Consider the following 72089-nt stretch of genomic DNA (forward strand, 5'->3'; position numbering starts at 1 on the left):
TCTACGCACCTAACGGAAATAAAACTGATTTTTATAAGAATTTGGAAGAAAAACTGTTGGAATACGCAGACCAGAAGATAATTGTAATGGGAGATATGAACGGAGTGGTGTCAGGAGAGATGGACAGATTGAGAAACAATGGTTCAAAGGAAGGAAAACTACCCAAAACTTTCTTTGAAATGGTCAAAAATTGTAATCTAATAGATATCTGGAGGTTGCGGCACCCACTGGAGAAACAGTTCACTTTTTATTCGGAACCAAATCAGTCAATGTCCAGAATCGACCAAATTTGGATATCAAATGAATTAACGCCAAGAATCCTAGAAGTAGAAATACAACCGAGAGTTATCTCAGATCATAGCCCCATTAAATTAGAAATTAAAGGATTTGAAGAAAGAACCTATAGATGGAGACTAAATGATTACTTATTGGACGATCGAAAGGTAGTGCAAGATGCACAGAAGAAATTGAAAGAATACTTTGAAGACAACTGTAATAAAGGAACGAGGATGAACATAGTGTGGGACGCAAGCAAGGCAGTGATGAGAGGCTTCTTTATACAGCAAAATTCGATTAAGAAGAAAAATCGGGAGAAGGAAAAGAAAGAAATTTTAAAACAAATTATGGAAAATGAACAAAAATTAATCAAGAACCCAAACAGTGAAAAAATCAAGCAAAGCATCAAGGCTTTACAAACCCAGTTTGCAATGATGATTAATAAGGAGGTGGAATGGAACATTAAAAAACTGAGACAAAAAAACTTCGAATTCACAAACAAATCAGGAAAATGGCTTGCCTGGCAGATCAAGAAAAGGAAGGAACAAAACACAATAAACAAAATTGAAGTGGGAGGAACAGAGATAACTAACCCCAAAGATATCAGGAAAGGATTCTTGGAATATTATAGACAACTATATAAAAAGAAAGATAAGAACAATATGAGGAAAATAGAAAGATATTTAAAAGAGAAAGAGGTGCAAAAGATCCCGACAGAAGCACAAGAAAGGCTGAACACCCCGATTGACACAGAGGAAATAAGAACGATGATAAAAAAACTGAAAAATGGAAAGGCCCCAGGACCAGACGGCCTTAGTGCAAGATATTACAAAGAATTGGGAATATCCCTGTTGATACCACTGAAAGAAGTAATGAACAACATATTGAAGGAAAGAGAAATCCCAGAGACATGGAAGGAGGCACTTATAACTTTTATCCCAAAAGAAGATGTGGACTTATCCCAAGTAAAGAATTATAGACCAATTTCATTACTCAACACGGATTACAAAATTTTTACGGGAATTATAGCAGAAAGATTAAAAAAGGTTCTACAAGAAATTATCCATGATGATCAAGCGGGTTTCCTTCCAAATAGACAGATGAGAGATAATGTGAGAAATGTAATAAATATCCTAGAATATCTATCTGCAAGGAATGAGAAACAAGCAATGTTGATGTTCGTGGATGCTGAAAAAGCATTTGATAATGTGGCGTGGGATTTCATGTTGAAAAACATCGAGCAGAGAGAAATGGGAAATGACTTTTTTAACGGAATAAAAGCAATATACACGGAGCAAAAAGCGAAGCTGCTAGTGAACAACATGATAACAGAGGAGATAAAGATCTCTAAAGGTACTAGACAGGGATGCCCGTTGTCACCATTATTGTTTGTGCTGGTCCTGGAGGTGCTATTGGACTCAATAAGGAAAAAGGAAAGTATAAAGGGGGTGACAATAGGCCGAAACCAATACAAAATTAAAGCCTTTGCTGACGACATAGTTTTGATGGCGGAAGACCCGTTGGAGACTGCAGCGGAGATATTGGAAGAAATTGAAAAATTTGGGGAGGTGGCAGGTTTTATAATAAACAGGAAAAAAACCAAAATTATAGCTAAAAATATGGAAAAAATAACAATGGAGGCATTGCAGCAACAAACAGGTATTGAAATTGTTAAAAAAGTTAAATACTTGGGAATATGGCTATCCCCAAAAAACATCGATCTGTTCCAAAACAATTATACCCCGGTGTGGAACGGAATTAAGAAGGACCTGGAAGTGTGGAATAGGCTAAAGTTATCTCTCTGGGGGAGAATCTCTATGATCAAGATGTCAGTGCTGCCAAAGATGCTGTTTTTATTCCAGATGTTACCAATACTAAAAGGAGTGGCGATTTTTAAGGAATGGCAAAGGACGATTTCCAGATACATATGGCAGGGCAAAAAGCCGAGAATCAAGTATAAATTACTGACAGATGCAAAGGAAAGGGGAGGCTTTGCCCTGCCGGATCTGAAGCTATACTACGAAGCATCGTGCCTTTGCTGGTTAAAAGAATGGATTAAACTTAAAAATACAAAACTCTTGGATTTGGAAGGATTTGACAACAGATTTGGATGGCACGCATACCTTTGGAAAGAAAAGAAGAAGGGATACAAAACTTTTGAAAATCACATCTTCCGGAAATCGCTATGGGAAGTTTGGGACAGATATAAAAACATATTGGAAGGGGGGGTGCCACATTGGCTATCACCACTAGAGGTTATGGGGGTCAAAAAAGTTAATATGAGAAGCGATTGGATTACCTATGGAGACTTAGTAGAGAAAGAAGGAGGAAAGTGGAGATTAAAACCATATGAACAAGTCAAAGAGCATGTTTTTGATTGGCTGCACTACCATCAAATAAATGAAATGTTCAAAAGGGATGTGAAAGAAAAGGGGTATAAAGAAAAAGATTCGAGATACCAAACAGAGATAGTGAACAGCGACTCCAAAACAATTTCCAAAATGTACAAAATCTTGCTGGAATGGCACACAATAGATGAGGAAGTGAAAGTAGTAATGATTCAGTGGGCCAAAGATTTAGGATACAATATAGACTTCGACGACTGGCAGAAAATATGGAATGAGAATTTGAAATTTACGGCATGTACCACACTAAAAGAAAATGTAATGAAGATGGTTTACAGGTGGTACATGACACCAGCAAAATTGGCAAAAATGTATAAAACCTGTAACAAATGCTGGAGGTGTAAGGAGAAGGAGGGTACGTTCATACATATGTGGTGGGACTGTAAAAAAGTAAGGGGGTTCTGGGAAGCTATATACAACGAACTAAAGAAAATACTAAAATACAGTTTTGCTAAAAAACCAGAAACCTTCCTTCTAGGCATAACAAGAACGGATATAAGTAGGAGAGATCTTAAACTGTTTCAATATGCTACTGTCGCAGCAAGGACACTGCTAGCACAAAGGTGGAAACAAGAAACGGTTCCGACTTTAGAGGAATGGAGGTCAAAACTAATAGATTACGCAGAGTTAGACAAATTAACGGGGAAAATTAGATACAAAAAGGACCAGAATTTTATTGAGGACTGGGGGAAATTTACAGAGTATTTGGAAAGTATATGTGAGGATAGTACAACGCTAGCGTGTTTTAAAGAGGCTTTGTGAAAGTAGAAGGAGTATTGTCAAAAGGCAAGCAAAGATAGAAACATAATACTTAATGGCAATATAAAATTAAGGAATGTGAAGAGAGGATTGGAAATACGAAAGATTGTCAGAAAGGTTGGGGGAGGTCCAAGTAAGGCTAAATATGTGATATATAAATGGATTTGTTTATTGCTTTTTATGGAAAACTTTAATAAAATTTATATATATAAAAGGATACAGGTCCCACAGTCTCTTATAGCAGGAAGGGCACTCATTTTGTAAACTTTCAGCCGGGCTGTGTGTAGCAAGGAATAGGCAGACTCTCTAGATAACTCCAAGTTGAAGTTTCTATTTGTCTTCAGAGCCTCCATGGTTCCCACTAACAGCCATGTTAGAACTAAGTGTGTCATTTGCCCACCTATAAAGCAGGGAGGCGGGTGGCGCTGTGGGTTAAACCACAGAGCCTAGGACTTGCTGATCAGAAGGTCGGCGGTTCGAATCCCCACGATGGGGTGAGATCCCATTGTTCAGTCCCATCTCCTGCCCACCTAGCAGTTTGAAAGCACGTCAAAGTCCAATTAGATAAATGGGTACTGCTCCGGCGGGAAGGTAAACTGTTTCCATGCGCTGCTCTGGTTTGCCATGCTGGCCACATGACCTGGAAGCTGTGTGCGGACAAATGCCGGCTCCCTCGGCCTATAGAGCGAGATGAGTGCGCAACCCCAGAGGTGTCCGCGACTGGACCTAATGGTTGGGGTGCCTATACCTTTACTTTTAAAGCAGGGATAAGAACACACAAAGCCTGTTTATTTTTAATGGAGAATCAGCCTTATATAACCAACATTCTTAAATCTAATTAATGCATGAAGGGGTTAAGACCATAGAGTAAGCTGTCCTCTAAGGCTTAGTTAGGAAGAGGTATCAAGATTTGTTCTTCACATTCCACCATGTGGACCCTACCAAGAAGGAGGTCTGGGCTGGTTGCTCCAAGCCCAAACCATGTGGCTTAAGCAAGCCATCCTTGTGTTTCTATACAAATAATTTAGAAACATCTACCACTTTGGAACCTTAGTTATACTGCCTGTGTTCTTACTGCTGTATGGTAAAGCACATGAATCTGACTTTTGAAGAGTTTGTAAGTAAACCATTTTTAACTTACCAAATGTGTGGTCTATTTCTACGCTTAGAGAAGTGGGGAACTTTGGAAGTAACTTAGAAGGGGATGTTTTAAAGGTCTAACAGCCTATATTTCCACACTTTTTCCTTTAAACAAGTTCAAAAAACCAACAATTTTCACAACATTGTGGTAAGGGGAGCCTGTGTGCTCTTATCCCAACTTTTATCATTATTATTAAAAGCACATTTATTCAAAAGTTCACCTTTGTCCACTGCCATAATACCACAGAACGACCACTCCAATCCTCAATCCCTCATCCCTCTCAATGTTGGCTCATCAAATACCCTCAATAGGAACCAAAGTACACAACCAAATTGAACAATTTCTACATAAATCATTCTAAGATCTAAAATACACACACACATACATACAAATATATGGCTTTGCTTAGAGTTCCTCTGGTGTTTAACCTGGGGAGAAACCTCCAACTGTGCTTTAGGTATCACTTCAGGCAAAAATTTGGTGAAAGAAAGTTCACCTGGTCAGAGCAATTATTTCCTTGACTTAGCCACTTGATAGATCACCTGAACCAGCTATATGAGACAGCAAAGAATATCATGACTCCTTTGTCTTCCCCAGCTCGAAAAGAAAAGTCAGAAGTAATTGTGGGGTCACTTTATAAATCTAGGGCTTATCAGATTTATCCCAATTGTTAAAGGGAGAGAAAAAATAAGAAGGGCTACTGGAATGATTTCTGCTATTTTGCATTTCAGCAGAACAGAACAAGATGGGGTGCTTCCCCCCTTTTTTTAGGTAGCTACTCATATGAGGACATTTACAATGTTTTTTTAAAGTCTCTGTCATTTCTGGAAACAGTTCTCCATAAGACGCTCTTGAGTCTAGTCTGAGTATAATTTAGATTTGAATGTCTCCTGGCAGATTTGTGGCACACATAAGAACATCAGAAGTGGCTGCTGGAACAGGTAAACAATCCATCTAGTTCCACATCCTGGTCAACCAGATACACGTAGGAAACCGGCAAGTAAGACCTATCATTAATCCCACCAGTAGTACTTATACCTTAGTGGTGAACAGGCAGATGGGAGGAAAGAATTACATTCTATGGAGGTGAGTGCCAGTGGACAATTGCACGACTCATAGCCCCTTATAGTCCCACAATGAGAGCTACTGGCCACATTCTGACTATAATGTGGCATGTGTTTGACTGCTTGGCAAAAGAAGACAGGGATAGTCTGGCAGCAGGACTGAGAATGACTTGCTTTTGTTTGTGTTTGTTTGTTTTCCCCCTCATATCAAGAGTGTATTGTTCCCCAGAGGCACTTCCTAGCCTTTGAGAAGGCCTGAACTAAGTGCCTTTGGGGCCTTGATTAAGTATTTATCTGCATTCCCAAAACATGGTGTCATCACAATTAAGGCCACGAGAAAGCAGCCAATTTGGGGCATGTACCAGGAGCAGAGATTGCTGGCTGTGTGTACGGAAGGGAGCAAAGGGCCTGTTATTGAGCCCTGTGGGACTTTAACCATCCACCCTTCCAGAACATGCTTCAGAATCCAATCAACATTTGCTCTCCTTTAAGTGGTTTACAGCTATCTGTAAGCAGCGTGTGTGCTGATGCCTGTTAATTAATATACCGGAGTCAACAGAAGCACATGCTGCATTGCAATTGAGCAAGATGGCAGGCTGAAGGACTCCTGCCTTGAGTAGCGAAGACAGTGTGTGTGATGGTGCCGTCGGGCAGGAGCTCTAGGAGCCCAGTTTGAAAAGAGGAGGGAAGGAGGAATGAAAAGGGCTGAAGCTTACCTGAAAGCTAGCATTGCCTGCCTGCGGTTGAGAAATATGAACTGCATGTAATCATATCTTGACTTAGAAAGCTGGGATGTGGATAGGATTTTGGCTGCACATTTAGCTCTTTTGCTCCCTTCCTTTGCGTGAGTGGCTGTGTGAGCAAGCAAACAAAGCAGGAAGTTTTCTACTAGTGATAGTTTACTGTTTCATCCATACCGGAAAAATATGGTTGGAAGCAAGCCAGGATATTAAACCGTGGGTTTGAAATTGATACCATGCTCCATTTTTCATTCAAAATGGCTGCTAGGCTATAACAACTCTAAGTATGAAGTCATAAGAGAAAAGCATCAATAAACCTCACTAGGAATCAAAGCTTAAGAGGAATAAAAGATGCAATGCAATTATCTTTAAAAAAAACCACCACCCTATAGTTTTTAAAAGAAAACTTTTTACAACACATATGGAGATTATACACTTAAGAACTGTTCAAGGAAGTGTCATAGTTTATGATGTTTATGCAGATGTTCACTCTCCAGGTGGGCTGGGAAAGACTCCTGTATGAACCCCGGAGAGTCATTGCTAGCCCAATGATCTAACTTGTTAAGGCAGCTTCATAAGTTCATGCCGCACACTCCATCCCAGACTCCCCGCCATGCTGATCATCTGCCTAACAACAGAACTAGTGCACATTTTGGAGACTGGATTGTGAGGTTCCTCCTTTTGCAATGGATGCCTCAAAGAAAATGCGGCCTGCTGTGCTCCTGATTTTGTGCTCCAGTTGCTGAAATGGGACTGTTGGCACTTGCCACACCATACAGCCGTTGGTCACCCCATGCCTATTCAGCTTTGCAAAAGGCCTGGCACTCACCCAGCCAAATGAGTAAAACGTGCCTAGCTGTTTAAAAAGTGTGCTACAATAGCCATCTGCCAACGAAACTTCTGCATCCTTAAATAACTGGAACGTTACCGATGCGCTTGGCAACAGAGAATGGCTGCTCTTCCTTTGATATATTATCCAGTATGCGTAGCAGGTCACAGCAGGTGTGTCACATGTGTGATGCTCCTCATACGTTCAGACACCTTTTTTTTTTTTTTTGCTGCTGAAATACACCTGGTGCATGCCAGAAATACTGCAGCTGCCACCTGCTACATACCAGGGCCATTTAGCAGCTGTCAAATATTTAATGATTCAGGCTGAATGGTTGCATTGCCCAGGAGATACACAACTTCAATATAAAGAAGATGAAGAGAGCCCCACGCCTATCCCTATGGTTTCTGCAAAGGAGAATCCTGCCTACTGAGGCAATTGAATCTGAACAGTGAGAAAAGCCGTAGAGCTTTAAATTAGCAGGTAGATGCCTTTGTGCCTGAGCAACATCAGTATTGCAAACCTAACGCTGTGAGCCACAATTGCAAAATGTCTCTTGCCGTAGCCCAAAGCTCCTCTTCTGTAGCCTCATATATTTCATTTATAGGGACAAGGACAGCAGTGAATTTGCCATTCATTAAAAACAAATAATATCTTTCTTGGGTAAATGTTTCTCATAGAAGTGCTGCTTTGCTTTCCCTTTAATATGGTTCCCAGTGATAAATGCAACTTGTAAGGATGATTAAGACATTTCATTATGTTTTAATGTGTCTTTAGGCCTGTGCCTGGTAGTAACAGCCATTGCCACTCTCCCTCCCCAAAACAGCTTGATGATGCATTACTTACACAGAGAAAGCTCCATTGGAGAGGGGCACTCAGTCACAGTAGGAGCATCTGTGTTTGTGTACACACACACACACACACACACACACACACACACACAGCCTGCCTGCAGCTGTAATGGAAGGCAGTGTTTGAAGGCAAATCCACAGTAACATCAGCAGAGATGCTCACAATGTGAAGGCCTAGCAATCTTGAGATGCACTGTGAGGTCAAACCTCAGGCACAAAAGAAGGAAAGGCCAGTTGACCGGCACCACAACCACATCACACATTTCGATTTCTTTATTTATAACCTGTTCTCATGTTGCATAAAAATAGTGAGACAAATGCATCTGCGAGCAGGTCTGCTACTTAGGGTGAGTGAGCTGGGATGCTGCTTGCTGTCAGCGTCAAATGTGAGGATGTTGCCACACGGAAGCAGTCCTCAGAGGGAAAGGGAGCAGCAGAAACATCTGCAGAAAGGAGATAGTGTCAGAGAAGGAATTATCCACAACCAGGGCTGTGCATCTTGTGCTTAAATAAGGAGAATATCCCACACTAAGATAATTAAAATTCCGTGTCAAGACAATCTCAGTTCTGCAACCAGAATAAATTGCATGGATCAAGCAAATTCGCAAGACTGTTCTTTTTTCTGTAATTTATTCCATTTTTGCTAGTTACAGAGCAGGGCAAGGAGACATGCCGGAAGACCCGCAAGTCCTGGCACTGTGCTAATAAAAAATCTTACTCAAGCCCCACCACTCTGGCTTCTGATATGTCAGTAGACATCGCCTACACACTTCAAGGCATATTGTGAGAGTTGGAAACACTCTGATTAATGAAAGAAAAGACTCTCAAGAAGCTGAGTTCTGTGCCCAGCGCCACAATCTGTGGGTTTTGTCATGGAATCAAGGGCCCAAACACACCCAGCTCCTCTTGTGGCACATGCAGTCTTAAAGTGGGCATTTCCTTGATTCAGGCTGGGGTGCAAAATCCCACCCCTTCACTCAACTAAATTTCTTTGAGTACTCAAGCTCATTGATCCCTCTGGTGCATACGTGAGTGAGGCAGAGTTAGGAATGTAGAATTTTAAGTCACAGGAATTGGTACATGAATGCATACCATGCAACTGTCCCGTTTTCAGCAGGACATCCTGGATTTACAGAAGCTGCTCTGGTTTCTGAGCCCAATCCCAGAAGGTTTCGGCCCATGTGCTCTGGACCAAAAGATGCAGACTTTTTGATTTTGCGCTGTAGTACGAGCATCGGACCCCCCCCCAAAAAAAACAGAAATGAAAGACATGCCATCTAACCTTTTCATTGTTCATCAACCACTCTTCTTTCTCCTTCTGCTGGAAGTGGCAGCATCAGGCAAAGGTGTGAAGGAGGGAGACAAGAGAGGGGGGCAGGGTGTGAGAGAGGGTGTGTGGCTTCTGTTGAGGTAGTGTCCCAACTTGCCTCACTCTGGTGTTGGAGGGTATGTGAATGGGCTAACCTGCCTTCGGTTCTAAGCTGCAACATTGCATGTAGCTACTATTTGCTTCCTCCGTGTAAATGAATGTGCATTATCTCTAGGTCCTAGATTCTGGCACAAACTCAGACATGCCCTGCTCTATGTCTCAAACCAAGAAACCATTCCTAAATCATGCTATGTCCCTGAGTCAATTTCACAGGCTGGTTTCTTATACATAGAGGGTGAGATCTAATTACATCCAGCTGCAGGTCCAAGAGGGATTCTGCTAGAGGAATTCCAGTATCCAGCCCCCAACCCCTGTCTCTTGCATCCCACCCTCCAGTTCTGCTCTGGACAGCCCCCAAAACCTCTGGAGTAGTTATATATATATATATATATATATATATATATATAGTTTTATTTGTAATTTTCATTTATATACATTACAACAATAATTCAACTATAATTCTAACATTTCGAACCTTGACTTCCTTTCCTCTCTTTCTGTGGTTCCTTGCATTTATTTTCATCATTTCCTGCATACTTTAAATTATCTTAACTTTTTCTTTTATTCATCTATGTCTCATATATGTTTTTTTTTGAAACTGCAGGTTTTTACAGTGCTCCTGCCAATGTCTTGATCTGTTTGCAATTTGAAGATATTCAATAAACCATTTCCATTCCTTTCTAAGAAGGTTGTTGTTTTGATTTCTTATTCCTCTGGTAAGTTTCGCCATTTCTGCATATTCCATTAATTTCTGTAGCCATTCTTCTCTGCCCTCTGGAGTAGATTTTGGGGCTATGCAGGGGCTACAGTGGGGAGAGAAGGATGGAGAAGCCCCATTGCTCTCATTGATGTCTGCTTGTGCTACATTGGATCTTGCTGTGTTTGGATAGGAATTTGTCTCTCTGCAGCCATGAATGCATGGAGAAAGGGGCAGAAAGACTTGTGCATGCTTGACATTCCTAAAAGAGCCTTCACGTGTAGCACTGTGTGTTCAGAGGTCTCTCTCCACATGACTGAGAACTAGCTTTTCTTCCTATGCAAAATAGATTAAGAGGCAGTGATGCAGCTAGGTAATGTTTGATTCTGGATTTAATAGTTTTATGGCCCCTGTCCTTCTCTAGATGATAACACGTATTCCTTCACTTACTTCAGAATGCAGTATGCCCAGTGGGGAGAAATATGTGAGGGGGAGAAATTCAGTTTGCATTTAAAGGTGAACCTACATAACTTGCACTCTCTAAAACAATTAGACAACCAAAACACAGACATCCTTTGAATTTTGCACGTCTCCTGCCAAGTACTACAAACAAAAATACATGTACTAGGGTAAACTGTACATAAAAATACATGTGCTCATGAACATGACATACAGAAACACATCATTTTAGGGAAATGTATATATTCAGTAAAATTGCATTAAGATGTGTAGATTAGGAGGAATTCATGATAAAATGCTGACGAATTTTCACGAGGACTTAAAAAAAAACTACCCACAAGCTAATGTGGAAAGCTGAACTTAAAACTGGAAAAATACGAAAGAGAGAAATTGAAATTGACATACACACCCATCCTTACAGGATGGGCCCCATCCTGCCCGCTTGCCTCAAAGTCCTGCCTCGATGGTACCTCTGTTTGCAGCAGCCAAAGGTTTTAAATCCTTTGCTAAGCTGCTGTCTTTTTTTTTTGGCAATGTTTACTCATATTTCACAGCTGTTCTGACATCCGCTTGTACAGAAGGCACTTGGTGTGTTAAGTGCTGTAATAGATCGACAAACTACATGCTCCTGTCTCCAACTGGGGTGGGCTCCTTCTCCCCTCAGCCGTGACCTTGAGTAAGGGGACAAGTTGCTAAATTCCCATGTAGCTGCTATTTCGGCTGGTGAGCCATATGGCCTTTCTAACAGCAGAGGCTCAACCTGTCAAGATTCAACCCATTCAGAAAGCAAGGCAAGGGACCTGGGATAAGAAAGAACCAAGAGAAATTGCCGTTCCGTAGCACCATGCTCACAGTGGGATTCATTATTTCAGTGGGGGAGGGAATTAACCTTCTCTCTGCCCCCTGAAGTCTTGCGTCAGCATTTTCTGGATCAATCTTTTACAGTGATAACAGTGAGCGAACACCAGGTGCGTGTAAAATTAGGGCAAATTTGTGTTTTTTAAAAAAGGACCATCCTGTGTAATGAGGAACTAATGCACACGTGTCTCTAGCCAGGTCCTTGGTAAAAGCTCCCCCTCCCTAATAACCCTTACTATAGCAAAACTGGAACATATTAAAGGAATAAAAATGATCTGTTTGTAGGTGCCTTTCTTTTGTAGGTGAATAAACCATTGTTTAAAATGTGGCTGATTTTGTTGGCCACAAGTGATGGAAAAGGCAGCTGTTATCATGCTCTTTCTCATGCTGTTTTGTTCAAGTGTCAAGTGCTATTGGATAGGCGGGCAGGGAATTGGGTTAGGGGACCCATTTTTCCACCCTACACAGATGATAATTGCATAATGAGACTAGACCATTAAGTTCATTCAGTGCAAGTATTGTGGGGCTGATTGAGCTTTATTCACACCATTAATCCATGCAAGCTTCCTGTGTGCATGTTGTTGTTTAGTCGTTTAGTCGTGTCCGACTCTTCGTGACCCCATGGACCAGAGCATGCCAGGCACTTCTGTCTTCCAAGGCCTCCCGCAGTTTGGTCAAACTCATGCTGGTAGCTTCAAAGACACTATCCAACCATCTCGTCCTCTGTCGTCCCCTTCTCCTTGTGCCCTCAATCTTTCCCAACATCAGGGTCTTTCCCAGGGAGTCTTCTCTTCTCATGAGGTGGCCAAAGTATTGGAGCCTCAGCTTCACGATCTGTCCTTCTAGTGAGCACTCAGGGCTGATTTCCTTAAGAATGGAGAGGTTTGATCTTCTTGCAGTCCATGGGACTCTCAAGAATCTCCTCCAGCACCATAATTCAAAAGCATCAATTCTTCAGCGATTAGCCTTCTTTATGGTTCAGCTTTCACTTCCGTACATCACTATCCTGTGTGCATAGCTTTCTGCTTATGGGAGGGCTACTGATGAGTGTGTGTGTGGCCCAAGACACTTGGCTGCCTGAAGCAGAATAGCAAATGGCAGTGCTTCCCCAATATATATATAGGCACCATTTTCTGTTCTGCCCAGTTTCCACATGCAGCACTGTTTCTCTTCTGCTGCAGTTCAACTTCTGCCAAAAACTACATTATTCGCCTCACCTTCTGCCATGGCAAAATTATGCAACTGATGTTTATTCCTGCAACTAATTACATAAATTAGATTTTCCCATTTCCACAATGCCATTGGGGAAATAAAACATAATTAATTACGTAGCATTTGCAGCCTGAAAGCAGCAACAGCAAATACCGATCGTAATTGTTGCATTGTTTTCCATTGCATACCTGGGACAAATAAGTGATCATTGGTGATTTCCAGTCCCATATTGGTTGGAATTCTCACCTCCCTACATCTAAAGGTGCACATCCTAGTCAACATATTTTGGTATTTGCAGTGGAAATACCCATGAGCACATCTTCTTGAAGTAAAAATAAATAGGTTGTCATGAAATCAGCTGCACAAGACAACCACCTCACTCACCTTAATGATAGTGTGTGTGTGTGTGTGTGTGTGTGTGTGTGTGTGTGTGATTTAAACCCTCTTCAATCTAGGAAGCAAACTAGCTTAGGAGTATCACTTCTTACTGTGGCTTATGGAGTTCCATCTTGCCAGAGTTAAGATGCATTTTCAGTTCATATGAAAACAGTAGAATTGCCAGGAAGGGTGAAGATTCGGCATGAGAGCATTGCTCAGGTAGGTAGGAGGATGCAAGCATGTTGTGCCCATTCATTGTGGTGCCATTGACTGGTCTATTGAATGAGCTCTCTTCTTCCTCTTCTGATGGTAGGACGAAAGAATGAGTCAATTCCAGCAGGGGAAGCTGTGTGTTCCTGTGGGATGACTCACGGTAGAGTCAGACTTGACATTAATTTCACTAATGACTGCAATTGTCACATAACTAGCGTGGAGACATGAGGATGCCATCTTTATGGCCCATCCAACTATTTTTTTTTTAACCACTTTTAGATCATGTAAGCAATGTACCTCAAGCACCTTATCCTTGAGGGTTAAAGGTCTTCCTTGGAGGCAGGCATTCATTGCAGAGGAAATAATGAAGGAAAAACAAGGGATCTAAGCTTCAATTAGTTTAAACTGGTAGATTAATGATCTAAATCCTTAGTGGAGTAAAAGTTGATTTTCCTTCACAATTTTCACTGCAAGGGAAAATTTTAATTGGTGAGGTTGAGAGCGAAGAGCACATTTGTTTATACTTTGAGGCTAAAATTGGTTCTGCAGTGCCCCTGGAACAGCAAATGGAAAAAAGGGAGGGAAAATAATGCAAAAGATTAAAGATAGCCATTCCTCCCCGCAACCCTTGAGTGGTAACTTTTGTTTATTAAATTGTTAAGTTATCTCACACAACTTTCTTCTGAAAAACACATCTATATTAAGGTGATGGTAATATGGAAATGTATTTAAATTTAATCAGTTAATTAACCAATTAATTGGTTTAAAAGCATATGATTAATCAACTAGAATTATTTAATCAGTTGACAGCCCTAGAGTAAAGTGATAGGAGCTGTTCTGTGGCAGAGTTGCAGGCATCTGAACGAGGGGAGAAGGATAAGGAAGCTGCAGTCATGGGCTTGTGTGTGTATGTTTTTTTATTGTATCTGGGACATGTATTTAAAAACGAGTTTGAGTGGGGGAGATGTGTAAGCTCTGGATCTGGAACTACCATATCCTTGGATCTGGGTAATTTTTTAAGCCGCTCAAGGGCAGGGTAAGATGGTTTGAGCAAAAACAATGTTAACTGATTTACAGACTCCCTGGACTTGCTAACAGAAGCATGATAACATGGCGATCACTACACATTTCAGGCCAGACCACCAGAGCCAGGCATTACTGTACTGGAGTTTAGACTGGTAAAGTATATTTTCCCGTTTAGATTTCCTGATGAAACTGGAAAGACTGGGACAGAGCAGGCAGAGCAGGCAAAGGTGCAAGGTCAGGCTCCTAATACAGATGCTACATTTAATCCCTGGGATCTTCAGTCATGGCTGTGGGATATCCCTGTCTGAAATCTACAAGAGCTGTTGCCAGTCAGTGTCCACAAACCTGAGCCAGGTAGGTCAATAGTCTGACTCGGTGTAAGCAGCTTCCTATGTGGCTCCATTCCTTGGCATCCAACCCTTCATTATAAACAGCTCGCTTGGTTAAATGCACAGCCTCATGTTCACTCATAGGCGAAGTTCTTTAGCTCAGTGGTAGAGCACCTGTTTTGCACGCAGAAAGTCCCAGGTTCAGTCTCTGGCATCTGCAGGTAGGGGTGCCAGTCAGTGCACAGCTGCTGCCAGTCATGGTGACCTCCAGATATTGGACTACAACTCTCATCATCCCAGATGCTGGCTGGAGCTGATGGGAGCTAGAGCCCAACAATGTTTTCAGGGCACCATGTTGGCCACCCCGGTGGAGACAAGACTGAGCTGGATGGATTGGTCTGAGTCATCCTCAGCCCACCAGTTCCAAGTTCAAGTCCTGGAGTCCACGACAAAATGAATGTAGTAGTTTAAGAAGCAGCTTAACGGTCAGCGTGTCAGGTGGTAGGTGCTCACAAACAAAGGACATCGCCACAAGTAGTTACGACAACAATAGTTGCCAGGCTTTATAATTATTATAATTTTGCTATAATTATACGAGTTGCTGGAATTCGTGGATGCAGAGCTTTCCCCAGGGTGCCTAATGAAGGCGCATCTCCCCAGACCCTTTTATTCCTTGTATTGTTGTCCTCCCCTCCTCACAGCTGTTGTTCTAAAACGTTAAGTTCTAGGTCTCTCTCACTGTCTGTTTCCTCACAGCTACATCGTGCAATTACTCCTCCCTTCTCATTTTCCCCTTGCAACGTGAGTTGGCTCCCACAGACGGGCCTATCTAACTAACCCTTGAGAACAAAGCACTAAGGACAGACAATGCAAGACCCTGAATTTGAGGGAGAGAAGGCTCAAAGCAGGGCCTTCATCCAATTCTTCAGAGAGTGGTTTTAATTTTTTTTTTTAAGGAAGGGAAAGGAAAGGAAAGTGGTAGACACTGAATGTGTATGTGTGTGTGTGTACATGCACACACATATACATGTCCACATCCCTAATTTGCATGGGTTTAATGCTAACACCTATAATAGCTTAATTGTCAGGGAAATATATCCCCCTATTGCAGAATAGCTTGTTAGAGATATGCATTTAAACTGGGGGTAGGAGGGAGGGAGGGAGCGAGAACCCTACAGCTGAAATTGATAATACATCCCTCACTCAAAACATTGTCTCCCAATCACCATGGTTACTGCCAGGTTTTCCGCAATGGCCCAGCATATTCATCTGTCAAGTATGCTAATGGAGAATGGACCCTGTCACACAAAGGAGCAGGCTATTCAAACACACACTTGGCAAATAATTGTACATGTCAAAAGAAAGATGCTTGTTATTTGCCTAATATTATCCCCCAGAAGTGCGAAATAGTTCAGCTCTCAATGCAAAATGGCTTGCCCTTATCAACTTGGCAATTTGCTGATAATTTAGACTATTACGTATCTTGGGGTGGCCAGGCAGAGAAGGAGTGGGGGGGGGGAGGTTTGGCACGATAAGTGGCCTTTTATAATTTTGCTGAAAAGCAAACAGGGGCATTAAGAGCACTGGAGGTTGTTGTAACAAGGAGCATCATGGGACGTGCTGCCAGCCAATCAGTAGGATTGCTAATGGAACCCCATTTCACCTCTGTCAGGTAGCTCTTGATGGGTGGTTAATTATAATTTAGAAGAAACAGTTTTCTCAACTGCATTTTTATTGCTATTTGTCTTCATGATGGGCCAATTTCCAATTTGTCTATTTCGGTAATTAAGTCAAAGAAAAATGTTCTCTCTGAATTCCTCTATGCTTCTAAGCTCCTGGTGCTAGCAGCTGGAGGCGCCAAGGCTATTCTTCCTTCCTTTCCCAGAATTGTTTTGCTTTCAAGGTAACGGAGCAACATTTCCCTCTCCCATTTTCTCTTGGGATATTCATCTCAAACCACCTTAGGGAAGGAAAGGAGGGTGGAAACCCAGATGGCTCATGCAGCAGAGGTGGTAACTGTCCAGGTCTCCTGTTGGATCGCACAGAGGCTGGCACTGGGCAAGACAGCTCTCTTCCAAAGTTTCCCTGTTCTCCTCTCCAATGCACCATGAGCCTCGCTTGCAGCACCCCTTGTTATTCAAATTCCATTTGCAAACTGCAAATCTGCCAGGGTTCATGAGTGTCTCCCTGCAGCTCTGCCTGCTATGTCGGTTCCTTCCCACCCCCCTGCTGCTCTGCCAAATCGTCTCAATCACAACCCGAAGCACCTACTTCTCTTTTAATCCTGCATCACACCTGTATCCCAATACCTAAAAAATAAATAAATACCCACACCAGTCCCTATTCTGTTGATCCACTTTCCATCTTTCATTCTGCCAGTGCAGCTCCCTGCGGCAAGCCCTGCATCTTCCGATCTGTTTTGCTTTTGAACATACTCTCCCCGCCCCCACTAGGAAGAATATAACTGTGTGTGGGTAGATTTAACACCAGTAGGAGAGGGCTGAGAGACTCGCAAGAGAACCAGGGTGCCTGCACCGCTTCACAAAGGTAACGTTTTTATGTTTGTGAAAAGGAGGCAGGTATGGGTCTGGATTGGCCCCATTTAAGTGCCTGCCCTATCCTTAGTCATAGGAACTGCACCCTTCTCCCTGCCCCTGTGGTAGCATTAGGAACAGGACTCTACCAGATAGCCACTAACATATTCAGGTTAACTGGATGAAATGTTTCGGGATGGGTGTGTGTGTGTGTGTGAGAGAGAGAGAGAGAGAGAGAGAGAGAGAGAGAGAGGAGAGAGAGGGAGAGGGAGAGAGAGATGGGATACCTTTAAGAATCTCAGTGGCCTTTGGAGCCTGGTTGTATGCTCAGCTTTACTGCTCCTTCAGACCATTTCTCCACTGCCCAATTTCGTTAGGACTTCTTTCTCTTTTATTATTACTTACTAGTTTATATCTAGCTTAATGTCAGAATAGGCTCCTTCACTATATGATCCGGGCCAAACAGAACTCTCAGCGTCATCAAAAAAACTATGGCTCCCAGAGTTCTTTGGGAGAAGCGATGACTGCTAAAAATGGTATGATGTGGTTTTAATAGTATAATGCAGGTGGGGCCTCTGGATACGTGTTCAGGTAGTAGGAGGAAACATCCTGAATGTCATGGCCCTCTTGTTGTTTCTATGGGCTTTTCAACAATTACATTTCTTCTGCTCTTTCCAAGCATGGCCCGTGCTTTAAACTTCAGTGTCTGAGTGCCCTGAAGCTTTCCCCATGGAAACCCGCTCTTTAAAGCTCAATTGGAGCAGATGGCAATCTGTACCCAAATTGATGTTTGCTCCAATTGAGAGCTAAAGCGTAGGTTTTCATGGGGGGAAACTACGCAGGGGTGGGGTGGGGAATAAATCACACAAATGCTTGGACACTGAGTTTTTAAACATGGACCTGTGCCTGGAAAGAGGGGGCAAAACGTAAGTGTGGATAAGCTTGATGGGTCACCTTGCCATCATCACAGCACCACAAGACCTGGAGGCCTAGTTGCCTCAGCTACAAGGATGGATTCTCTCCTCCTGAGACCCACACTGCTGGCCCTGTGTGAACACTCATGCCTCTGAAAAATGGGCAAAGGAGTATTCATAAGATGCACCTCTTGTTTCAGCTGATCTCTGATTCAGAGGTGACCTTGTGATTGACATGACCAACTGTGGGTTGGAGAGAGGCTTCTGGCGGAGGAGCTCAGGCTGCCAAGCAGGTGGAATTGGGATAACAGCTTGGTAGGGATTCCCTCTTTGCTTTTAGTTAGATTGCCAAGTGAATTAAATTAAAACAGCTGATTGGATTACCCTGATATCGTGGAGGCATTCACATTTTATCACTCCTGTTGTGGGAGGACTGTTTTGCATACTGAGTCCGGAAGACTCTCTCCTACAGCTTTTGAATCTTATTTGACATCTGCTGGAGGTTCATCTCAGTTGTTTGGATGGGTTTGTGGGGCTGATTCTCCCCGCCCCACTTAGTCACCCATACCCTTTTGGGGAATTTAAAAATATTTCTTCGCATTCATCTTTTAACATTTTTAGTGCTAGCTGTGCTTTTGAAGTCTAAAAAAATGGCATAAATATTAAAGGAAAGAAAGCATTCCCCACCCCCTCTGGAGCTAATAGGGCAGTTTATGAAGTGGTTATTCTCTCCCCTCCCTTTATCCAAAAATATGGGGTGATTTGAGGGCTGTGTATCGGCAGGGAAGTGGAGGTTTGGACTTCTCATATAATTTGGTGGGTATATCTGTACATATACCTTCACAACTCAAACATAACTCCCCTCACTATCCTGGCAAATATTAGTCTAAACTCTCCACAGGTGTCACAAACCACATTCCACAGACACCCCTCCTAAGCGGAAAGGCTTTGGCTCAGTGGTTGAGCATCAATTTTGTATGCAGAAGGTCTCAGGTTCAATTCCTAGCGTTTCCTGTGAGAAACTCTGGGGAGCTGCTGCCAGTTAGGCAATAGCCAATCTGGTCCAGCATCTTGTTCTGACAGTAGCTATCTCAAGGAGGTTCCAGCATTCCTGTACCACAGAATCCAGCGGGCTGATTCTCCAGCACATAGCACATGGTACTACAAGAAGTCTATCTGACTGATGAGGCCAAGCTACAACTCTCAATGAGCCAACTCCAGTTCCCCTCCTCCGCCTCACCCCACCCTTGCATTTTGCTTATATGGAGTTTTATATCTGCCTCCCTCGCCATCATTTTGGATACACTCTGTCTGGCCTAAATGGCACGTGTGTGTTTTAAACTTTGAATATCTATGAAGAAGTTTGGGCCCCACGATTCTGCTTGGATCACTTTGGGGCAGCCTTGAAAGGCCCCCACTTTGTTCTGAACATGCCCCCTACCTCACCTCAGATTTGGATAGAGTGGTCACACAGCCCTAGCAAATATTCCCTACCCCCTCTCTGACTTCTCTGCTTGACAGTAACTCCAGAATGTGAGGTCATCTGGAGGTCTTGAGAACACTTCATCTTCCTTGGATTCCATTTTACGGTCGGCACTATTACTGAGATAATGGATGTGAAGTGCGGCAAATACCCCAAATGCACTATATAAATGCTAAGTATTATTTACCAGGCTGCTATAGCCATCACACAGAAAGAAAGCCTCAGTATGGGGTCCTCATTTCTTTATGAGAAAGGCTCCTTGCTGTTTTGTGTTGCTACTAGCACCCCCCACCCCCGTTGCCTCTTCTGATCCCAAAGATCTCACTGTCAGAACATACTGCTGTATGTAGGGAATGGAGCTGTTGTTTCTAAACTCCATAGCTTCAGGGAATCCCTGTGTGAAGCAAAGGATTCTGGAAAGCAGTTTAGGATAGATGACATCAGAGGTATCCAACAGGGTGTGGTTTGGATGTTGCCGGACTGTATCATCGATTGGTTGGTGGATTTTTAAAATTTCTTTACCGATTAATATATATATATAACATAACTCTAAGTGGCATACAGAAAACTGAAGCAACCACAGACAATTTAAACAAAATATTACAACAATGCACAGTTACATGTTTCATTAATACAAAATTACTAATACATAAAAATCAATTCATTTTCCTTCTGACACAACCCTCCCTCTGAGCCTCTGGGTTCTCACCCAGGATCCAAACATACTCTCAGCCCACCCACAAAAGTCTCACCATGAGAAGAGTTCCTGGAAACAGCAGACATCACCCTAGTCTCTCACTCTAGACTTGCTTTTTATGGGCAGACTTCAAGGTGGATGCAGGTTTGTTGAGTTTTCCAGTGGGTCAAGAGGACGGGGAAAGGGCCCTTCTCTACTCACAGCTTTTTCTTCACCCTCTGTCCTCTCCTCTTCCTCTAGCTGCTGGCCATGCTGGCTGAGGCTGCTGGCAGCCAGTAGTCCAACAACATCTGGAGGGAACCACATTGACTACCCTTGTATTACACACTCAATCCATGTGGGTGCTGGCCAGGCTTGCCGGACCCTACCATTCCTTTGTGTGAAATGAGATGATATCTTAGGGCATGTCCCACACCCATGCAGCTGTGCATTTCAGAGGCCAGTATTTATTCTGCCCTGTACTGCCCTGCCTTAGGTTAGAGCTTCTATGTGGTCCTGAATGGCATCCTAGCCTGTTCTTGTTCCTTGGAGACAACCAGTCCCTGCAGGCTTCCTTTTAGGTCTGAGAAGAGATGCATTACTTCCAGGGAGCCTGAGATAACACAAAGCAATCATGTACTCAGTATGTGACATTATTTACTAGCTGTTGTTGCATTGCAATTTTGCTCGGTTCAGAATTCACATTGTTAACCTCCTGTGCATTGTGTTTCATACAACTAAGGAATGCATTTCATTTTCATAAATGGGGAATAGACTGGGGAGTGTTGCTTTTTAAACGATGGAATGCATTTTGAATTAGACTGTGAGAGGAAGGTGATGCACGTGAAAAGCTGGGAGAAAGCCACACAGCACGGCTGGAGGTGCTGGTTCACAGGAGGTTAAAGGATTGGCATCTGCGCTTCCCTGTGGTGGTGGTTGTTGCAAAATGCCAATTACATAATGAGCAGGAGAAAAGCAAACGATCTAATCGCCTATTAAAATATTTCCAAGCGGTGAAATTAATACAATTCCCTCCTCATAATTTACTTGCTCCTGTACAAAAATTAACATAGATAAATAAATTTTAAAAAGGAAGAGAAATATATTTTCCATTAAAATGTGATAATGGCTGCATGACGATGCTCCAGCACATGAATCTGGTTTTATTAATTCACCTCCATGCAATTGACAACATTCAGCCTTTGGCTTTCCACTGAGCAACATAGCAGCCCAGAATTAAAATGGACGTGCTACTCATGGGCTGGATCTAGACATATCAAAGATGCATTTCAGTTTAAAGCATTGTAAATTTAAACAGGGAAAACAGGCAGAGAAAAATGGGGCTCCACATCGCCATCTCATGGCACAATGTTATATCGCATATACAACACATATAAATCGGTTTTCCTTTACCAGTCTAGCTGAGTCCATAGTTTCTTCAAACCACTAGGCAAAAAGAGAGAGCCAGTCAGTCACTCCAGGGATCTACATGCCTTTCCTCTTCGGCCCAACCCTTCAGCCTGATCTCAGCCAAGGAACCATTACCATATCCTTTCTTTCTGTCACATTATTCATATTCAATCTTTTCACAAAGGACAAGGAAACAACCATCACCTGGAAATTGGGGGCATCGTCTGAAATAAGTGACCCAATTTCCAGCCATGTCACAACAATGCTGCTCTGGGAAAGTGAGATGTGCCATTTGGCTGCCACAACTTAATCATTCCTTTGATGTGGCAGAACATGGCCAAGGAATGACTTGGAAGCTCTGCTCAGAGAGACCCCCCAAATGGCACCTGCCAGATGTAAAGGGCCCAAAATAATAATTGGTATTTGCTTCTGTCTCTTAATGCAGCATTTTCTGCCTTAGCTTGTCTCCTGCTCTGTCCTCCAAGGCTCAGGAGGGATGAAGAGGATGTGCTTTCCCCAAGCTTGGGCAGCAGAAACCTGTGGTAATGTCTAAAGTGAGATGAGAACCACAGGATGTGGCCTGAGTCACAGGATGTGTGTGTGATTTACCTTCCCAGCTTGACGAGCTCCATCTGCCCCTCACTTCCCTCCACAGCACATGCAGAAACCACCTCCTTGACTGTGGGACCCGCTATTGGTCTTGTCCTCTCAATCTGCCGGAGCCTGTCTTCACATGCAGGGAAAGTCCCTAACCCACTGAGACTCATCTGTTACCCTCACCCAGTTAAACAGGCCAGTCAAAGCCATTTCCTGGAGTCTGGCCGCTGTTGCATGCTGACAGCTTTTGGGAGCCACAGGTGAGAACTGAGTGCAGGATGGGAACTAAAGGTGAACAAACTACCCCAGAAGGAGCATGACATGTCCCCCACAAGAGATACCACCCACCCCTAACACCCCATACACCCCTGACAGGATACTTCAGTTCAGAATTTACCACTATAGCACTGTTGTGGACTGATGGATTGTGGCACCTCAAACATAGGCACAGTGTGATGCTACGGGGAAGGAAGGTGCTGCAGCAGTATATAAAAGGCTGCAATGTGGAATCTTTTTATTCAATGTATTATAAATTATACTAAAAAGAAACAGTCGCTGAGTTTTGCAATACACACATTAAAATTTAATTATCTAATTAATCAAGCATTTAACAACCAGATCAATCAATAGACCCATCCAATTGTCAGTGTGCTGCATTTCAGTTTTTTGTATTCCTTGTGATGTTTTCTGCTGTTTCTCCTGCCTGAAATCTGAACTGCTCAGTGGTTCTGTGCCTTGCTAAAATTACAAATAGACACTGTCCTTTATAAGGGCAGCATTGAGTAGCAAGCACTCTTTCCCCCATCAAATGTTTCCCACAATTCTATCTAGCCTTAAGCAAATGAAAAACAACTAATTTCTTATTTCCATAAATAATGAATAGCAAAATGCACTCCCACGTGAAGAATGAAATGTTGATAAGGTCTTTTCTGACAGCCTTATGAGGTCTGGAGTATTCACTCTTCTTTCATAAGAACATAAACATTGCCCAGGTACCACAAGACCACTGTAAGTTGTCTTGTATCCACCTGTGAATCAAGAATTACTTGTCAATGATATTTCATGATATGAATATTCTTAGGACCAGTTACTAGGTATTTAAGCTGTTTCTGTTTAAGCTCTTACGCCCAGGCTGTATGTCACAGGGGTAAGATATATGATGGCCAGTCATGTGAAAGGTCCCACACCAGCTTGGTATCTACCTCATTTGGGGACACTGAAGACCATGTGCAGTGTTCTGAGTTACCCCCTCTTGCATACATTTACTACAGTAAAGAGGAACCTGGTCACATGCAAGTGGCTTTTCAGTAGCAACCATCTTGCCAATGTGTGTGTCTTAATTGACCCTGAGGACAGGGGGCTTGTACAATAGAGTTCAGAGCAAATAATTTCAGGGGCCGTATAGCATTTCCCTGGCACTACTTTGCATTTCCTGCTTCAGGATGAAACCTCTTAGGAATCACAGAACATTGCCCTGTTTCCCCAAAATAAATATTCTTCAGCGCTGTAGCACATTTCTGCAGCAAATTCTGCCAGGTGCTGCATAACATGACCGGCTGCAAATGGCCACACTGCAGCCATCATGCATTCCCTACTGTGATGGCATCTGGGAACTGCATTGCTGATAAGGAATACATGGGGTGTGTGCTGGTGTGTGTTTGGAAACACACAAATAAACAGTTATGGCTAAACAGTGATTTAATTCTGTCTGAAGGTCCTTCATATAACTGTTTCATCAACGTTCCTCACACATGACTGAGAAGAACCGAATATGCAGGGCCCCAGCACCCTCTTCCTAAACTAGCCAGAAATAGTCCCATTATTCAACAGACACTTGTCTAACCGTTCCCTTTTGTGGTTTGACTATCTAGGGTCTGCAGCTGGCTGCTGCTTGTTCTTGCCGTAATTGCTCCTCTTCTGGCGAATCACGAATGTATGCGGCAGGATTTCTTGTTTTATTATTGTTGTTATTATTTTAGGATGAATTTTTAAATGGCTGTAGTGTTATGAAAAGTGCCGGCCGCACGAGGCATAACAATACTGCCAGAGCCGCAAATAAAAGGGTCATTGCTGTGCTCAGCCTCTGAGAGCAGCCTCCTGCCTGCGGAGTGTCTGTGCGAATACATCACCCCTTTCCCATGGTAGTTCTCCAAGTGAGACTCTGACAATGGGACAAAAGGCAATCCAATAAAAAGCAATTTACTCTGCTGACTATTTCCGCTGTCTCCAGAGGTTCTGCTGAAGATATTGCCATGCATATGAGGAGACAGATATTCTCCCTTCCCCACCCCAAATCACAGCACACATTCAGCGCTTCTCTGCTTTTTGTTCCCACAATTTATTTATCTATGGGTTTTTTAGGCCTCACCTTTGGGGCTAATGAACCCCCCCCCCCCACACAAAAAGAAACAGCTTAAAGAGCTTGTGTGGGATAGTTAGTAGTGGCCGGTGCTAAGCTTTCTGCTTCCTTGCTGATCCCCCTCATGGTAACCAGCCATGGCATGAATGTTGGGAAGTCAGTACAGTAACGCAGCCCCAGCAGCTGCCACTGGGTATAGAAGAGAGCGTCCTGAACTTGGATGGGGCAAACCATCTGAGTTCAAATCCACACTAAAGTCTTGCAACTCCCAAGAGAGGCCTAGGCTTCTCCCCCTCCACTACAAAGTTTGGGGGTGGACAACTGTATTTCATTTTCCTCAGAGGCCTTCTTTCCTTTTCTCTCCGAGTCATAGTTGTAGGACACAGCAGCAGCATTTCTGGGTCCAAAGCCTGTTAATAGAGGCACTTAAATAATGCAGAGTCTGTCCAGAGAGAAAATACTGGTAACTGAACAAAGTGGGCGAAACAGTATATAACATAAGCAGAAAGAAACAGGCTTCGTTCAGGTAAGGGTTGGATTCAGCTAAGCATCCACAAGAAAACTCCCTCACAGCTCAACTTCCTAGCACCCAACAGAGCACATGCTACCTCAACAAAGATCATGCCATTTTCCTGTTTCCATGTAACACCCCCACTGGTTGTCTTTGGGCAAGTTGATTTACAGTGCTACCTCGAGTTACAAACACCTCAGGTTACAAATGCTTCAGGTTACAAATTCAAGTTACCTTGAGTTGAGCACTTTCCCCTAGGATGAGAACGGAAATCGTGTGCCGGTGGCGCAGCGGCAGCAAGAGGCCTCATTAGTGAAAGCACGCCTTTAGTTAAGAATGGTTTCAGGTTGAGAATGGACCTCCGGAACGAATTAAGTTTGTAACTAGAGGTACCACTGTATTGACAACAGAGTTAACCTTTAAGTTATGAACTGAATGTTCTTTCCCGTTGCAATTCCAGCAATTGGAACAGCACAAAGATATCGCACTTTGCTAACTGTAAGGAATGTATGACTACCCTTTGTGCCTCCCCCATTCTAAGGAAGGTGAGAACTGCCTTCTATTTCTCCTCAGCACAATTCAAAACAAAATAAAAACAGTTCAGTTTATATTAAGATTTCCTGTCAACAGATTCAATGCACTTATCCACGGTTGTTTTGTTGTCATCATAAAAAAAAACTCCAAGAAGGGAGGAGAAATAGATGGAGAGCAGCATTCCCCCACCAACCTGGTTATGCTGTAATTAAGGTGAAGCCAGATGGTCTGATTATGTCAATAAGGCCCTTATGAAAAAGGCCTAAACAAGGATGTTGGCAATGTTTTAGACACAAAGGAAGTCTTTAATTTCTGCTTTCAAAGTCAGCTCTGGTTTTCAGCTGAATTCTTTCAAGTGAGAGTATGAAGTAGAGAGTGATAAAGAGTAGAAGAGTGATAAAGTTCCCACAAGGAAAGAATGGATCTCAAAACTAGTGGAATATGCGGAGTTAGACAGCTTGTCTGAGAAAATAAAGAATAAACCAAAACAGGCATTTATTTCAAAGTGGGAAGTCTTTAAAATATACTTGAAAAATATTTAAAGTTTAAACTCTGTCACAGCATTTGAATAACTTCAGTAGTAGTTATAAGTATGTAGTTAGGGATAAGGTAGTTTAACCATATTTAAATTTTGACAAGAATGTATTATGTAATGTCAGTAAATTAAGGAAGAAAAAATGAAGTATGGAGTGGACAGGAAGTCGGGTCTACAGTAACAAGACCATTTTTATTTTATTCTTTTGTGAACAATATTGAGTCTAGTTGTTGTTCTTTCTTTCTTTCTTTCTTTGTTTTGTGTCATTGTATGTGGATAATTGTACTTTTTGTTGAATAAAGTGAAAACAACAATCATAAAAAAGATAGTATGAAGTAGCTTCAGTGGGTGATTTCAGTCAGATGGGGGAGAATAAGAAATCAGCCTATTGCATTACACTGCCCAGATTTGGCCTACCAAAGTGGCTGATTTAGCATTGCATTATAAATAAGTTTTGTTGGCCGGATAACGAACTTGCAACAATTTTGGGGTGGATGTATTTTTGTTGGCAGAACTCTTGCTGAATCAAACTGAGAATATTTTCTATGAACCCCATAGATGTAGGTTTATATAACTCTTCTTTTATTAACAGACATTAGTCAAATGAGATGCAAATATTCCCTTTTCAGAAAAGTGGCCTCTGTGGTTCTCCTTTAGATCTCGAACTTTTAACTTGATATTATTGCAATGTGTGCCTTGGAGGATAAGAAACACAAAAGGTAACGTGGTTTGTCGGATCAGTTTCTGCTAGTAAAAGCTTTTCTTTGAGTTTCAAAGAGGTTGGCTTGAAGGCAGGTTCCATAACACTCAAAATTGTGCATGCTTTCATCAAATGAAGTTCCTTCAATGAAAGATGCTCCTGCTGTGGGAGGTCTAGCTTCTGAATAGCCTTTAAGTGGATTTAAGTGCAAGTATATCTGTGGGGTCTGCAGTAGCTTTAAAATGATACTTCTCTTAGGGCCCCTAACAGTGGTAGTAGCTGCTTAGAATATCTAATGATACTTACCTTATTTACCTTAGTTTTGTGGCTTGTACCAGCCTTTGTTGCAGAGGTGGATTTAGGGTAGTACAACCAGTTCGGTCGCACTGGGTGTAGAGCTGCAATGGACACCACAACTATGATTTAGAATGGAGTGTGAGAGGTGGGGGTGCCAAATTTGCCATTGCACAGGGCATCACCAAAATTTGAAACCCTAAGGTCCATTACTATCAGTTTGGGCAATTTTGTTATTCCTACTTTTTCCCTTACTTATTCACCCCCCCCCCGCTCTTTCCAGGCACAGCCTATGTTTTAAAGCACCATGTCCTAGTGCCCTTTTTATTATTATTCCCCACAAAAACCTGCTCTTTAAAGCAGAATTAGAGTAAACGTCAATTGGTGGAAGACTCAAATTGATGTTTGCTCCGATTCAGCTTTAAAGAGTGGGTTTTTGTAGGGAAAGATTGGGGCAAAAAACCCACCAAACAACCATCACTTGGATGTGGATTGTTAAAGTACAGACCTCTGCCTAGAAACAGCAGGGCAAAAAGTAAGTGTGGATAAGCCCGTTTTCTTCCCTACTGAGTTCTAGAAAGACAAAGGTCTTTCCTCTTAAGGAGGAAGAAGCTGGCAGCTGCGGTCACTCCCTGAACTGCTTGTAAGTAAGAAGTCTTGGAGGAATGAAACCTGAGGTTCATGAAGAAGTGTCCCATACACCAGCTTCCACTATGGAAGAGACTGGCAGAATTATCAGAAAAACTAGCGCTGTGCACATGACTCAGTCAAGGCCTTGGACCAAACTGAGACAATTCAAGTGGATCTAGGCATCGTTTAATTCAGGTTGAGACAGCTTCAAATTACTGTGGGGAGGGTTGGGTAGCTCAGAGCAGTCCAGGGCTGCTAGAGAGTGGGGTGTCGAGCACGAAAGAGAGGCAGGCACCGAGCAAATAATAATAATAATAAATAAATGCAAAAAGGCAGAGAGGATTCTACCCGACTGGCTGTATCTTCTCAGGAGAAGGTAGGAGATCCCACCTGGCCCCTCCTTCCCACCTGGTGCCCTGCCCCCTGGAGCAGATTATGGTGATTTGTTTTTAAGGCTGCTTCTAACTTTACAAATTCAAAGGAAATGTTTTATATCCCACATTTCTTCCCAAGGCTCACAGGGAGACTAATGAGAAGGCTGTTTAATACAGGCGGGTATTTGCAACACTTTCTTCCCTCTCAGAATGGGTCTCTCCTGCCTCTGTGCACCTGGCACTGCTTGTGTCAGAAAGAATACCTCCAGCTTGTCAGTTGTTATCTGTGTAACCTCTGTAAGCGAAATAAATAAAATAAAAATACTGTGTGTGAACAGCCCTTACTATTTCATTCCTCTGCCAAGTGAAGTGTTTTTATCACAAGGACCTTTTGATAAGAAAACACTTCTCTAGTACCAGAAGCTTCTCTAGTACCAGACGCTTCTGTATAAATATAAAAAATAAACATGGAGTGAGTACTTTTCCAGTTTTAGGCTTCGAAATATCCCAGAGTTTAGTGATCCAGATATTGCTGAATATTTCAGTACCTCCTTAATTTTCACAGCGATAAGAATGCTTGTTGTTGTAAAATGAAGTGTATTGCTTTGCGCTTCATTGGATTGAGGTCTTAATCTCTGCCCCAGGAAGTCTTACTGAATGCAGCACTTGTTTATTTACTTGTATATACAGCAGGCTTCCTTATTTAATATGATCTAATCCAAGAGGTTCCCAGGTTGTGACTGCTTGAGCTTTTGCAAGCCATCCTATCAGTGTAAACACTGATGCAAATAGATCTTTGGGATAACCTTTGGACTCCATTTCCTTTTTGACATTTATCACATTAGTGATGCATCAGGCAACCTGGTACAGTTTGGTTCCACTGTTTGTCTCTATGCTTAGAGGAACCTGGTGTTGGAATAAGAAGGGTTCTGCAGGTCAGAAGAGATGGATTTTGGCCATGGGGATCATTTTTCCAAAAAATAAAAAAAATGGAGTCATGCAGACAAGATTATACAAGGTATTAGGACCGTGAGATTGAGGAGGAAATAGTTTGGGACTGGTAGGCCAGTCAAGGTTGTTAAACGGGGGAGAGAAAGGAAGAGCTCTTCCTAAGGAAGTCCTTAAACAGCATAGAAACTAAAACAAAGGCTGCAACTTTGTCCATATTCAGCAGTGGCAACGTTTTGCTGACATGAGTAATCCTATCAGAACGCACCATAAGAGAACTTTCTGAAAAGCTAAACAATATACTACCCATAGCTAGGATTTTATAGTATCCCCAAAATATATCTTTATGCACTAAGAACAGAAGAAAAGCTATGATGGGTTAGTCCAATAGCCCATCTAGTCTAACAGTCTGTCCTGACAGTGACCAGCCAGATATCCATGGGAAGCCTGCAAGCAGTGGCAGACTTTGGGGCCTCAAATTTCAGTGGTGCCCTGTGCGATGCCAAAATCCAGCTCGACCCACCTCTCGCCTTCCGTTGGACATCATGGTTGTGGTGCCCCAGAAGCTCCGCTTCCATACATCTGCAGTTAGGAACACTTTGCAGCTTGAGCCCCAGAAATGGGTGTTCAGAGGCAGTTTATTCCAATGGGAAAGCAGTGGCTTTTCAGGGTTTCAGAGAAGGGAGTCTTCCCCAGCCCAATCTGGAGGTGTTAGGGATTGAATATGAGGCCTTGTGCATGCAGAACAGTTGATCTGCTGTTTTGCTATGCCCCTTCTCTATTGGATGCCCAAAGCACCAAATAAGTAGTCTTGGAACAATCCTGCACACACACACACACACACACACACACAGAGGGAGAGAGAGAGAGAGAGAGAGAGACCTGGTTCAGGTGTAGCAATTTTAAGCCTACAAACCATGGTTTATGAGCCTAGCCCTGCTCAGGAGTACACAATGGACTTAACACACAAGGAGGAGAGAGCTTCTGTGATCATGCTAGCACTCGCCCACAGTTTCCCTTTGCATGTTCAAAAGCAACTGTGTGCAGTGAGAAAGACTACTGTACTCACAGATGCACCCAGCATTTTCGAACCCTACTTTTCTGAGATCCCCCATTGCATTTGGACAGGGAAGCTATAATTTAATCCCTCCTAATTAACCATGTTCTGTGAAGGCCTCGCCAAACTGGGCGACTGGAAGATATGAAAAGTATCATAAACCAGAGCAAAGTCCCTCCTATTGAGACAGCTCCCCACCAAAAAAAAGGGGGGGAGAAAAAAAAATCACATGGACACTAATGGGATTTAAATTGGCTGTAATTATCCAAGAAAGAGATCTTGGGGTCACAGTAAAAGATGCACTGAAATCATCATCTCAGCATGTGGCCACAGTGAGGGAAAAAAGAGATGAAAATTTGGTGTGATGACTTATTAGGAAAGCGACTGAATAGAAGTAAATTATTCTCTCTCAAAACACTTGAATTCTGGGTCATCCAATTAAAGTGATTGTCAGTAATTCCAGGACAAGAAACAGGAGGAGCATCTTCATACAGTGATGCACAATTATTTATGAAATTTATTGTCACACTTGGTTGTTATGGCTACTAACACATATGGATTTTAACAACAAATTTGACAAATGCATTGTTCTGTCAATAGATGCTCATTGTAATATCAAGATATGGAACTTCCACGTTCAGTGACAGTATATTTCTGAAGTCCCTGTTCTGGTTAAATGTACTGTTTGAGTAGTTAATTAAGGTATTTGTGTTTTAATGAGTACCAACCCACATGGATCAATACATCTTTGGACCTGAGCCTAAAGAGTTTTAGGGTTCCCCACATGGCTGCTTTCAGGATTGAGGAGCAAAGTGTGTCCTCTTGGTGTGTCCTTTTTTCTCTTGGTGGGCAACACCAATTATCTGAGCAGTGCTGGGCAGCTGAGTCCAGCCACTATTATCTTTCTCATAATGTCCAAGCTGTAGCAGGATCCCAGGGCATTGTGGGAAATTTTAAAAACATAAAACATACAGTTAGGTATTTGGGCCCATAGCAAAGGTAGGAATTATTTAAACTGGAGACGCTTATACCACTTAAAGATGGAACTTTATTCTCTGAGGGAACATTCCCTCCAACAGCTAGGTAAAGCTACCCAGCCTGGCTTCTATTTTCCTTTTAACCTAGCATACCACCTAATATTAATGTCCACTTTTATGAATATTGAGGCTGGGTAGTTTCTATTTCATTTTTTCTACCTATCAAGGAACCAGGGTCTTTCACCTACAGAAGGAGACATAACAGAGTAACAACCAGCTTTTGTATTTTGAAAGATAAAGAATCAGCTGCACTCTCTCTCTCTCCCTCCCAACTTGCCTAGCCAGACCATCCAATTGAAACAGGTAGTGTAATACTGGACTGTTTCCTCTAACCTTTTTGGTACAAAGTTGGTCCTGGGCTTGCATGACATATTGTCCCCTACTTCACTCTTTGGGCGTGTGTGAATAAATGAACCAGGAAATCTAGAGAACAGGAACACATGATCCAACAGCCTTCTTTTCCAGCGAGAGACAACCCTCTTTGGCACCCCTTTCTTTTCATGGTGAATAAGAGTGAGGAGCAGGTGAGGGAGGCTATTCCTCTCTGCCATGTCCCCAAGCACAGTCATGTTGCCAAAGAATTTCCCTACTAAACATAAAGACTAGGATGCTAAGTGTCCTCTTCTGGTACCAACCATTCCCCCCACCCCTCTGAGGTGGGCTTCTGAGTAAATGGAAACTCCAGGTGGGGAATGCTATTTTCTTCACCCAGAAGTATGCAACATTGTGGTTCTGCATCACCACATACAGCTGCTCTCAAGGTGTGTGTGTGTGCATGTGTGCGTGCATGCATGCGCGCGCATGCATGGCGGCCACTAGAAGGAGCATCATACAGGATTGGTGAGCTTTGTTTCTCTCTCAACAACCCCACTCCTCAAAATGACAGAGCATTTTGCCACTTTTTGCGATCAACAGCTGCCTCCAAATAGCTGAATAGTGAAGTTAGTGGATTAGATTCCAACCTCATCCTTCTGTCAACTATTAAGTGAAACATTATGCAAAGGAAAGGGATGAGTGTGCTGCTTGTTTCCTTTGTAAGAACCAATAATATACAAAACAAAGACCAAATGGAAGTGCTCCAGATTTCATTTGGGTGCCGAAGGTTGAGTGGTGGTTGGATATTACTTCATGCAAACACCCTAGCCGTTCCTCCCTAATGGCCAACATAACCCCTTTGCTTCTTCATGCAATGGCATTTTAAATTCAGATTTAATGGAACCATAATTGTGTTTATTGAATAAATACCAGTGTCTGATGAAGACGATATTCACTGAGTTTACAGAGTCCAAGCTGCAGCTTCTGCATACCTATTACAGGGTTGTTAAGCCTCACTAAATGTGTTTGCAATAACCACCCAGTATTTCCTTATTAAACAATAACTCTCTCTACTGAGTCTAAATTAAACCCTTGTTTGAAACACTTCATTTAAAGCATTATTGGGAAACCAAACCTGGGGGGGGGGGGTTGGAGAGAACTAAACCCCATGTTGTGTCTTGCACCATTATATCTTATGTGTAAGTTTTAATACCGGCTGCAATTGTCTTAAGCCTCTGGCTAGTCTCCTAGTCAAAAAGACACACACAGCTTTTTATAAATGAGGCTCGCTCATGAAGTTAGAGAGCAATTCTAGGCACAAGAACCTGGTGTAAAGTTAAGCCAATGTAAAGTTATACCAGACCCAAACCCTGTTCAGCAGCAGGGCTGCTGCGCTGTCTAAGCCAGGCAGAGGGGAAACAAGTCTTTAAAATAGTGTTCTATGTTGGGTCGCCATGTCACATGATTTAGCTTAATTTAGCAACTTACACTCACCTTAGCTCAGGCAGCTGGAGCCCTGACTGAGCTGGGATGAACAAGTTATGCCAGCACTTCTTCAACTGAGCTGGGCTTGGGGACTTAACACTAGCTAAACCTGGGTGAAAAAAGGGACGCGGGTGGCGCTGTGGGTTAAACCACAGAGCCTAGGACTTGCCTATCAGAAGTTCGGCGGTTCGAATCCCCATGACGGGGTGAGCTCCTGTTGCTCTGTCCCTGCTCCTGCCCACCTAGCAGTTTGAAAGCACATCAAAGTGCAGGTAGACAAATAGGTACCGCTCTGGCGGGAAGGTAAATGGCATTTCCGTGCGCTGCTCTGGTTCGCCAGAAGCGGCTTAGTCATGCTGGCCACATGACTCGGAAGTTGTATGCCGGCTCCCTCGGCCAATAAAGCGAGATGAGCGCCGCAACCCCAGAGTCGGCCACGACTGGACCTAATTGTCAGGGGTCCCTTTACCTTTACCTTTAAACCTAGGTGAACTGTGCCAGAACTCTGCTGCATTCCTAACTGCTCGTTTTGCCAAATGTTGCAATAGGATTGCCACCTTAATCTCTTGTCTTAATCCTTACTTGCCTGTTTCAACTCTTTTCAGGTAAAACGACAACAGTTTCAGGACTGATTCAAACATGCACTTATGAGGTGGAGTCATCCTCACTCTGGGATTCCCTGTCCCATCTCAGTTTCAAATAGGAAACAATTTCTCTCCCTGGAATTGATCCAACATGAATATATTGGAGCAAGTGAAGCCAGAGAAAGTTAGTTTTCCTTTCAATGTGGAAACTTCCACAGTTTCCATATCAGGATGGTTTCAGACATAACAGTCCACATCCTAATGAAGCAAAGTTACAGGGAACCAGGCAGAGGGCCTTCTTGGTAGTGGTGCCTTTCCTGTAGAATGTCCTCCCATCAGATGTCAAAGAAATAAACAATTATATGACATTTAGAAGACATCTGAAGGCAGCCCTGTTTAGGTAAGTATTTAATGACTGATGTTTTAATGTACCGGTATTTTTAATCTTTTGTTGGAAGCCGCCCAGAGTGGCTGGAGAAACCCAGCCAGATGGGTAGGGTAGAAATATTATTATTATTATTATTATTATTATTATTATTATTATTATTATTATTAACTAGCTCTCCGTATTAGAATGCTTAAAAAAAGTTCTGGGTTGTCTTGCAAAGCAGAGAGTCTTATGCACTTACAGCACATTGATTTATGCACCAGACAAGGTGGTGCATGATACACAGGTGCAATAAAAGGCACAAAACGAAACAAGCAAAATCATCATTAAAATTGCCGACTCATTGTAATAAAGTGTAAACAAAGGAACAGGTCTGCGGGCATATAAAAAGCCTTGAAGGGTGTTCTGAAAACTCCTGCCAAATCACTGCTGGAAAAGTGTTCCAAAGCACGGGACCTGCAACATTAAATACATCTACTTGGAGCCAGTTGAGCTTCTGAAACAACTAACAGTGCTCCTCTGAATGATTAGCCACACATGTGCCCAGAACTGCCTTTCAAGGGCAGGAAGGCAATGAAGTGTAGGTATGAATGTTCTCACACACATGCACGAACGCACGATACGCAGCTACCCAAGTGGGCCCAATGGAGCTAGTTATAAATCTAACAACTTGGCAAGCTCCACACTCCTTCTGTTGTCCATCAATAATTCACTACCAAGATGCTTGTTGGAGGAGCACCTTCTGGATACATCACAGGAAGCTGTAACTGCTACTTTGCCCCCTCTGACATCTCCATAGAAAAGGAGGCGGCGGCGACGGGGGGTGGGTTTGGTACTATTTCACTTCAATATCAATAATCCGATCCGCAGATCTTATAGAAGCCACAGAAAAAGCAAGGAAAGGCTGGACGCACCAAACAAGCGACTGGCAGTGTGTTTATTTTACCTCCACGCAGCAAAGACCTTATATGGACAAAGGGTGTGCGTGAAGAACTTTGCTTCCCTCTGTAAATCACCCTCGCTGGATCTGAGTGCATCACATCTGTGTTTGGAGATGGTGTCTGGGCCAGAAGCAAGAAGTTCAGTGGTGGGGCACCCACTGACGCTGCAGCCCATGAAAGTGCCCTCTGTTGTTTCTCCCCATCCTTCCCCCCTGCGGCCTGCTCACCTGCTTTCTCCAAGCGAGTGAGCTGCGATGGGAGCAAGGAGAAAGAGCAGCAGAGTCATCTTTCCCTCTTTCTCCAGTGTGGATGGAGCAGTCAAAAAATGGGTAGCAGTGATGAGGAGGGAGGGTAAGACAGCCGGAACTGCCACTGATAGGCAAGGGAGGAAGGTAATTTTTTTAGCCTTTTCCTGTGAGGATTTGAGCTGCCATCCAGTCAGCCGTCTAAGGAAATAACTGCATGGCAGGAGCATCGCTGTCCTCCTGCCCTGAATGTTGGCATAAGCTCTGCTCCTAGATCTGATATGGGAAATAGTAGTAGTAACAACAACAACAACAACAACAACAACAACAACACATATATTATTTATACCCCACACATCTGGCTAGGTTTCCCCAGCCACTCTGGGCCGCTTCCAACAGGAGATTAAAAATACATTAAATTTTTTTTCAGATGAGGATCTGCTCTTAATCAAGGACAATGGGGAGAAGTTGCTGCCTTTCTAGGCATCCGGAATCAACATGGACAGAACCAAATAACTGTGATGCAAGAACTGTGGCTTTAAGAACTTGTGCATGCTTCTTCCTTCTCCCACCCATTCCTTTTCCCTCACGCGCCATGTTCTTTTAGATATTGAGTCTGAGGTACAGTAAGTTCACAAGCAGGTCCTGAGTGCAGCCGCATTCTCCTGTCAATTCACGGCACGGGATAAGGGGAGGTTGGTCCAGTACTAGTAAATAGGAATCCATTTGCGTAAGTTCTTATAACATTGGGGCATTTCCTCCTTAAATCCTCAAACATAAAAAAAAATCAAAAGAAGGAATAAACAATTACAGCAATTCAATTGCATGTTTACCCTCTCTTCTTGTGACACTGTATGATTCTTGGATCTCAAATTTACTTGAAAATCTGATTTCATATTATCCCGCTATGGCTTCTGTTTCTTCCAGGAAGGCAAGGTTCATCCTCTTGTCCCACATTTGAAAACAGTGAAGTAATAATAAAGACACATGAACAGCACAAATGCAGGTGCTGGAAGGAATGGAGGATTTTAGAGTGGTTGCTATAAGAGAAAAGAGACCAAGGTGTCCAATTCCCTTTTGTATCCTGAAGTGTTTTGCACAAACCTGCAGCAACGGGGTGCAAAGTTCCCCCGTGCCTCTAAAAATAAACTGGTTAATTGAGTCACACTGCATCAGTTTTGCAATTTGCTACAAAGAGAAAAGGTCTCACCGTCTTCACGGTACAATTTTCTGTCTTGAAAGGCTTGGACAATTACTGCATTTTTACCTTTTCCCACCGCTGCACGGACACTTCCTTCTTCTTAAAGAGGCTATGAACATTTCAGCTTCAGCTTAATAAGAAAAGACTGATGTTTGCACTTTGCCAGGAGATTGCACGTGCTGAAGTTTCCACTTGTATAGCTAAGAGGATAATTGAAAAAGATTCATAAAATGTGTGAACAAAGCTTTTCAAGCTTTTTAGGGAAGCTGGTGGAGGCTGATGGGTTCTTTAAGAACAGAGACAAAGAGAGCAGGGTGGGTGGTGAGAGAGAGACTTGTTTTCTGCCTATTTTATTTCTTCGGTTTCTTCAGAAGCTCCGTCTTGGCATTCAGTAGGGATCCCTGGTGATCTGATCTCCAGCTGGTAAAAAACAACAACACTGAAGGTCCAGCTCTCTTCCAGTGGTGTCCATTGGGGCTGGTAGGGCAGAAAGCAGGGAACCCAAAGAGTTGAGAGGAGCCAGAGCCAATGACAGGCAGACTGAACTAAGTCTAGCTTTGCCCTCATCATCTTTCTGCTGAGTTTTGCAAGGAGAACACAAAGACAAGGCCGAGACTAAGGAGGAGGACTCTGACAGGCAGTGCCATGATCCCCTGGGCAGGGTGTAAGGAAAAAGGTAGGCAGGTGGGGGCTGGATGAAGGCAGTTTGAGATTGGTGTTTATTTGAAATTGTCCCATTTGCCCTTATGGACCAGCCTTCCCCGTTCTCTTCTGTGTTGCCAACCTCAGTCAATATTGAAGGTGGGGGGAATAGTTTCTCTCCTGCCACATTTCAGCGTATGCAGTTTAGCAGGGTGATCTGTGGTAGGCCATTCTCCCAGATGGATCTTAAGATCAAACTTCATTTTAGGGCAACTTACTTGTACTCATGTCCACTCAGAAGAGACTCCTTTTTTAAAAATATATATTTTATTAAATTTTCTGTTTTACAATTTCAAATAAACATTTTGCATACTTAAGATATTAATGACTTCCCTTCTTCTCTTTCCATGGTTCATTTTACATATATCCCTGCATATTTACAAAAAGTATACCAATCAGTTTTCCATTATTGCATCCATCAAAACTTAGTTACACTGTTGAATTTATATTAATGCTGCCAGAGTTTTCAGCTGTACACAATTATTTTCCATATATTCAATAAACTCCTTCTGTCAAGCGACTCCTTTCCTGGCACCCAGGTGAGGGAGCTGGCATGGCCCTGAACATGCCTGAAAACAAACAGCCTCCTCCTGTCTCAAATTGTAGCAAGCCCTGATGATTTCTAGATAAGTACTTCTATGGACTGCAGGCCATGCCACCCGGAAGAATGGGCATATCTTTTAAATGCCCAGGTGCAATGGAAGCTTATCTGTCCCCCAGGCCTCTTAACTGCCTCCTGGTTGCTTTTTTAAAATCGATCCTGTGAGCATGTAAACCCTTACAGAGAAGCAAGCCGTGTCAATTCACAAGTCAGCCAAGCAGAAGAGTTTACAGGACCTTGGACAGCTGCAAGAGAAAAGTTGCCACTGTGGAGCAACGCATTATGTGGGCTGACCACGCTTGGAGTCTATAAAATTATGCATGGCAGAGAGAAAGTCTACAGAGAGAGGTTTCTCTTCTTCTCCTCTGTTGTAACACTGAAACCTGGAACCGTTCATCAAAATTAAATGTTGGAAGATTCAGGACAAACAAGAGGAAACACTTCTATACACAGTGCATAGTGAAAACAATGGGATTGGCTACCACACAGCAAAATGAGGGCCACCAACCTGGGTGGTTTTAATAGAGATGTAGACAAATTCATGGAAGGATGGGGTGAGGAAGACCACCGCTGCCCTACTGCGCTTTTCAAAGGTTTTAAAAGGGCAGGAGGTAAAAGGAATCTGTCACCATTGCTACTTTAAGGCCTCCCCCCCAAAAAACCAATTGCTTAATATTATATAATTTTATTATTTATAACCTACCCATCTGGCTGCCCTCTCAAAACTGGAATCCAGTTCCACTGCCCTGGGTTTCCTTGTGCAGGAAGGATCATTTCATTTCTTTGGTGCCTTTAACATAGAATCATTCTAGGACATTGTGGAAATTAGATGCTGCTGCGCTGCCTGCCATCATTAGGACCAGGTAAGCCATCACTTGCACCAAGTAATGTAGGAGGAGCCCCAGCAGAGAGCCCTTTGGCAGGGTCCCCTCATACACCTGGAGCTGGCTCACTTATTCTCTGGTGAGTATGCCTAGGTTTGCAGTTTTGTGTGTGTGTGTGTGTGTGTGTGTGTGTGTGTGTGAGAGAGAGAGAGAGAGAGAGAGAGAGAGAGAGAGAGAGAGAATCTCTCACACAGGCTCACACATGCACACACTCTCTCTACCCTAGAATCATTAAAACTGGATTCTGTCCTGAATTGCAATAAGAGCCCTCTACTTGCTACTACAAGTGATCTAGGAGGGCAAGAATGATGAAAAGAAAAGCTTAACTTAGCAAGATTGTCATGGAGACCAGGCCCGTATGCAAGAGCCCTGGCGGCTGCCCACCAGGAAAGAGGCAGGTCTCCGAAGGAGGTGCAGCAATACCATGGAAACCCAGGCAGGCATTGCTGCAGTTGGCAGAGGCTGCCCGTCAGGCTACCTGAGCTCTTGGTAACCCCAGTCACCTCCCTTGGCTTCGGCGACATTATTCTGGAGTTGTGCCTTTGCTCCTGCAATTGGAAGATGACCTGCTTCATTTTTAACAGATCCACAGATAAAAAAAGAATCTCGGTGTGCCTGCATTTTTATGAAAATGGAGCAAAGCGTGGCGCGCAGAATTCAATCTCCCATTGGAGATAAAGCGTGTTCATTTACCAGCTCAGGAAAAATCAATACCTGTGATTTGATATGAGCATTTATATTCACTTAACTCTTTTCTGTCACAGAGCCATGCAGAGGAGAACAGGAGAGCTCTGTTTAATGCAGCAATATCTCTCTGTGTGTGGGGTGGGCATGTGCACCTCCCAGTACCTCCCCTGAACACGACTGGAAATGGGTCAAAACTAGGTTTCCAGTCATATACTCATTTACCTGCGAGTAAGTCACTGAATTCAGAGGGGCTTACTTCTGGGTAGATATGTATAGAACTGCACTACACAATGTTTTATTTTTACCTTGCTTTTTTGTTCATTGGTGTGTCTTTTGAAAAGTGCTTTTTTGCGTTTGACAATTTTTGGCACTCCTTGCGAACACAGTTGCATTATTTTGATGCTGTTCTATTCAATTCCGCTTCCTCTTTCCCACTTTTCTTTCACTGTCCTCAGCTCCATTTTCCCGTCCTGCTACATAAACCTGTTGGGTGTGGCAACCTGGCAGACTTTATTTATTTATTTTTCATTGAGAAAATTCCTAGACTGCTTAACATTTTTTAAGTGAGGTACCACATTTTTTTTGGGGGGGGGGAACCCTCTCATTTTATAATGCTGTTCACGTCACAGCACTACACCTAGCATGACAACAATTTGCAGAAGTGGTTGCATAAAATCTTGACAGTTTGTGAGAACCAACTGGATTAAGCAAAAGCAAATCTGAGCAAATCAGGTTGAGGGCCGCGGGAGCAAAAAAGATGGAATATGCCTCCTACGAGGGTGAGTAAAAGGGCACCAGCCAGCTCCAAAATGGTTTGAATGTTCAGTGCTGTCGGTCCTTATTTGGTGATCTGTGGACTTCATCAAATATGCTACTTTCAAAGCATATATAAACGTTACAGAATATTGCATGCAGCTCTATTCAAGAGCTGAGACAAAACAGGAAGAGCATTATCTGAATCTTTTCTGCCATATAAAATGCACCCTTCTCCTTTTTCAGTGGCATGTTTTACAGCAGAAGTAGGCAACCTAAGGCCCGGGGGCCGGATGTGGCCCAATCGCCTTCTCAATCCGGCCCGCCGATGGGCCAGCAATCAGCGTGTTTTTACATGAGTAGAATGTGTCCTTTTATTTAGAATGCATCTCTGGGTTATTTGTGGGGCATAGGAATTCGTTCATTCCCCCCCTCAAAATATAGTCCAGCCCAACATGGTCTGAGGGACGGTGGACGGGCCCATGGCTGAAAAAGCTTGCCGACCCCTGTTTTAAAGGGTCAAAAACCAGTGTGGAACTCTTCATGCAGCAGCTGTGCCCCTTGATGACCTCTGGAGTGCTCCAGAGTGCCTCTTCATGACACCCTTATTACCTGGCATTCTGGCAGTAATGGTGGTGCTCCTGCATTGCAGAGGGTTGTGCTAGAGGACCCTTGGGGTCCCTTCCAACACTACAATTCTATGATTCTATGACTCCAGAGTAAGTTCTTTGGCAGTCATGGTCTCCAGCAGCTTTGGTTCTCCTTTGTGTTTAGAAGCCAGTGTTCCTTCCTAATAATACTGACATTATCATACAGCGAATCAGATTTGATGATACAACTATGCCAGTAGTGCTAGGAAGAAGAAATCCTTCTAAAACAGAAAACCACATGGAAGCTGAAGACACCCATGCCAGTAAACAGCAACTGATGCTTTTGAGAGGGGTTTTTGGGGGGAGGGCAATCATTTTGAGACCCTTAAAACCCAGTATGTGCCTGAAATATTTGGGGAAGGGCCCATAGCTTAGTGACAGAGCTCATGTTTTTCATGCAGAAGGTCACAGGTTCACCCCCTAGTAGGGGTGAAAAAACTCCAGTCTGAAACCCTGGAGAACTTCTGCCAGTCAGAGTAGATACTGCTGAGACAGGTCAATGGTCTGAACTCAGTTTGAGGAAACCTCTGTTTCTTTTCTAAGAGTACAGTTCGGCCCCAGATGAAATCAAACTGAAGGCCACAGTCTTTACAAAGAAGATATTGAAGTTCTAATATATAGCTTTGCATAGAATGGGCACATACAGATGCGAACAGAGGACATTTCAGGCTGCTGAGACTGCAGTCGTTTCTGTTCTCTGTACAACGGACTGCTTTTCTCCTTAACAGACCAGGAACTGTCTAGAGCAAATATTCCTACCAGAATAAGAGAAGCAAAATTAACATGCATAGCTAAACCTTGGTATACTTGGATACCTTTGCATACAGCCAACAATAGTACAACATAAGACTTCTACTTACAGTCACAGCAAGTGCCAAGGTGACATGATAGTAAAATCAAACAATAATGGCAAATCATAAATGTTCTCACATCCACATTTTTTTAAGGGAAAGAATGCTTACGGTCCAATGGGGAATCACACCTCTAAATGGTGCATGCAATTACTCCACCCCTGACCCCTTGGTCCTTGTCCTAACAGTGCAAATGCACATTTTTGTAGAACCCGCTGGAAACCCAAATAAAAATGTATAGCTTAGCAGTAATCTGGAAACAATAGACTGAGCAGAGAGCTTAGCATTTTGCATTATATTGCATGTTTGTTTTCTCCTGCTGGTTAACCTATTGTCAGCAAGGGCAGGATATGCCAAGAGATTGTTATAACGAGCTACTTAGTGTAAGTGATTAAATGCTTGCTGGTTTCTGTACGGGAATCCAGAGTTATGCTTTAGCCATCTCATTCTATCTGTGGAAGATATTGCTTGAAAGCCTGCATGTACTCCCCAGCAGGGATACCACTGTGTCCATCTTAGGGTGCTGGATCTAACCCTTAAGTTGTTCTAACTGAATTTAATATTGTCTTTTTACACTTTCTACCCACCCAGGGACCTTATGCTGAATGACATGTAATAAATTTTATTCACAGCAACAACTGCCCTGGACATTGGCCACATACTGTTAGATACTCCAGTGCATCAGGAGAGAAGGTACCTGCAACATTTCCTGCCTCTTTACTTCCTGGTTCTTTTACTTGCCTTCTCCCTCTGCTGTGTGGCACACCTGGATAACATTTGTCATAACTGATGAGAGAGGGAGAGGATAGCAAAGCTAGGTAGAGCCAGTGTGGTGTAGTGGTTAAGAGCAGTAGACTCATAATCTGGTGAACTGGGTTCACTTCCCTGCTCCTCCACATGCAGCTGCTGGGTGACCTTGGGCTAGTCACACCTCTCTGAAGTCTCTCAGCCCCACTCACCTCACAGAGTGTTTGTTGTGGGGGAGGAAGGGAAAGGACATTGCTAGCCACTTTGAGACTCCTCCAGGTAGTGATAAAGCGGGATATCAAATCCAAACTCCTCCTCCTCCTCCTCTTCTTCTTCTTCTTCTTCTTCTTCTTCTTCTTCTTCTTCTAGGTAGGGCGTGAATGGTCATCAGAAATTATGCCGGCCTTGTTTCCATTTACACCTGGCGATCTAAAGGTACTTGTCTGGTGGACCCAGCAGGAGGTGACAATTCCACCTGTCTTCCCTTCTCCAAGACCACAGGTAGTGCATGTTATTTTCCCCAGCATGCAAGGGTGCTAACATGGGGTGTCAGATTTGATTCGCAGCCATTTTCCCCACCCCTTCAGAAAACCGGAGGCTGGTTTTGTCCATTTGTCTCTAACACATGGTGTGTGCTTGCAACTGAAGAATAAATGAACTGATTGTTCTGGGGCTGAGGCGGTGCACTTTGATGGGATCAGACACACGGCCCCTCCTGTTCCTTAGCCAAATCTTGGCAGCAGGTACTAACAAGCACTGTAAGGGAGCTGCATAACAATGCCAAGGGGAGTTGCCTATGGCGTTGGAGGGGTACTGTCAACTCTCTTTGCCAGTGTTGGACCACTCTGCTTGCTGCCTCCATTTCTGGCATGGACGCGGAGAGAATAATCAGGATGCTGGAGAGGGGAAAAATAAATAATAAGCAAGCAAAGCCAGCTTGTCAGTGTTCAGGAATTGGAATTAAGAGCGCTGACCAGCACTGACCTTTTGTTTACATTTCCCTCTGAAACGAGGAAATAATTGCAGTTTCTATATGATGCTGCCTTCAAATTACACCCTCTCTCCTTGCTTTATTCAAGACCAGCCAGTGATGACATTAGAGTCCTGAATCAAAACTAAGTGGTTACTATGGTGTCAGGCTGAAATTATGAATCTCAGAGTCCGCCTGCTTGGAGAAGGAGCAGAGATGGACACATAATTAAAACTGGGGTGGTGGGGGGGGGGAAGAGAAAGAGAGAATAGAAACCACATTGTATCTGAATAGCAGCAAGATTACATTTCCTAAGCTCTGGTTTAGAGGGGGGGAAATTAGATGTGCTTAGAAATGCAGTTAAATGCATAATCAAGTTGCAGGAACAATTCGCTCAGCTTGTATTGCTGGCCTCAGCTTTACCACCTACCTGCTGGTCCGCCACCCCTCCCTCCCTCCCAATAGTTAGTGTTGAGAATAATAATTTTCGAAAGGTAGTGTAACAATGCATTTGGCACTTGGAAAGGGCTCAAGTGCCCTCCGCTGTGGTTCTTCCCCATAGAGAGCAGCGACAAGCAGCGAGATGATTGAGGAGAGACGCAGAAGAAAGTCTGGGGTATCGGGAAGCAGGACTGATTTTGTAATTTCAGCTGTCATTAGCCGAGCTCATTGTGGGCTTGATAGATCTATGCTGCTTTGTTACAGTTAAGTGGACTGATTGTGGAACACAGAAACATTTTTAGTGACATGACGGCTAATTTAGAAAAGGGGAAAGAAAGAACATGCATTATTCCGTAATTGAGTCTCACTCCCAGAACAGCCCTGCCTGTAGCTAAAGTCACTTGGGAATTTGATACTGGTCTTGCAGACAGATGGCAAGGAGGGGGTGAAATATTTTCATCAGGGAATTTAATACAATGTACCAAATGCATTTTCAACCTGGGTGGGGCAGGCCAGTGAATTGCAAAAGCCACCTGCCTCTTCCCTCATCCCATTTTAAGACTGAGAGGTGAGGACGGCAAATGAGAAAGCATCAATTCAAAGGCAGGCAGAGCAGAGCAGCTCAGATTTGGTCCACTGACAACCTGCAGAGCCTGTGCTGGTCTGGCCCCCTCCTTACTCAAGGGCCCCATTTCAGGGTTTTCTACTGATTACTAGAAGCCTGGTTGATGATGCTGGTAGCTTCTACCCACCTCCTTATTTGGCCTCATTAATTGCCCTGCCTCTGTCATCTCTCATTCTCTCGTCTATGTAGACCTAATCAAATAAGCAAGCTGCTGGTCGAAGCTACACTTTGTATAGCCATTATCACTGTTCGTACTGATTTAACATACCAATTAATCTCTTCAAACTTTGGCCTGCTGTCTACTTTTAATTTCCCCAAGATATAAGTGCAAAAGCAGCCTCCCTCTGGAGCACTGTGACGCAGGGCACAAAATCTTAGAAAAATACATGCCTATGGATGATCTGCAAGCATGTGTGAACATATGATCGAGGATATGCCTTAACAGACTTTGCCACCAGCGGTTCAATGAACCTATCTTTGCTCGGGACTATAATAATTGGGATTACCCAGTATCTAGGAGGCCACAAGAGAGAAGCAGTTCATTATGCTTGGCTCGACAGTTGCCCGGCAGTGAAATAAATGGGTTCCAGTATGATGGAGTTAAATCAAGTCCAATTGACAAAGGCAGCTCTTCAAAGCTCAAGTCCTTAAACTTCACAGTTTTAAATCCAAGCATTTGTCGAAGAAGAGGATATTCACATCCGAATTAGTAATTTGAAAGGCACTATTTGTTTCAGCTCCGTAGATGACTTTGTTAACGAAGGTCTTGTTTCAGAGAAGTACTTGAGAATGTATTGAAAACCCATTGACTGCAACAGACTTGACTTATGTACTTGAAGTTAATGACACAGCTCAGCGCTTCATTGTATGGAGATGCTTTTTATAACTAAGATGTAATTCTGACTGTGGAATCTATATGCCCAGAGATGATGGCAGAACTATGACCTTAAGTTAAATTAATGAAGGGTTAATGTACAATTAACAACAGCTAATCAATGTCTATCAACTGAGGCAATGTCTTATAGTTGTTCTTAGACTGCAGGCAGCATATTTAGGGATGTTGCTGTAAGACAATCATATTTATCCAGCAACTGAGAAGAGGGAAAGGAAATGGGGTATCATGCTCATTTTTCAAATCTACTAGATTTGAAAAGAGAGAAAAAGAATAAGTAGCTAGCTAAGTTGGAGGGAGGAGCTGGAGAAGAACTCTGGTGTAATAGGGTTTTTATTTTGAAGGTAGGTATTATGAGTCCCCGAACCAGTGGTTTACGTGTTTCAAAGACATCACTTAATTTTAGAAATTTTCCTTGTTAAATTGGAACTCAAAAGGAGTAGATCACAAGGGAGAATTATTATTATTTTAAAAAATATTTTTATTGAATTTTTAATCTTTAACAAATTTACATCTTATAATCTAACCACAGAGTATATTCCCTACCCCCACCCCACCCCACCCCACAACTTCCCCTAACTTCCCTTTCTGGTTTGTAACATATTAACTTGTAATGCCTGTTATCTTTCCTAAATATAATAATCTTTAAATTAACCTTCTATAGTTATCTTGTTAATTGTAAGCATTTTTAGTCAAACCCTGCAAGTGAGTCCATTTCCTTACATTGTTTCTGTAGGTACAACATAAAAGATTCCCAATCTTTATAAAAATCTCTGTGTTCCTTGTCCTTAAATCTTTCAATTAGCTTCACCATTTCAGCGTATTCCATCAGTTTTTCTTCCCATTGTTCCTTTGTTGGTATTTCGTCAGCTGCATTCTAGCTGCTGTTGTGGCATACATAAATAGTTTCTTCTTTACTTCTGGCAAATCTTGACCTAAAATGTCTAGCAAAAACGCTTCTGGTCTCTTAGCAAAAGTTATCTTAAACATCCTTTTCATTTCATTATAAATCATTTCCCAATAGTTTTTAATTATTCTGCAATTCCACCACATGTGAAAAAATGTACCTTCCGTTTCTTTACATTTCCAGCACTTATTAGAGCTTGTTCTATACATTTTTGCATGTGTAATATACCATCAATATATTTTCATATAATTCTCTTTTAACAATATACAATCAGTAAACTTTAAATTATTTTTCCATAATTTCCCCCACTCTTCCATTTGTATATTATGTCCTATATCTTGTGCCCATTTAGTCATTTCAGATTTGACCTCTTCATCTTTAGTCTCCCATTCTAAAAATAAATTATACATTTTCTTTAAAAGTTTGTTATTGTCATCTACAATTTCTCTTTGGAATCTGGATATGGTATAACCGAATCCTTTCTTATTATCTTCTTTAAAGACGTCATTTAACTGCTGATGTTGCAGCCAGTCATAAGGAAGAATTAGAACATATCCACACTTAGCTTTGGTCTTGCTCAGACATGGAGTTTTTAAGTGTGGACTGTGCTTTGAAAGAGTGGAGTAAAGGAAAATGTGGATAAGCCGTTACTTGTACAGCAGTAAAGGAACAAAATTGGGGAAATCCTCTAATCCATACCTTTGAGAAATGTCATGGGGCCAGGTAAGACTGTAAAAGTGTATCTGTTCTGAGGAATTTCCAAAATAAGGGGAATCCATTGTAAACTGCTTTGAAGTTCTATTAGAATCAAACAGTATATAACTTTTGTTAAGTAAAAAACAAACAAACAACAACCAGTAGATCTAAAGTAAAGCATTCAGATAAATATTAATACTGTGCTCTGTGACTGTACTGTTCTGAGAGCGATGAAATCTTGTGGGGTTCTATGGATTTTGCTAGTTGTGACTTTTGGATAGCTGAGGCTAATTGCTTAAAAGAGCTCCTTATCCTAACTGCAGAATTGCCAGTTGACACCTGGGCAATTTGCAACAGATTAGGAACGGATATGGCAAGAGCACCACACATCGCATTTCCACAATCAATACAGCTAAAGAGAGAAGGTCTTTAAAAACAAACAAAAGCCCCTTTGCATCTTTTGCATCCTAGTTCTATACAAATGAAGAAACCAAAAATGCCTACTCAGACAATGGGAGCAGTGCACTGACTTGATTCGGGAGCTATTTCTAATATTTTCTAGGTTCAACTGTCCTTTAAATTGCTGCCATTAAAAAGGCTGCATTGACTCTAGTAATTATTACGTCAACTTTGTTCCATGAGAGGTAATCGCTCCCTCCAACACATGCTGAGGGCTCTTTTGAGACCCTGCCAAAGAAACAGAGTCCAGTTGTTTAGGCAGTTGGTGGGATTCAGCTGCATAATCTTATGACGGCTGACTGAACTGAATAAACATGCAGCAGCCTACATGTGCAATGGACAGTTCGCAACCCAAGATTGAGACATGCAGGGCCCCAGAAACCTGGCACAGTTTCATTTATGTATATGGAAATCTATAGACCTCTGCACATTAACAACTATCCTAGTGGTGAACAATAAAAATACAATAAATAAGATAGATAAAAAACAGCCCAAAGATTAAGGCCTACTGGGAAATGATCTATAATGAAATTAAGAAAGTCCTTAAGTGGACATTTGTAAAGAAACCAGAGGCTTTTCTCTTGGGCATGGTCGGCCAATTGGTACCAAAGAAGGATAGAACATTTTTTATGTATGCAACCACAGCAGCAAGAATCCTGTTGGCAAAGTATTGGAAGATGCAAGAACTACCTACTCTGGAAGAATGGCAGACGAAGGTGACTGAATTTATGGGACTGGCAGAGATGACCGGCAGAATCCGTGACCAGAGGAAAGAGACAGTGGAGGAGGATTGGGGAAAATTTAAAGTATATCTTAAAACTGTTGTAAAATTATGGACTGATAAGATGTGAAGGGGTAAGAAACAGAGAATTACAGCTGTAAATGATAAGGTTAAGAAAATCTAAAGAGAGTTAATTAGAATTGATTGATGGGTTGCTAAAAAATGGAAAAACAAGGATGCAGTGAAAGGGAGGTATGGGGAAGTCAAATTTTATTTGTATGTATTTGTTTTTTTGAAGTGTGTTTGTTTTCTTTTTTGTTTTGTCTGTTGTATATTTTGAAAACCATTAAAAATCATTTAAAAATAAAAAATAAAAAACAGTTTTCAAAAAAAGAAAAGAAAAAGATATTGCCCTTCAGTCAACTCATTCTTCTCAGAAAGCCAGTGGAAGTAGGAATTTTTTTTAGCATCCAACAGAATATGACTGCAATAAGGCAATCCCTCAGATATTCTGGTCCAAAATTGCTTAGGGCTTTATATGCTAACAGTAAACCTTAAATCTGACCCAGAAGCATAACAGCAGCCAGTCCTGTCCTGTCACCACTGGTGTTATGTGTTGAAAGAAGGCAACCTGAGCCACAAGCTATGTCAATGTGTTCTGCACTGGCTGTAGCTTCCGGAACAACCATAAGCGCGGCCTCACATAGAGTGTAAGGCAGGTTACAACTGAGGATACCATGGCATGGGCAATTGTAGCTAAGCCATCTCTGTTCAAGAATGGCTGTAGCTGGCACACCAGATGTGGTTGGTAGAAAATATTCCTAGCTACCACATCACTTGAGTGTATATTGACAATGATGGATCAATGAGCACTCCTGGACTATGTACCTGTTCCTTCAGAGGGAGTGCAACTCCAAGCAGAACATGTATCTGACCTATATCCCAGACAGTAGAACCACTCATCCATAGAGCTTGTCTTGCCCAGGATTCAGTCTCAGTTTAAGGACCCTGCATACAGACACTGCTTCTGAGCCACACCCGACTCAGATGTCACAGAAAAATAGAGTTGTGTGTCATCAGCATATTGATGACACTTTGCTCTAAGTCTCCCAATGACCACACTCTATGTCTTCAAACAAGTGTTAAACAGTGTGGGTTACAAGATGAAACCCTGTAGTGCCCCATAGCATAGTTGCCGGGTTGTGGACAGGCAGCCCCTTAAAGCTACTTTCTGAAATCAACCCTATAGGTAGGAATGGAACCACTGAAGAACAGTGCCCTCAAATGACATCTGGCAGAGTTGGTCTAGGTTTACCATGGTTGATGGTATTAAAAGCCACTGAGAGTAACAAGAGCCACGCTTCCTCTATCCCTCTCTCAATTAAGATCATCCATTGGGAGGGCAAAGGGCTCTCTAGGTTAGAACCCAGACTGGAATAGGTCTAGATCATCAGTATCATCCAAGAAGCCTCCACAACCCTCTCAATCATCTTCCTTAAAAAAAGGAGGATGCCAGAATGGTTTCAGACTGGACACTATATGGAGTAAAGAATTATTATTAAGTGGAATTTAGGCTGGATCTAAGAGTGGTCTCTTATCACTTCAGGCTACAGGAGGTAATTATAATCTTCAGATTCTAAGCTACTAGTGCTCCTGTTTAGGAATTGTAGACCTGACATGATACGTAAAAGAGGAAACAGCTGAGAAAGCTTGATGCTGCTATTGGATTGAACTAATTCAGATTAACCAAATCACCAAATTAATTCAAAAGTATCTGAATTAAACCTGAAAGTGGTTCCTATAATTTTCAGGTGAACGGAATATTAATGAAGTTCCTTTTGCAGTGGCACTCTGGGTTATTTTAAATTTAATTCCACTGCATTTACCTTTTTTTTACCTATTTGAATTGTGATGCTGCTGTTTAAGCTTAAAGGTAATAATTTCTGGGGGAAATAAATAATGCAATTTTTCACATTGCCCTGTTGTGCATTTTGATGTTTCCTCAATCTTCTTAAGTATATTTTATACTTCAGCAGAGCAGCTCATAAAATTCTAAAGGCTGGTGTGTGGGAGGGTGTATGTCTAAAGGATGAAGACTATGTGAATGAATTGTGCATTGGAGGGGATGAACTGGAAATGTTTCCTTTTTAAAATGAACTTTCCAGAAATTTGGACAGACCCTTTTTAGAACTAAGCTTGTTCTCAGATCCCAGAATTATAGAAGCGTAGAGCTGAAAGGGACCCAAAGGATCATTCTAGTCCAATCCCACATCAATGCACACCCAAACTTTTCTGCAAAATTTGGAATACACTAACCAACAAGCAGAAAGGAGAGGGGACCTCCTTTCTGGCAACCCTTCAATATCTATTCAGAGATCAAAGGGTATTTTCATTATACAACTAACTTCAGTTCATGCATGCAAACCAAATCTTAAAGCAGAGTAGAAGCACAGAATCCATTCAGCAAAACCCCTGTTGAAAACCCCATGAATGGTCTCGCTGCAATCTGACAATGTACAAAACTTTTGTCTTTAACTTAGACATTTGTTTAAACTCACGTGCCATATTGTGAAATGCAGAAAGTAACAGACTCACTCCTGGCTGGGTTAACATGTGTCCCCAGGGAAGCCAGATGGTGTACTCTGGGATGGATTTATATGGCTTTTCTAGTAGGTACTTCTAGTTCAGTCCCGAGGGTCTTAAAGGCTGAGAATGTTGCTGTCCCCACAATCTAGCCTGGCCCTCTTTGGAATGTGTGATTGGAGTGCCATTGAAAACAATACATCCATAACACAAAGATGTGTTGGTCTCCCAGAACCTAGATTGGATGCAGGGTAAGTTTCAGGTTTAGCTCCTTCATCTTTGTCATTGCAGAATGTAAATGGTATGATTAAGGGAAATACTTGAGAAAATAGAAATATTTGGCCAATTCTGTGGTGCTTTAATTAAAATTAATACTATATCTTATTGGAGCTGAAAGCACAAAGCTGCATGTGTAGCTGAATATGTTGAACCAATTAGGCAAGCCAAATAAGACTGTCTAAACGTAATTGCAGACTTCTCCATTCCCCCATTACGTCAAGTATTGCTAATGCTATTATGCTTTTGACAGGTGGCCCCTGTTAACTGAGCAAATCAATAATATATCTGAGCCCAGGGAGAAGAAGGGGGAAACTCAAATACCATTTGCATTGCTGTCAGGGATCCCAAAACATTTCGGCTAAACCTCATTGTGTCCCTCTAAGCTAAGGTTGGCACCACTAACTGGCTTTTATGAAAGGTAAAAGTAAGAACACTGAGATTAAGAGCTTTCCTGGTATTAGAGCTGACTTAAAATCCCAGTGCAAACAAGGCATATGTAGGCTTTAGTTCAGCGTAGCACAACATCATAAACGATGGTTGGGGCGACTTGAAGGATGTACCTGTAGGCATTAATCTTGCTTTCTAAAGCTGGCTTTTACTCTGTATTTAAGGGCTCCAAGTGGAAAACCAGTTCTGCATAAGAATCTCTATGACTCACACAAAAGCGCTGGTGTGTGTGTGTTTCCTTTTTTACCCTATTGGAGAAAGTTGAAAGCAGCCAAAAACAAAACATTCAATAAAAGAAGACTGTGCAGCCTTTCTGGAACCTGACCGTCTTGGAATGTAGGTCAAGTTAGGATGCTTCAAAGAGCCAGAGCTCAGTGATAGAACATCTGTTTTGCATGCTCAGCATCCTAGGTTCATTCCCCTGCTTCTCAAAGCAGGGCTGGGGGGGGGGGACCCTGCCTAAAACCCTGGAGAGCCATTGCCAGTCAGTGTAGACAATACTAAGGTAGATGCTGACTCAATTTATGTTAGCTTCCTATGCTCTTACATTTGAGAATCCCCTCACAAAAATATTGTTACCCAAAAAACTAACACACCAAAGAAAAGACTAAGTTGAAGGCCTTCTACCAAACATGCTCATTTTTCACAATGGCTACGAAGTTTTTTTAATGCACAGGAGTATTCAAATGGGTGATCCGTCACCCGCAGTCTGAAGTGATAGAGCCCAGAAAAGGCTGGACAATGTGATTATTTCTGGATAGGTATTTTGGCCTTTATCAGCTGTATGCAATTGTACACTCTCTTACAATGGAGAACACCTTTGGACACAGTGCAATTTATTTCTGAGAAAACACCCATCGGGTTGCAGTGTAAAGATTCTTTCTCCTACCTTTAAGGAAAAGACCTATTGGATTTCAGCTGCTTCCTCGATCTTGATCAATTTATAGCACAGCTATAAATCTCTTGAGAGTTCAGTATTGCTTTGCCCAATTGAGATTAAGTGGACTTGAATGAGATGGCCTCCCCTCACCCTTCGTCTTCTGTTTGGTGATGGCAAACCAAGCCTTGCAGAACAGAGTGAGTGCCACAAGCCTTGTCTAAGCCTTAACCTGAAATACAGAATGACAGAATAGGAACACTGGAGGTGATCTAAACTTTATCCAGCCTCTTGTGCTGAAACAAGATAAAAAAGGGGGCCTTTTTAGACTGTGTGGTGTTTGTTACAGTCCCACACTGAAGATTCCTGGTCCTGCCCCTGGTCTGAGGTTTCAACATGAGGCTATGTGGTGCTAAAGTTATGCTCCCCACCCTTGCTTTGGTGTCTTATGGGTAGTTTACTCTTCAACATTTCTCCAATGAAAATAGGGACATCATGTTCAATTTAAATAATTTATACCCCAGCCACTATGGACGGCTTCCAACATATATAAAAACATAAGAAAACATTGAATATTTTTTAAAAAGGTTCCCTATACGGGGCTGCCTTCAGATGTCTTCTAAAGGTTGCATTGTTACTTATTTCCTTGGCTCAGGTTGTCACATAACTCCATACCCTCCAACATTTTCTGATAGAAATAGGGACGTTATAAGGAAAAGTGGGGCATTCTGGGATCAATTCAGAAATTATTATGATTATTTATTTAATTTATATACCGCCCTATACCCAGGGGTCTCAATCCGGTTCACAGAAACCAGGACAACTTCTGTAAATTTGGGACTGTCCCTGGAAAATAGGGACACTTGGAGGGTCTAGGGTAAGAAGGAAGGAGGGACACACTGAAGAAACGGTGGTCAGCAGCAGGGGCCATAAATGGCACCAACAGTAAATTGGATGAGCATTGGTGGGATATAGCTCACTGGCAGAGCAGCCGCTATGCATGCAGAATATCCCAGGTTCAATCTCCAGGTTTGAATGGGAAATAATTTTATTTTTTTGAAAAACTGAAAAGTTGTTGCCAGTATATACAGAAAATACAGAACTTTTCGAACCACTGTTCTTCCTAAAGCAGCTTCCTATCTTTGTCTCATCTCTGTTTACATGTCCTCCGCCCAAAACAACAACAACCACAACATGGCCCCACAGCTTCCTACCCTATAACAGTGTGGCAAACAACTCAGCACTAATGCATAATATGTGCCGGATATGGCAAGTGGAAGATCAATGGGAAACAACAGCCTAAGGTAGGAAGCTCAGGTATTTGACCAGCTTCCACATCTTTGGCTTTCCTGCGTCGAAACAGATGGAATTTTGCCTGCCTGCATTACTTCTCTCTTCTTTGTACACAGCATCTACCCATGCCTGAACCCCAGTAGCGAAAGATGAGAAAACACTGCTTATAATGGATTGATCTGTGCATTAAGACTCTGACCCCTGCGAAGGAGGGCTGGTAAAACTGCAGTTTGTGCTTAACAATTAGTGCCTCCTTAGTGCTGGCTAACTGTTGTTTCTCTCTCCCTCTCCCACTTCATCCACTTTCACTGAATCACAGAGTTGCTGTCATCTAGGCACTGGCGTTTGCATTGTTGATCAATAGGTGATTAACACTTCTGACACACCCAAGGGTGTGTGTGTGTGCCTGAGCTTCGCTTATTACAGAAGCATCAAATTCCTCAGACCCACCATCACAGCAACACCATCATTCTCCCCCTTCCTTTTTGATGACTTGTTCATATTGCATCCTTATTTCTCATATCCGTACATATTGCAATACAATACAATACAATACAATACAATACAATACAATAGAGTTTCTTGATCTTTTCCAAAAGCAAAAGTCACACAGAGTGGACTAAAAGGACAGTCTCATCACAGTTACAAGCATGTGCAAATGAATGCTCTGGGGCAGGGGAGGATTATGGCTGCTGGATGTATTTTCCATCATGTACACTCTGCAACAATGGAGCATACTGATTTTGTGTTCAGAATCTACATGCACTGGGCTATACATGTGTAGGTCCTCCTGCACACCTAATCAACACAGAGGTTTGAACATCTGCTGTTCTTATTTATAACTTATTTATAACTTATTGTATATACCTCACCTTTCCTCCCAGAATTTCAAGGTGCCATGCATGGCTCTCCCCCACATTTTATCCCCATAATAACCTTGTAAGAACACAAGAAGAGCCTGCTGGATCAGGCCAATGGCCCATCTAGTCCAGCATCCTGTTTGCATAGTGGCCACCCAGATTCCCGTGGGAAACCCACAAGCAGGATTCACGCGCAAGAGCCCTCTCCCCTCCTGTGGTTTCCAGCAGCTGAAATTTGGAAGCCTTACTGTCTCTGACCATGGAGGCAGAGCATTGTGATCATGACTGACAACTATTGATAGCCTTACCCTCAATGAATTTGTCTTTTGTCTCTTTTAAAGTGGCAGCTAGACTGGTGACTGGGAGTGGCCGCTGAGACCACATAACACCGGTCTTCAAAGACCTACATTGGCTCCCAGTACGTTTCCGAGCACAATTCAAAGTGTTGGTACTGACCTTTAAAGCCCTAAACAGCCTCGGTCCAGTATACCTGAAGGAACGTCTCCACCCCCATCCTTCTACCTGGACACTGAGGTCCAGCGCCGAGGGCCTTCTGGCGGTTCCCTCACTATGAGAAGCCAAGTTACAGGGAACCAGGCAGAGGGCCTTCTCGGTAGTGGCGCCCGCCCTGTGGAAAGCCCTCCTACCAGATGTCAAAGAGAAGAACAACTACCAGACTTTTAGAAGACATCTGAAGGCAGCCCTGTTTAGGGAAGCTTTCAATGTTTGATGCATTGTTGGAAGCCGCCCAGAGTGGCTGGGGAAGCCCAGCCAGATGGGAGGGGCATAAATAATAAATTATTATTATATTATTATTATTATCCAGCTTGGTGGCCATTGCTGAATCCAGTAGGAGAGAGTTCCATAATTACCTATACACCGTTTGATAAAATTTCTTTTATGTGTCCTGAATCTTCCAAGATTCAGCTTCACTGGATGTCTATGAGTTCTAGTGTTATGACAGAGGGAGGAAAAAACAAAATCTCTATTCACTTTCTCCATGCCATGGATAATTTCATTAACTTCTACTATGTCACCTCTTACTTGCTTTCCCCCCAGCAATAATTCTGCTGAAATAAAATCGGCCAGATTTTGCTTTGCTCCCTTCTATCAAATAAGCAAGCTTGTAACCAACAAATACAAATCTTGCTCACTCGACTTCTTCCAAAGGCTTTCCGACCTTCTGCCTATGGTGCTCTGATCCCTTAAAAGGGTTTCCTGTCCTTTGTTTGGAAGCACAAAGGTAAAGAAGGGCAAATGCACTCAGAAAGAGGAATGATGCTCCGGTGAATGAAAGGGAAAGATAACCAACAGGCCCCCCTCTCTACAAGTGAGTGTGGTCAAAGGCACAGAGGAGATAAAAACCACTCTATATGATATAACACTTTACCCTAGACTGAAATAGTGAAGCTGTGTTGAAGAGCTCCCCCGGGCAGTGTGTGTGTGTGTGTGGGGGGAATCTTAGAGGACAAGAAAATGGAAAGAATAGCATAGCTGTCCAAAAAACCGTGAAGGAAGATTTGAAGGCAGGTTGTCTCTGAATTTAGGTGTTTACACACTATGCAGCAAAGTACTCCAGCCATGCTGATAACAATTACAGAATGCTGATAACAATCATAGAATCATAGAATTGTATAGTTGGAAGGGACCCATGATGCGAATCGAGCAAGACTTTTTCCTGTATTTCTGAGTCACTAATATTACTTTAGTGCACATTCTCAAATTCACTGTGAATTAAAAGAGGGGGAGAAAAAAAATAAGGGTGTTAAACCCCACCCGATGTTATTTACTCAGTGCTGCTGACATTAAAGGGTTTCTTTAAGGGCCAGTGGGTTATTAACTTCCTGTCGCCTGCCACAATGATATGCTGTGACATATTGTCACTGCTTTCTACCGAAGCCTTAAACATTAATTGGGAAGTAAGATGAGTGAAGCGGCTTTAATGAGATACCTTGTTGTAACTTCTAACTTTACACATTATTTACAGTGATTCCACTAATGGTTCCATCCATCAGAGAGGAGGAGAGGGAAGGAGGGTGCGGTGAAATGGGTACGAGAGAGAGAGAGAGAGAAAGAAAGAAAGAAAGAAAGAAAGAAAGAAAGAAAGAAAGAAAGAAAGAAAGAAAGAAAGAAAGATGAAGAGAAATACCTGGTGTTAGCTACTGCAGAATGGACTGATGTTGCAAGCAAGAGAGCTTCAGTTCATTAAATATTTCTGCTGTGCCCTTTTTAATGCATACATTCTTTCTACAACCTCCTGAAGAAGTATTAACAGAATTATCACCATTATCACTGTTCTTATTAGCACTGGGCAGGATCCAGCTAACGTGTCCAATCAGCACAAGGATTTCCTCTTGCCCAAGAGAGCTTTCCCATTCTCCTCCCCACCATGTGCCTTGTGCCCTCTCCAGATCTGCTCTGGAGGATTGGGGGAACCTCTAGAAAAGATTAGGGTTTACGTGGGGTTGGGGGACTTAAGGAGGGAAAGTTCAGTTTTGAAGAGCAAATCCTTGCACTGAGGAAATGTGTTAGTCCGATACTAACACTAGTCCTATCCACGTTTATGAACCACCCTTCCTCCAGCTGTGAGTTGGGGTGGGGGGTTATACTGAGTCCCTTCTAATTCCTGGATACGGCAAGGATTCACTTCCTGGAATAGCCAGACCAGCTACCTGATGAGGTAATGGCCTAAGTATAGGCTGTTAAAGTTCCAAAGGAAGTGGCTCTGTGCTAGGGACCAAATGGCTGCGTCCCCTTCCATCAATTTGCAGGTAGTTAGAGGGAGAAAGGTCAGAGTTCTCTGTGTGAGCTAGAAGCAGGCTGCAGGCTGAAGCCTGTGAAAGAGAGACATGCTTGATTTCTGCTGGAATCCAAGGCGGTGGCTATGGGAGAAGCAAGACCCTCTTGCGGTGTTAATGCTATGAGCGCCTCCATCATAGGTTCAGGTTGTACGTGTGTGTAACTAAACCATGTATCCTAAAGACACCACAGTCTCCATGGTCCCTCTTTTTGAGGAAACCAAATCCCGAGTAAGTTATGGGAACCCCTGGAATCTCACACTGCTCAGAGATTGGGGTGGCGTGCAATATTATTATTTTTATGTTTATGAATCACCCTTCCTCTAGCCAAACTCAGGGCAAAATACAACAAAGGATAAACAACAAAATTATGTCAGTGATTAAAACAAATATAGAACTAAAATATTCACAAAATAGCAGTCATTTATAAACAGAGACCCAGAAGGCAGAACATAATTCATTCCATTATTTTCTCTGCTTCTATATCACTGTAGCTCAGCTCATAGTGCCGGTTAACCTCATTAGAGGATAAAGGGGGTTTGTTACAGTGCTGTGCTGAAATCTGTCCTCTGGTTTCTTGAAAGTTTTCTTCCCTGGCTTTCATTTTTCTGCTCAACTCCCAGGGAACTTTAGAATTTCTCTCAACTTTCCACAGGTGTGGGGTTTTAAGATTACCTTATTGTGTGGTGCTGTGGGTGGTTGTGTATGTTTTTTTTCTTTTCTTTCCAGCAAACATTTCTAGTGCTCTGCAGCCCCCCTGGCTGTTTCCACTTCCAAAACAACCCATGGAGGACTTACCTCACAACGTCTTCTTCTGGGCTTTAAGTGAAGGGGAAGCTGCAGAGTGCAGGCCGTCAGAGAGGCCATTTTGTAGAACCAAAAGCAGGATACCCACAAGCATACTTTGGCTACCTCAGAAGTATGGCAAACGCCACAAAAACACCTGCATCTCATCCATCAGAGTTTCACCCAAAATTTATCTCCCCTTTGATATTTTTTGAATACAGTTTATTTTCTTATTTTTTGATGAAGGGAAAAAATGACAGAATGTTTTGGCACAGTACTAGTTTGTTCTTAGAAGAAGAAGAGGAGGAGGAGTTTGGATTTGATATCCCGCCTTTCACTCCCTTTAAGGAGTCTCAAAGTGGCTAACATTCTCCTTTCCCTTCCTGCCCCACAACAAACACTCTGTGAGGTGAGTGGGGCTGAGAGACTTCAGAGAAGTGTGACTAGCCCAAGGTCACCCAGCAGCTGCATGTGGAGGAGCAGGGAAGTGAACCCGGTTCCCCAGATTACGAGACTACCACTCTTAACCACTACACCACACTGGCTCTTAATGATCAATATGTGAATGCCAGGGGTCCTTACCTGCCCTCCAATCAACAACACACAGACTTTGTGAGAGGTTCTCTCTGGGTTTAGGCTCTTTTGGAGTGCAATAGCAATACAAATTGAAACCGTCTTCAAACCAGCTTCTAGTAGCATCCCCTCAAAAAATACTAGAAGTTGTGCCTTTGTAAAGAAATTATTGTCAGAAACCTCCAGGGCTTCCACAGAACTACAGTTTTCAGAGGTGTCTGGCTGAGAGCAGCTTTTAAACTGGCTGCAATGTTTGTGTTATGTACTGAGGTTCTCACCCTGGGCCAGCAGGGGGATACTGTAGATAGTTATGCAAATGAAGGATCGAAAGTGACATTCAGTGATTGGACAGTTTTAGAAAGTCGCAACAGTTACAATTGTTCTGGAGCTCTATATAAGCAGGCTGACTGAGCTCCTCAGTTTAGTTCTATTCCAGCTTACAAATAAAGAGCTGCTTTGGAAGAATCGCTGTGTCGTCTGAGATGTTCGCCCACAACTTAACAGTCTGTATGCCTTCAAAGATGTGTATGGTTATCAGGCTGGATCCTAAACCAGATCAGATACCCAGCTTTAGCTAAATCAGAATGAGACAATACCGGGTTGGCTCCCCCACAGCGACCCAGGGCTGTCAAAATTTCAGGGCAGTGGTGAAGGTGAGGGAGAGGCAGTCAACCTCCGCAGGTTCTGCTTCATGAAGGGAACATGCTGGCAAAGCAGCACTCAGCAGGATTGAACTCTTGACTCATGAGCTGGTGAGGAGAATGTTTAATCCTGCTCTCTGGAGGGATCTGCTGGACCAGGGGAACATGCTAGTGAAAGATTGAATGCTGCGTCTCTCCTTCTTCTCCACATCTTGACAATATGTTCAATTAGGGTCTACATTTTTTTTTAAATAATTTTTATTGGTTTTTTGCACATATAAAAGACAATACAAAACAAAACACAAACATCAAAAACATACAACAAAAATTTGACTTCCCCATACCTTCCTTTCGCCACATCCTTATTTTGCCATTTTTTCAAGCAACTCTTCAGTCAATTTTTAATCAAGTCCCTTTTAAATTTACTTAAAGTTTAACATTTACGGCTGTAATTCTTTATTTCTAACCCCTTGACATCTTATCAGTCCACAATTTTACAATAATTTTTAAGATATATTTTAAATTTTCTCCAGTCCTCTTCCACTGTCTCTTTCCTCTGGTCACGGATTCTGCCGGTCATCTCTGCCAATCCCATATATTCCGTCACCTTCGTCTGCCATTCTTCCAGAGTAGGTAGTTCTTGCATCTTCCAATACTTTGCCAACAGAATTCTTGCTGCTGTGGTTGCATACATAAAAAATGTCTTATCCTTCTTTGGTACCAATTGGCCGACCATGCCCAAGAGAAAAGCCTCCGGTTTCTTTGCAAATGTCCACTTAAGGACTTTCTTAATTTCATTATAGATCATTTCCCAGTAGGCCTTAATCTTTGGGCAGGTCCACCAAAGATGATAAAAAGTGCCTTCAGTCTCATTACATTTCCAGCATTTATTATTGGGCAGATGGTAGATCTTTGCAAGTTTGACTGGGGTCATGTACCACCTATAGATCATTTTCATTATGTTCTCTTTCAAGGCACTACATGCCGTAAATTTAATACCGGTGGTCCATAACTGTTCCCAGTCAACAAACATAATATCATGACCGATGTCCTGTGCCCATTTAATCATAGCTGATTTCACCATTTCATCCTGTGTGTTCCATTTCAGCAGCAAATTATACATTTTAGATAAATTCTTAGTATTGGATTCTAACAATTCTATTTCTAACTTTGACCTCTCCTTCTGAAAACCAAGTTTCCTGTCCTGCTTAAATGTCTCATTTATCTGACGATAATGTAGCCAATCTCGAACTTTATGCTTTAGCTTCTCAAAACTTTGAAGCTTCAGTTTTTCACCATCATATTCTAAAATTTCACAATATTTAGGCCAATTAGAGTCCATGTTAAGTTTTTTCACTGCCTTTGCTTCCATTGGTGACAACCACCTGGGGGTTTTACTTTCCAATAGGTCCTTATATCTATTCCAGACATTATACAATGCTTTCCTGACAATATGGTTTTTAAAGCTTTTATACACCTTTACCTTGTCATACCACAAATATGCATGCCAACCAAAACTATTGTCATATCCTTCGTATCGTAGCCAATGAGGTTAATCCGAGGCGCGATTATTGCTAATTGAAAACTTTTCCCAATTAGGGTCTACAATCCTGATTAAACTTGTGGTATTTGTGGGAGGAAGGAGACACAGCATCTCCTCCTCCTCACCACCCCCAACTTCATGTTTCTTTATCCTTTAAAACACTAATTAAAGATTAGGGCTGGCCCCCGACTGAATTCAGGCTCTAAATTCAGGGTGTGTCAGACCTGGACTGGATGGGACATGGGTATTTATAACCCAAGTGGATAATAACCCCTCCTTCAGATCCTCTGATTCAAGTTTAGATTTGTATTTGCTTATCTCCCGCCATTTCCTCATTCTCTCACGCATTTCATGCCAAATGCTACGTATCTTATTTCAATATTATTTATTCTTTTTGTTCATTCTGCGCTATCGTTCCTTCATTTCAGCGAGTCGGAATGGACACACCGCTTGGTTTATGGCCACGAGGAGTTTGCTTGATGAGCTCATAAAGAGAAAGGATTTCATATCTGGCTTTGAGACTTATGAAATAGCTAAATTTGACTGATATGAACTTCATTCCAAATATTCCATTCAGCTTTAGTCCCCTACTTATCGCATACGGCTGTGCTTTGTGGTTTAATTAGATCTGTCAGTTTCATGTTTAAGCAGTGAAATCAGTAACAAATGTCAAGTCTATACCAGGAAACAGTTACAGAAATAAAGATCCCTGCACTAGCATTATAAGAGCCCACTTTTGCCGCAGGGAGCTCAGCAGAAAAGAAAAAATGCCTCGGTTTATTTTTCACTTTATGCCAAAGTTGTTGAGGGGTTGGTGGTGAGACGATGAATCAAAACTGATTCCAGCCCCAATCCAAACAGTTATTTAAACCCCCAGGAACTTAACTATGTTGCCACTGGAAGTGCGATTACAGGGATCATTCTGTTTGTAATTTAATGGTTAATTAAGGCAGTGCTTTTTTCCTGGGGGACGCAGGGGGACGCACACTCCTAAACATTTTGTGAATCTAAGTTTGGCCTCACTGAGGGCCAGTATTTCAATATGAGTAGGAAAATGAGAGTACCCCTAAACATTTTTTTAAGAACCCCCCCCCCCTGAATTAAGGCATCAGTAAGCCAATTAAACAAGGGGTGTGGTGGTGGTGGAGGTGTTGCTTATCAACGTAGTATTATCTTCGCTGCGATAGCACATGCTCTGATTGGCTGTGTAGTTCTGATGGATGTTTTCTTTTGTATTTTTAGTTGGATGTTTCCTTGCTATATACAAGGCCTGAAGTAAAAAAGGCAAAACCTTTATAAAGTGTTACCAGGATTCCTTTCTCTTTGTTATTTGGCTTAGGTCTGCTCTCTAAACATGCAGCTTTGTGATTGATATAAACTACTCTTACATTTTTATAGGTACCTACAGTTGCCCATGAGGGACACGGGTGGCGCTGTGGGTTAAACCACAGAGCCTAGGGCTTGCCGATCAGAAGGTCGGCAGTTCGAATCCCCGCGACGGGGTGAGCTCTCGTTGCTTGATCCCTGCTCCTGCCAACCTAGCAGTTTGAAAGCACGTCAAAGTGCAAGTAGATAAATAGGTATCGCTCCGGCGGGAAGGTAAATGGTATTTCTGTGCACTGCTCTGGTTCGCCAGAAGCGGCTTAGTCATACTGGCCACATGAGCCGGAAGCTGTACACCGGCTCCCTCGGCCAATAAAGTGAGATGAGTGCCGCAACCCTAGAGTCGTTCATGAAAGCAGTCCTTTTACCCTTTATCTTTAGAGTTGCCCTTGTCCATCTAAGAAAACTAAATTCTATTGATTAAGCCATACTGAGGACTGAAAAGTGTATAAATTTAGATTCTGGCAAGCTCCCACCCTGTACAGCTTGTCAGATCTACCTAGGTGACCTAGTCTATACTTACTATGGATCAAGGTGGCAATTAAATGGTTGACTTCTGATGGAAAGTACCATGGTGTAGTGGTTAAGAGCGGTGGACTCGTAATCTGGTGAACTGAGTTCCTCCACATGCAGCTGATGGGTAACCTTGGGCTAGTCACACTTCTCTGAAGTCTCTCAGCCCCACTCACCTCACAGAGTGTTTGTTGTGGGGGAGGAAGGGAAAGGAGATTGTTAGCCGCTTTGAGACTCCTTAAGGGGAGTGAAAGGCAGGATATCAAGTCCAAACTCTTCTTCTTCTCTTCTTCTTCTTCTTTGGACCACAGGCAAAATAAAATCTGTTCTTAAGGTACTTTGAGCTCAAGTGGCTTAGGGCTTTGTGAATGAACACAATAATCTTGAACTAAATATGTGCACTGGTGCCACTTCCTGTCCTACAAAATTCTGGTGCTTGTTCGCCTTGTTCTCTTCTGGGGCCCACTATATTTGTGGCTCAGTCCTAAGCAAAGCGTCAAACTGTTAGAAGTGGTCATGTCAGCAAGCGCAGCCTGTCATGTCACAGTGATGCAGGACTGGAGGGGAAATTGTCAAAATTCCTTCTTCTACAACTGTTAATCATAAGCTCTGTCTTCCTTTGAATCTGGTCAGCCTACTTCTAGCCCAATTATTTTAGCGTTTGGGGTCCCTTGCGACAGTGCCAAACGGTTTACAAGACAACCCAGGAGGCCAAATCTCTGTGTTTAACTCCCAGAACAGCTGCAGGCTGTGAAGAGGCAAATGCAAGCTACTTCCACATTTTCTTGCTAATTAATGGGTATCCAGAGGGACTAGAGCTTGAGCGGTGGTATTCATTATCCAGCCCTCAGGATGGATGGGAAGGATGCAAAGTGAATGCCACCGGTCTACAGGATGGCAGTGTAGGTCATTCTTTTAGTCTCAGCTGGCTCAGCTGGTGACAGGCCAACCTGTTAATGGGGTTGATGACTTCTGTGATGGGGACACACATATAAGGTTTTGTCTTGTCTTGCCTTGCTAAATAAGGCAGAGAATGGCAAAAGAGCAACAATACAGAGAAGGCTTTGCATGGTCAAAATCACATCAAGATTGTCAATAAGGATGAAAAAGTGAAGCATTTGCAAAAATCGAGGAGGGAAGATTGGGCAGTTTGGAAAACCTCCCCCCCACCATGGAATTGTTTCAAGAGTTCCTTAGTTCATCACATTTTTAATGGTGATGGTTTTATGTACATTTCTTTTAAATTTATTTGTAGATTTTAAAGGTAAAGGGACCCCTGACCATTAGGTCCAGTCGTGACCGACTCTGGGGTTGCGGTGCTCATCTTGCTTTATTGGACGAGGGAGCCGGCGTACAGCTTCCGGGTCATGTGGCCAGCATGACTAAGCCGCTTCTGGCGAACCAGAGCAGTGCACGGAAACGCCGTTTACCTTCCTTCCGGCACGGTACCTATTTATCTACTTGCACTTTGACATGCTTTCGAACTTCTAGGTTGGCAGGAGCAGGGACCAAGCAATGGGAGCTCACCCTGTCGCGGGGATTCGAACCACCAACCTTCTGATCGGCAAGTCCTAGGCTCTGTGGTTTAACCCACAGCACCACCTGCGTCCCTATTTGTAGATTTTAGCCATGTCTTATCTATAATTTTATTATCTTCAAATTTTATTTTACTGCCGAGTTTCTTAATCAAGTGGTTTATGCATTTTATGAATAATCATGTATTACCCTTCACATTAGCACCAGGCCCGTTAACACTAATATGGATGCAACATGCAGGCTGGTGAAAGAACCTTAGCATGTTCTTTGTGTGGGCCTGTACAGTGTGGATCAGTACACTAGGAACACCAGGTGATGCAGTTAATCCACATGGCAGCTGTTCAATGTGTTACTGCAGACTCTGTGGAACAGTCACTGTGGAGAGGCTATGTGTTCATGACTGTCTACCAGTATGCAGAGAACCTGGAATGCTGCAGCTTCCTTTCAGTTTTTGTGCAACAGGGGGAGATCACAGAATCATAAAGTTGGAGGGAGTCTGCATACTCAACAGATGTAACAAGGCAGCTGTTTTCTTTCTGATCTGTATGTAGTACAATCAACACTGTTTCCATCGTGCTGCAGTTCAGTTTCCGCAAAATACTTTGCGATTTGTCTCACTGTCCACTATTTAACATGTGCTAAGTAAGTCACACAACTATTTACGTAACTCTCATTTCGATGTAAAGGAAAAGTTAAAATTATTTCAAAATCCTGTCATTAATTGAGTATTATTTCTTGACTTAAAACCAAGAGTAACAACAGCAAGGTGAACTGATTGTATTCACTCGATTGATTTCTGTTCCTGACCACAGATGCAATGAACGAACTGCAGCAATTTCTACTTCCTTTTCCACGTTCATCAGAATTCTCTGACATCTATAGGAAGAGCCCATCATGTCCTAGTTGCATTGTTGAACTGCTCTTGCCATTAAGAAGTTTATCCTAATGCTCAGCTGAAGTCTACCCTCCTTAAGGCCGATTAGATCTAATTTTACTCTCTCCAGGGCAGCAGAAAACAAGTCTCTGCAGCACAGGCATGATTTGTTTTGTTTTCCTTTTCCCTTTTATTTTTCATCAACTGAGGAGTCCATAAAAAAACCAAAACCACAGCTCTGGGGCGGGGAGGAGGAATCTAGTTTCACAGTATCTGGTGCTGGGCAATGAAATGCTGGCAATGAAAGTAATGATGAGAGTTAATTGCATGTTTGAATATGTGAAAACATAAGGGGATATTCAGCACAGAGATGCTGAAGGGAAATGTGTCTGTTTGCATCACATAGTTAGGTACTCAGGTATAGCAAGGGGCTCAGGTTCCCTTAAAATTTGAAATTCCGCACTCAGCTGCAGCTACCTGCCAAGGTTGGCGCATCTTTTAATTATAATGTCTGTGTGCTTCTGCAGGCACCATTTAATTCCTTCTGACAGCCACCCATTTAAAATTAAAGTCAAACATTCAGAACTTTGTTGCCGAATGGAGTCACACAAGAGATGAGCTAATTGCCAGATGTTGTTAATTTGACTCTGATCTGCAACCCAAAAAGAGAAATTAAAAAATAATGAAAGAAAACCCAAAGTGGCTGTTTGTTCAAGTTGATGCTCTGTTAAGTAACTGACATGTGCAGAGCAGATAGGGGGGTTCTTGCACTAATAGCCTCATAGGTCAAGCCACTTTATGCAATGAACTGTGGAGTTTCCCTCGTGGGGGCCAGTCTTCAATGGAGTCCAAGGCTAGCGGGGAAAACCCCTCCCCACAGAGCAGCCATCTGTAGCCTGTCATCTGGCATTTCTACCAGCTAATCTGCTATATATGGGAGGAGAAATTCCAATGGGCTCATGCCTCAGGAGAGGGAGAGAGAAGATGAGTTGCAGAAACTTAAGCAATAAACACGGTTTGATTAATGGGGTTTTCTGACCACTTACACAAATTTTGTCTTATGGAAGAGTTGGAATGGAAGTCTCGGTTGATTTGAGTTCTCTAAGTTTCTTATTTTCACAGTCTTCAATTCAGTCCTCCAAATTTCTTCAGCAATTTGTGGTGTGTGTGTTAATCCTAACGAAAATTCATCAGCATTTTAGTGTGAACGTCTTCAAAAAAATACATTTTTATATGCAGTTCTGACTAATGTATACATTCTTGCGAGCAAATTTCCCCAATATAATGCATTTTATATATTATTTTCACTAACAATTGGGGCTACAGGATAGCTCGGTCAGTAGAGCATGAGACAAAATCTCAGGGTCATGGGTTTGAACTTCATGTTGGGCAAGCAATTCCTGCATTGCAGGGGGATAGACTAGATGACCCCTGCAGTCCCTTTCAACTCTAAGATTCTATGATTCTACAAAATATAATCCCATCAGATAATGTAGAAGCGATCTGGGTCCTCCATCCCTCTGAAGACCCATAGTGTATGTGTTATTTTTTCTGCAATAGTGAGATTTTGACAGATTCAGCTTTAAATGCATACTGTATCGAATTTCTCCCCCATTCCTGTAGAAGAGGATAGCTCTACTCTAGTGTAAATGGCTAGATAATAATCCCATAAGGTTTCTATCCACATAGCGGAATTACTTTGTGAGAAACATGGGACAAGCTTCTTGGGAACATTCGCTAGATTTTCTCTTTCATTAACCATCTGAGCCAAGTCCCCATTTCAGAGACTGACCACCAGCCATGCCGACAGGAAAATCTCCCAGAGCTGTCAGAAAACCATATGGATTATATTTCTATCAGAGCCGCTCTTTGGGATCATTTCAGTATCAAGATGGCTTCATGTGGTCTTAGGCCTGCAAGGAAATCAGGGCACCTGGGGATTCAGAGCTGGTGTCCAAGCCTGCTGAAGAGGCAGGAGGGTTCGACACATCCAGTTCATTTACCGATTGAACCAATGGCTATATAACGATGTAGTGTAGTAGCAAACTGCAAATCCAGATTACGTGCAGAGGAGAAAATGAGAAGGCCCGCTTTGCTCACAGAACTGAGAAGGGGCAAATTAGGAACAGACTTGAAAATTCTGGATCCGGTGCTGAGTACATCCTCGGCTGGATGTGAACTTTGTAGCTTTGGAAGCCCCTTCTCTAGACAAGCTGAAAGCTGGGAATTCATTAGACAGATGGCCTTGAAGCACCTACGTTCTCTTTCTGTCGCAAAGATCTATCAGAGGAAGCCCAGCTTGCTTATGAGATATATTTGGATTTGGAGCACAGAGAATGGCTTTGTTTAATAGATCTCTCCTCGCATCAGGTCAGCCTTCTGATGTTTGGTGTTTTAGCTCACAGAGAGTTTATGCCCTCACGGGCCTCCCCACATGGTTGGACAATGCTTTCAAGTAGGCTCCGCTGCATTACTTCTCTCAGCTCAGGGAAAAATCAATTCCCTTTCCACGGCGCAAACTGGCAAATATACACCTTAAATGCAGTTAAAAATGGATGGCTGTAAACTCACATTATTTTTAGGATACTTTTTGCCAAAAGCTCATCATCTGGTGCAAATTTTGTAAAAAAATATATCAAACAAAGACTGTGTAGGAAACAAACAAACAAACCAACACCTCCCCCCTAAAAAAACAAAAGAATCAAACTATTAAACCTTCATGCTGTTAAATAGGAGGGGAAGGATAATACAACAAAATGCGATGTTCTTATTTTGGCACTCGTGGGCAGTCATTGTTCGATTTTGGCTGGAGCCTTTAAAGATCCTCCCTGGCTAGGGGTGAGACATTTATTTATTCATAGTTTGTAATGTCCTGCCCTTTCTCTAACCAAGAGCAGAGAACAGCAAGCGGCATAAATAAAAATAAAAATCCAGGAAATCCTAATAACACCCCCGCAACACACAAAACCACATCAGTGACAAGCATCTGTAATACCACCCCATTGCAACCAGTTTCATCTGCAATCAAAAAGCCTGGACAAATAATAGCACCTTTAGCTTTTGCCTAAGAGCTTTTGCTGTGGGGGCCAACAGGATATGTCCAGGTGTCCTACTTTACAGAGGGAACCCCTTTATTTTGAACAGCAGTCAGAGGATGACCCTATGAAAGTGTCCTCTGTTTTGGGCCTCTCCAGTCCAATTCCAGTTTAAAGACAATGAGCCATAAAAAATGGAGTGCAGGATTCTTGAAGTTGCCCCTCAACAGTTAGCAGCATCTGGTCAGCAGACTGAGCAGGCATAGCTTGAAACCTTTTGCCCCTGCATATATGGCAGTGGCTCTGTTGCTCTGTCAGTGCCCCACTGCTGCCCAGCTGCTGTTAGGATTGCTCCGTCTATTTTTTTTTATTTTGCCCATAGATCATCTCATCCTTAGCTTGGAGGGTGGGATGGGGAGGTGGCGCCCCCCCCTTTCAGAGACTTCCTAGTCATTTATTGATGTCAGGGATGTTCAGGAGCATGAATGGGGGGGGAGATAATGTGTGCACAGAGGAGGCAGGTAGGCGGCCCAGGGCTGTCTTAAGCATATGCAGCACTGGGGTGCAAAGATCTGCCTGGCGATGCTCCCCCAGTTGCCCAGTCCCAGGTGTGCAGAGGGCGGAGCCGGCCAGTCGCCTCAGCATTTTGCTGGCTCGGTCGCCCCCAAACTCGCGATGCAGAACCGTGCGCAGCAGAAGAGTTGGTCACGGTGCTCCGACCGACAGGCGGACTCTTCCCCGGACTCAGCTCTCATGCCCCGGACTCTCGGCCTGGCGCCCCTGAGAACCCAGCGCCCGGGTGCCCCGCACCCCTAGTGCCTATGGGTAAGATGGCCCTGGTGGGGTCCCCTGACCCAACCTCCAGTCATGCCCCTGCCTCTAGCCCTGGTTCTAGCAATCCATTCCATGTCAAATCTTATTTCAGTCACATGCAGTGGTGAATACCAAACTGAGCCAATTTAGCAAAATATGGTAAATTCCCCTAATGCTGCTCTGCTGGGCTATCCCTACTGCTTGTTTTGCATGCTAGACAAACATGTACCAATATAAAGAAAACATGCTGAATTTTGCTGTCAGCATTCTGGGAAGCATATTCGATTTTAAAAGCAGGATGTGTTGATACGAATGCTCTTTACCCACATAACTGCAAGCATTCCCACTGGACACCCCAGATTTCCCGACTGAAATGTCTCCAGGGCTGTTTTGCATTTTCCAACATTGGATCTCAGGGGAGATGGTTGCATTTCCCACTTATCACATTTATTGCATTTCCCAAGATACACACACCTGTGAACTGCATTGTACTTCCAGGGCAAAACTCCCAAGGTGCTGCACAGTACGGTCCGATTTAATAACTGGAAAAGGAGCAAAGATTCATTTTCCTACCACTGTGTTGATTGCCGTTAGAAGATTGCACTGGGAAACAAAGCAAAACTAAAACCAAATGACAAAGTAGTGTTTACAATACTTCTGTGACTGAGGATGAACCCAGTCGCTGAAACCCCTACCCAAAGCCTGCAAAGGAAAGAACCCATTAGCCAAATTACATTTGTTTAGCTTTTGCTTTGACCCTAAAGGGCTTGTGCTGTTGCACAGTTATATGCAATTGGCCACAGTTTTGTAATTAACATTTATTTGGTAAGAGGCAAATTTTTACAACGTGCAATATATGAAGCACCCTTTGCAACCTTCTTTATTGTATCATATATAATACAATTGTGGCCATGGAAATTTTGATAGCTCTTATTTGTGACCAGCCGCACGTGATGGAATATTCCCTTTTTAGAATGATGTTCTTCCAACAACAAGACCACAAACTCCTTGTTCAGACACATTCCTGGGCCAAATATGGTGCTTCTAAAATTGGGCGTCCTAAATACATCCAAGACACGTTGGAAGTGTTGAGAGCTAGAGAATTGGCTTGTAAAACCGACACTTTGTTATTTGGCTGGTCTGAATTTCCAGGAGGCTTGCCGAGTCCCAGCCACCGGGTGGCTTTGACAACCAAAATAAGCCACTTCACCTTGGGCAGAAAACCAGTGGCAGAAAAGAGAAGCATCTTTCTACCCAGCCATGGCCATCACCACCCACTCATGGAATTGGTAGATCAGCCTGCAAATTTTAACATTCCTGGCTGTGGTGCATGGTAGCAAAAAAGGATACCTTCACTTTCTAACACCCAGGCTTTGTTCTGAAAATTGCAGCCAGAAGAATGGATCAGAAACAAATGTAGAAAGTTTCAAACTGTGGTATTTACAATATCTAAAGTTAAATTCTCCACATTTCCACATCAGTTTGCTACCTTTTAAAAAAGCCCTCATGAAAATCCATCAGCACTTTAATGTGAATTTTCCTCAATACACACGTTTTTTTTTTGTATGCAATTTTGCGGAACATACATATTTTTGTCATGCATTTTTGGCATGTTATTTTCACCAATATGTGCACTTATTTGCACACGGTACCCTAGCATATGCATTTTGGTACACATTTCTGGCGCCATCCACTGAAAAATTCAGAGATGTGCAGATTTTGAAGCTAGCTGTGTTTCAGTGTGCCTACTGATTTGTACGATGCTGATTAGTTATGTTCACCTTAAAATGAAAATTTCGCCCCACTCCATAGAGTGCATAGCTATGGCAAGCCAGTTTCTGATATGCTGCCATGCTCCTAGTGTGAAGAAATGGAATAACTAGCAAGAAATGGAACCCAAGATGGGGACTGTGCAGATCAAGAGTCTGTGCAAAGAGAAGTGATTTTGTTGACGAGGATGGGGGTGGTCCTTTCCAGGAACAAGGTGAGTGCCTTGTTGGCTCAGGAGGTGGGTGGGGAGAGGTGATGGATTGCTGCACCATACTGTTGGCTTTGTCCATGGAGTTTTCTTGGCAGGGATACTGGAGTGGCTTGCTGGTTCCTGCTCCAGGTGGATCACGTTTGGTCAAAACTCTCCACTACCACCTGCCCATCTTGGGTGCCCTGCTTGGCATAGTTCATAGCTTCTCTGAGTTATTCAAGCGCCTTCGCCACGGCAAGGATGCTTTTGAATTATGGTGCTGGAGGAGACTCATGGACTACAAGAAGATCAAACCTATCCATTCTTAAGGAAATCAGCCCTGAGTACTCACTGGAAGGACAGATCCTGAAGCTGAGACTCCAATACTTTGGCCACTTCATGAGAAGAGAATACTCCCTGGAAAAGACCCTGATGTTGGGAAAGATGGAGGGCACAAGGAGAAGGGGATGATAATGGACGAGATGGTTGGATAGTGTTCTCGAAGCTACCAGCATGAGTTTGACCAAACTGCGGGAGGCAGTGGAAGACAGGAGTGCCTGGCGTGCATGGGGTCCATGGGGTCACGAAGAGTTGAACATGAGTAAATGACTAAACAACAACATCAACAACTGTTGGCTACCTACAGGGCTCCATTATGGGGCAAGATGGCCCCAGAGATGGCCTGTAGGGATGCCTGTGCTGTGGATGCTTTGTCACAGTGACAAAAACTATTTGAAGATAAGCAGTCATAGCTACAGATTGGTGTACTATATGAAGGACAGAAGGAACAGGAGGAGTCAGGAGAGCAGTGGGGCAACATGTGCTCTTCCACCTTAGGCTGGCCCAGGAAGAGGAGCGTGTTCTTCAAACTTTATTAGAATCCCTTGTAAACCATTAATTCATTTTCATAGCCCTTATGGCTTTGTATGAAATTTCCCAAACCAAGCATATGAGACTCTCTGGCAGAACCTTGATGATTATTCATTAATCCTAAGCTATTCAAACTCACAGGGTTCCCCCGCCTATTTCTGCTGCTAGGAGTCACATGCTGCTGTGATCCTACTGTGCACAGTATTTCCATTTATATGGATATACTCAACCAGTGATTTGGATTTGGGATGCCTGCAAGGCCCTTTGGGTAATTGAGGATGCTAGTTATACCAGCACTTGCTTTTGCAGCAGTTGGTCCCCTAGATTGGCACAAGACATTGCTCACAACTGTTTTACATGAATGCAATTTCTGAATTTCCAGTAATTGGAAGGTTTTGATCCTGCACAGCATTCAAGATCC

This window comes from Podarcis melisellensis (genome assembly GCF_964234715.1).
Source record: "Podarcis melisellensis genome assembly, chromosome: 2".
Classification (NCBI taxonomy): domain Eukaryota; kingdom Metazoa; phylum Chordata; class Lepidosauria; order Squamata; family Lacertidae; genus Podarcis; species Podarcis melisellensis.